At 41.9% G+C, this 72,089-nt stretch overlaps 1 protein-coding gene across 4 annotated transcripts; it reads left to right on the top strand.

Annotated features, from left to right (window-relative positions):
- Positions 1-17,156: 17,156 nt before the first annotated feature.
- gatad2b (GATA zinc finger domain containing 2B) lies at positions 17,157-65,690 on the top strand. 4 transcript variants are annotated; one of them, XM_078290284.1, is made up of 12 exons: positions 17,157-17,261; positions 48,847-49,233; positions 49,960-50,089; positions 51,986-52,117; positions 52,899-53,027; positions 56,781-56,951; positions 57,880-58,246; positions 59,249-59,451; positions 60,766-60,876; positions 61,583-61,669; positions 65,214-65,424; positions 65,554-65,690. In XM_078290284.1, exons 2-12 carry the CDS (start codon positions 48,848-48,850, stop codon positions 65,688-65,690), a joined length of 2,064 nt encoding a protein of 687 aa, XP_078146410.1. In that variant the 5' UTR covers positions 17,157-17,261; position 48,847. The 4 variants fall into 4 exon arrangements, with proteins under 4 accessions (XP_078146410.1, XP_078146409.1, XP_071751497.1 ...); XM_078290283.1 differs by having other exon boundaries at positions 57,859-58,246; XM_071895396.2 differs by lacking the exon at positions 61,583-61,669.
- The last annotated feature ends 6,399 nt before the right edge of the window (positions 65,691-72,089 follow it).

Raw genomic sequence — 72,089 nt, 5'->3', positions numbered from 1 at the left:
AGAAATTATGCTGAAGCTGGAACCATGCGACGGACATTAAGCGGATGCTAGAGCCACATGCGGGACATTTAGCCCATGATGGAAGCACACACCCAACTTTAAGCCCATAATGGAACAGAACTCCAAGTATTTAGCCGTTGATGGAACCATAAGATGGACATTACGCTGACGGTGGAAGCACACGCCGGACATTAAGCTGATGCTAGAGCCACACACCGAACTTTAAGCCCGAGATGAAACATAACGCCAAACATGTAGCCATTGCTGGAACCACACGGCATATTTGAAGTCCATGATGAATGCAAATGGCAAGTATTTAAGTGTTGCAGGAACCACACGCCATATTTGAAGTCCAAGGTAAATGCGAATGGAAAGTATTTAAGCGTTGCAGGAACCACACGCAGGACATTAACCTGACGTTGGGACCACATGCAGGATGTTATGCCCACGGTGGAACCCAACACTACGCATTTAGCCGTTGCTGGAACCACACGCCATATTTGAAGTCCAAGATAAATGTGTAACAACCCCTCCGGGGGGCCAGGGAGTCAGTGACTCACTTTAATCGCTGGTGTGCTGCAGTAGACGTTCATAGTCATGAGGATTTGTGTAACTTGATAGTTTTGGAGCAGTTTAAGAATTCTGTCCCCAGCTATATCAGTACTTATGTAAATGAGCATAAGGTGAAGACTGCTGCGGAGGCCGCTGCGATATGTTCTGATGCATAAGGGTGATTTTGTTGAGTACCGTGGCTGCGGTGACAGTGGTAAGTTTGGGGAAGTGTTCAGACCGCGCCCGGGGAGGTGGGTGGAGGAAGGAGCTAGTCCTCGCATGTTTGGCTCGGATCGTGGTCCTAAGGGGCAGGCTGATTCCACTCGGGTGTGTAATTACTGTAAAGGCAAGGGACACTGGAGAGCAGAAAGCAGAATGTCCTGTCAAAGCGAAGGCGAGGAGGGGGCACGGTGGCGCACAGGTTAAATCTGTTGCGCTCGCTGCTCCAGTGAAGCCAATTGTATCTAATACTGTTTTGTCTTGCGTGCAGGAGGAAGCTAAACCGGGGAGGTTCTGCAGACCCTCTGATTATTCAGCTTTTGTGTCCAGAGGCTTTGTGTCGCTGGTCGGGAGAAAGGTACCAGTAAACATTTTGAGAGACACTGGGGCTTTGGATTCGTTTGTTCTGGCCTCTGTGTTGCCATTTTCCCAGGAGTCTAATACTGGGGACTGTGTCTTGGTGCAAGGAATGGGCTTAGAAATTTTGCCTGTTCCGTTGCACATGATGGAGCTTGATGTGATCTGGTTAAGAGGGAAGTTGCGATTGCCGCGCGTCCCGCACTGCCTATTGAGGGAATAGCTGTGATTTTGGGGAATGGTTTGACTGGCAGCCGTGTTTGGGCCGATGTTCCACCGCGTCCCGTTGTTACGGGTTTCCCATCTTTTTCAGGTGAGCCAGATGAGAGTAAGCAGTCTTTTCCTGAGGCAGTCACAGCCTGTGCTGTGACACGGGCAATGAGCCGTGCTGACACAGAGTTGAAAACGGAGCTGAGAAAGACCGAGGAGAGTGAGGGGGTGTATGTGTCCATGCCCGATTCTCTTTTGTTTGTTTCCCCCAGTGACCTGGCGGAGGAGCAGAGAGCTGATCCCTGTTTGACAGAAATATTTGACAGAGTTCTCCCGACTGGGGAGGAGAAAAGTGCTGTGCACAGTATTTTCTGCAGGACGGGTTGCTGGTGCGGAAATGGGTACCGCACGGTGAATGCTTTGTCGGTGAACGGGTTTTTCAAATAGTGGTTCCGTGTAAATTAAGGAGTGAGGTGTTGCAGGCTTCCCACGATAAGGGGTAACTTGGGGGTGCGTAAGACTTACGATCGCATTCTGAGGTATTTCTTTTGGCCCCAGGTCAAAAAACATGTATCTAACATGTCACATATGTCAACTGACAGGTAAGCCCAATCAGAAGGTAAAGCCAGCACCGTTGAATCCCATTCTGGCTATTTCCCAGCCCTTTGAGTACCTGATTGTAGATTGTGTGGGTCCACTGCCGTGGTCTAAGGCTGGTAGTAATTATTTACTAATGGTGATGTGTCAGACAACAAGATATCCTGCTGTTTATCCTCTTCGCATGATTACAGCTCAATCGGTGGTAAAGGCTTTCTCTATCTTTGCGATTCCAAAGATAATACAGAGTGATCAGGGTTCCAACTTCTCCTCCCATCTGTTTTCACAGGTCCTGAAGCAGCTGCAAATCAGACATAACCAGGTGCCCCAGTCAAGGGGCATTAGAGCGGTTCCACCAGACACTCAAGTCTCTGTTGCAAGGAGTTGGACCAGGATTGGGAGGAGGGCTTGCCTTGGCTGTTATTGGCGGCAAGAGAAGTAATACAGGAGAGTACCGGTTTTAGTCCGAATGAGCTGGCGTTTGGACACACAGTGCGTGGACCGGTGACCTTGCTGCAGGATACACTAAGTACTCCAGAACCTCCTCTAAATCTGATCGAGTACATAAATGGTTTTAGACATCAGTTGTATGCGGCAGGGGAGATGGCAAAGGCCAAATTGTTATCAGCCCAGGGGAAGATGAAGCGACTATATGATCGAAAAGCTGAGCGTCGCGTATTTGCCTATTGTAGATTCCCCATTCCAGGCTAAGTATGCAGGTCCGTTCATGGTGCTTCGTCAGGTTTTTGATCAGAATTATCTGATAGCGACTCTGCAGCACAGAAAGGGGAACCAACTGTGCCATGTCAACCTACTGAAACCATACTATGCTCGTGCGTCAGGGTCGGGTGAGTTAGGGGTTGATGTGCCAAAAGGGGAGGCAAGTCCTGCTCTTTTGGCAAATACGGTTGAGTTGGGCTCTCAGGGTGTCTGCGAAGGGGCATGCGCGGATGACGGTGTAACGTCACTTGATGATGGTTTAGTGTGAGGTCGGTTAAAAAATTCTGAGACTTTGCGTGATTTAACTAGGCTGTTTGGTCATTTGTCTGATGATCAGCGCACGGAATTGTCTGCTCTTAATGACTACCCGTGTTTGTTTGGTGACGCGCAGCCTATTAGACAAAGATTCTATCGTGTTTCTGAAGAGAAGCGCAAAATTATGGAGTTGGAAGTTGAATACATGCTTGAAAATAACATAGCTGAGCCTTCCTCTTCCAGTTGGGCATCTCCCTGTCTGCTGGTGGAGAAGTCTGATAAAAGCCCTCGGTTTTGTACTGACTGCCGCAAAGTAAATAGTGTGACTAAGCCAGATTCCTTTCCACTTCCGCACATTGAGGATTGCATTGACCGGGTCAGTTCCGCCAAATTCGTTAGTAAATTTGATTTGCTTAAGGGATATTGGCAGGTTCCACTATCTAAAAGAGCGCGTGAAATCTCGGCTTTCGTTACTCCATCTGGCCTGTATTCATATACAGTGATGTGCTTTGGGTTGCGAAATGCGCCAGCGACATTCCAGCGCCTTATGAATAAGGTTGTCTCTGTGCAAGCAAAAATCACAGCAGTAGCCCAGTATCCAGTTCCTGCAACAAAAAAAGAGCTGATGCGTTTTTTAGGTCTTGTGGGTTACTACCGGGGATTCTGCAGACATTTTTTAACTGTTGTTGCGCGGTTGACAGACTTGTTGAAGGCTAAGGCAAAATATGTTTGGTCCAATAGCTGTCAACAAGCCTTTCAAAGTGTTAAATCTTTGCTCTGTTCAACTCCTGTCCTAGCAGCTCCGCGCATGGACCACCCATTTAAGCTGCATGTGGATGCCAGTTTGGTGGGTGCTGGGGCTGTTCTTTCACAAACTGACAGTCGAGGCATTGATCACCCAGTGAGTTTCTTTTCAAAGAAATTTAATAAACATCGAGTAAATTACGCTGTCATTGAAAAGGAGACACTGGCGCTTATTCTGGCAATACAACATTTCGAAGACTATGTGGGTTCAGGTGTGGTGCCTCTCGTGGTATACACAGACCACAACCCACTGACCTTCTTGCATTCGTTGCGGTGTCCGAACTTAAGGTTGATGCGGTGGGCTTTGTTTTTGCTTTTTGTTTTGGCTGGTCTGGCAAGGGATGGAGCGGTTGGTAGTTTGACTAATTTTCATGGTAGATCTTGAAGCTTTAAGGGATAAAAGTTAATACTAAGGTTAAAAGTATTTAATTGTGTTAAGTATATTTTAATATTGCCTTTAATATTGCCTCAGGAAAAGACTGCTTACTCTCATCTGGCTCACCTGAAAAAGATGGGAAACCTGTAACAACGGGACGCGGTGGAACATCGGCCCAAACACGGCTGCCAGTCAAACCATTCCCCAAAATCACAGCTATTCCCTCAATAGGCAGTGCGGGACGTGCGGCAATCGCAACTTCCCTCTTAACCAGATCACATCAAGCTCCATCTTATGCAACGGAACAGGCAAAATTTCTAAGCCCATTCCTTGCACCAAGACACAGTCCCCAGTATCAGACTCCTGGGAAAATGGCAACACAGAGGCCAGAACAAACGAATAAGGGATGTTGTAAAATATTTCGATTTTTTTGGGTGTTTTCTTTTTATTGGAAGTTGCCGGGATCTCCGTTTGGTACCCCTTTTTTTTTATGGGGGGGAGGGGGTAACAACCCCTCCGCTCTCTTTTGTCCTGCCGGTTGTGCTGTTGTGTTTTCCTCTCCTTGTCTGCAGGAGGCGTGGCCTTCGGAGCAGGAGAGGTCATTAGCGAAACACCTGGGGCCGGTGGTATATAAGGCTGGACAGACGTCAGGGCGGGGAGATCCTCTCTCCCCGCGCACTACTGAGTGGCGGCTCCTGGTTTCTTGTTCTGTTGTTGAATTTTGGTTTACACACAACACGCATGCAGTACATATCCACACATCCACTCCCTACCTTACTGATCTAACTGATTGGTTCACTTACATTGTTTTGGCTTCGGTTGTTAAACAGTTGGTTTCCTAATAAATTTATCCTTTGTTATTCCTTTAACTTGTGTGTGTTTCACCTTTGTTGCAGTCACAGAGCCAGGCTGTAACAAATGCAAATGGCAAGTATTTAAGCGTAGACTTTATGCTGAAGCTGGAACCACACAACGGACATTAAGCTGATGCTAGAGCCACATGCGGGACATTTAGCCCATGATGGAACCACACACCAAACTTTAAGCCCAAGATGGAACCTAACACCAAGCGCGTAGCCGTTGCTGGAAGTACATGCCATATTTGATGCCCAAGACGGACGCAAATGACAAATATTTGGCAGTTGCTGGAACCACAGGCCCGACATTATGCTGACATTGGTACTACACGCCCGACATTAAGCTGATGCTAGAGCCACACGTAGGACATTTAGCCCAGGATGGAACCACACACCGAACTTTAAGCACGAGATGGAACCTACCGCCAAGCATTTAACCTCTGCTGGAACCACACGGCATATTTCAAGTCCAAGATAAATGCAAATGGCATGTATTTAAGCATTGTGGGAACCACACACAGGACCACACATTAAGCTGCCGTACGCCCACGGTGGATCCTAACACCAAGCATTTAGTTGTTGCTGGAACCACACGACAGAAATGGAGGTCATGCTAGAGCCATACGCAGGACATTCAGCCCACGATGGAACCACGCACCAAACTTTAAACCTGCAATATGCGATTTCAGACCCTGTAACCAATCCTGAAACTAACGTGTGCTATGTGGAGATTTCCGTGAGACGTAATGATATAAACAAACAGCCACCCATGCGGACCAGCTGTGTTGTTGTTTTCACCTCTTTCCTAAAGCTTGTTGTCAAAGTCGGCCCGAGTAATGGCGAATCGATGAAGCAAGTGAGTAAACGTTTTCAATTAGTAAACTTGCTACCTAACTCTTCACTTGTCATTGTGGGACATGTAACCTTCAGCGGGAGAAAAATCTGGCAAAGCGAGACTGCTAACGGGCAATAGTTCCCGTAGGTTTATTTTAGCCAAGGCATTAGCCATGGAGTCAACATTGGGGGGGACCAAATCTGCCGGGGGATCTGGGGGTCCCCCCCCCCCCCCAGAAAAAATTCTAAATTTGAAAACTCATTTCCTGCCATTCTAAAATATTTAACACATGGGATGAACTTTTTATTTATTTTTTATTTTTTACAATAATGTCTAATAGTGTATTGTATTACATTGCTCTGTTTTTTCTTTTTTACCTTTTCTTGTTTCATTGAATGTAATGGCAGAGATTAGGGATTAATAAAGTACAACCATAACCATAATCATATAAAAAGAAATCTATGCATTGTTATATGAAGACAAGTCCAGATATTGTGGCCAAGGTTTAGCAAATTGTTGTTTTTATCTACATATTTACAAGTAAACTTGGGTGGGCAGCAGGGGCGTTTGCTCTGCTCTGCTCTCATTTTCTCCTCTCGTCCTATTTTCTCCTCTCCAGTCCTCTCTCCTCCTCTCCTCTGGTCCTATATTCTCCTCTCCTCTCCAGTCATCTCTTTTCCTCTCCCCTGCTCTCCAGTCACCTCTTCTCCTCTCCTCTCCTTTCCTCTGCTGTCTTCTCCTCTCCTCTCCAGGTCTTCTCCTCTCCTCTCCAGGTCTCTCCTCCTCTCCCCTGCTCTCCAGTAATCTCTTCTCCTCTCCTTTCCTCAGCTCTCCTCTCCTCTTCAGGTCTCTCCTCTTCTCTGCTCTCCAGTCATCTCTCCCTGCCCTGTCGGCATCCTCATGCTCTCTCTCTCCCTCTCTCTCTTTACTCTGAACGCACCAGAGTGAACATGAAAGAAATATTATCAGTAAACAAGTGGTGTTTCTTGCCATGATGTTCAGGAATGGATTACTAACCATTTCTGATCTGAATGGCAATGATTATTTTATCAAGAAACATTGACTCATCTCTTGTACTACTGTATACTTCTATCATCTGACTGGTACTCATTTTCTCACTGCTCTCAACTTACTTTTCTTCTTTTCTGAGGCTGCCCAAAAAACTGACGAATGTCACTGCCACCCTTCCTCTTGCTCATGATGACATTTAAAGCTGACTGTAATAAAACTGCTTGCACTTTAATCAAACAAACACTAAAAATTATATTTATCATAAGCAAGTACAGCTATACAGTATACTATACGAATATGCAATAAATGAAAGCTACTACTGTATACATAAATTACACATGCAGCGCAACATAAATGATTGACACTTTACTCAGACTTCACGTGGGCTTTCTGACAAATATAACGTAATAAAGACCTTAACAGTAGTTGAATACGCCCGTGAGTACCATTGTTGGTCGCTGGGTGAATGTGTGACTAATTAACTTTGCAGAAGTGTGGAGATTGTAGTCTGGCTACGCGAGACTACTTTCCAGGTAACTTAGCTATGATAGCTAACGTTAGTGATGGTTGATTGATTAGCACTCGCAAATCGGCCCATTTTCACCAAAAACGTTTGTTTCCAATCTCGGAACCAATCGTCTATCGGTCTGACGACGATTAGACTCATACAAAATATTATTTATTTCCACAATTACAGTTCCAGCGCAAAATGACATTGATTGTACCTACCCACAGCAGTCGAGCAACGGCTTCTGCTGGGGTACGGCAACTCCACTTGGACAAACCACACGCAGAACTGCAGTATACTAGAACCGGTAGTAATAATAATGGCAATTTGTTAAGTTTAGTAATGATTATGATTACATTTGCTAATGATTATTTCGGACGGTGGTGCGTGGTTGCCTGTCGTAGCATAGCAAAAACATTTTTTATTTTATGTTTGTTATATCAAGTTATTGAGGGGGACATTTTGAGCATATATATTATAATTACGGCCTTGATTTTAGCCATTAGCCTTTATGCACAGTTTGTCTGTAAGGGCTTCCGTCGCCGGGTAGGTTTGCTGTGTGTGTTTACAAAATGTGTTGCGGTTGCTGTCACCCTCTAGTGGTCAGAAAAAAACGCTTAGTGTAGCTTTAAGCCTGCAATGGAACCAAACACCAAGCAATATGCTGACACTGGAACTAAACGCTAAGAATTTAGCCATTTTTGGAACCACACTCCTTGAAGAGAGGATGGATGCAAATGGTGCTGCAAGAAGGTTATAATTATGCATTTGAACCAATGTTGCAGTTCAAAACCATGGGTTACATTATTTGTTTGGTGTTCACTATACATCAGGTAAGCTTATACATAGTAAAAAGAAAAAAGATGCTGAAGATTTTTATCTTTAAAGTCCACATTAGTGGGAATTAAATAACACTGCATGTCCTCTAAATTAAGATTGCCTTTTTCTTTTTTTTATATTAGATCCACTTCCCGAAAAAGGGGACATATCAGTTGGCCTAAAACCACATTGCTTTTGCATTTCTCATGTTGCACTAGCTATTTATTTATTAATTGACTATATATACTGTAGTACAGTATATGATAAAATAAAATGTCAAGACAAGTTGAGCTTTGCCAAAAAGCGAGAAAAGAAAGTTAATTTGGGTTAACACCACAATGAACTTTCACAGATTGAACATGCAATCTAATGTTCCCTTTAGCTTTATATAGAAAAGACACTTCAAAAGGACTGAAAACTCCAATGCATGTGTGTTGCTCACTTGTGATGAATGAATTCTAGTTACTGGGTTGCAGATTACCTCAGTGATTTAATGTCCAGTCTATATTGTACAGTTTAAACATGGTAATGATTAAAGACACCCTGTGAATGTTTCCTAATTGCAAAAACTTCAGCATACAGGTGGTGAAATGGAGTGATATATACCTTTACCTTTTATGTGTGTGTGTGTGTGTGTGTGTGTGTGTGTGTGTGTGTGTGTGTTGGGCTGGAGTGGGGCTGTTCATAATGAATGTGATACACAAGTTACACTGACATCATATTTTACTGAAAACCTTTAGAAATTGTCATGTAGGCTAATTAATTTGTTCCTAAGTTTACTCTTTTTCTCTTTTCTTCTTTTTTGTTTGTTCCCACAGGCCTATAGCCTATAGCTTAGGCTACATCTTTGGATTGAATTAAACTGTGCTTCTACAACATGAAGCACTATCAATAAGCAAACACTAAACGAAAAAGATGCTCGAAATTGTTAATTTTCAATAGTAGCGAGCTATCAACCATCAAATGTGCAGTCTCCTCCGTATCCTTGTCTTTGTCATGAAAAGTCCTAGTTTAGACCCGCAGCAAATTTAAATTGGATTGTTACATTGAACAAATGAGGAGGCAGAGGGCCCTTTCTATGATTGATATTCCTGTTGTCAAAATTTTGGCCATGCAGGCGAATCTCCACTAAATTGAGCTCCACTTAGTCAAGCTGTAACTTAATTTGAGGTGTCGTTTTGGCTTCAATACAGATGCGTCACAGAGCCGCACCAAGAACAGACAAGTGCCTGAATATTATAGAAATGCCATAGGAGATACAAAATACTATAAAGTAATAATAATACACTTTATTTTTTAAGCACTTTTCTTATGCAAAGTACAAAGTGTTTTGCAATTAAAAACACAAATACACATAAAAAATAAACACATAAATACATACACATAAATAGATGCACGAGACATTCATAGTGAAAGTTGCAAGAAGTAGGATTAACATAGACCTACTATAGAACAATGTAATAGGGTTTTTGTTTTTTCTTTTTTTCTTTTAGTATTGACAACTTTCTCAGATATTACTACTGTCATCTTTTGTTTTATGCAAAAGATCGACAGTCTGTATCTTTGAAGAGCTTCAATACAGTTTCTATTGATATTACTCATGACAGGTTTTGTTATTACTTCAAACTCAAATTATAGAAAGTATTATTTATCTGCTTTCAGATAACTCTAAGTTATTGTACTACATTTTATAGATTGGTTATATGGCTGATCTAACCTTAACCCTAACCCTTTCTGCATATCATGGTGCAATAGAAAATGATTTATGCTTTAATACTTTCTATGCTCTTTACAGAAACGGTGACAACAAAATTCCATGTTCTGACACCGGCCAATGTGATGGTACTCCTCCATCAGAGGCTACACAATGCTTTGAAGCTTAAAGTTTGAGAGAGAGAGAGGGAGAGAGAGAGAGAGAGAGAGAGAGTGTCTGTATCTATATCTGTTAAGTTATGATTTTTTTCTGTTGATTTTATGTTATCTGTTTGTTTAATTAGTTCAGTTTTGATCTTTTCTATTTGATGTTTGTTCAGTTTTTATATTTTCTAAGCATCGCTATATATTGAATTTGATATTTTCAATCCAATGAAATTGAAATAAATGAAAGACTCATTTTTCTGAAGTCCAGTTAATTTATGCTACTGTAGTAGCCTACATTGAGAACATCTAAACTGTTTAACCTTTAACTGTTTAATGTTTAAATATTTCACATTTGTTGTTCAATAGTGTATTTCTTCACATTGTGGTACTGCAGTTATGTTTTCAACACACTGTAAGTATACAGTGGTAACATACTGTACTTCAATCTACTATATTAAATACAGCCCCTGCTGAACTACCTTCTATATTATACTTTACTCAAATCCCAACATTGTTTGGCACTTATTTTTCTGTACTGCCAATAGAAAGAACAGGGAACAGCAGGACATGACCATGATGATCCTGCACAGGTGTGGAGTAAGTTGCTGGGAATGGGATGGCCGAAGGAGATAACCCACCAAGTCAACTTCCCACCACCATCACCATCTGATAGGTCAGGCACACGATGCTAAAGGGCTATAATTTACAATGAATCTATAAATGGATCTGTACACCTTTGGGGCTTTTTGGAGCCTGCATGAATGCTCAGTAAATCCAGGCACATCATTAACAACGTTTTATTTTTCTTCCTGAGACACTTGCCACATTATGAGAACTGAATGAGTTTTTTCATTCAGTTACCCTATAATGACTTGCTGGGATTCCTAACTGACATCAGTAGTTAGGCCTAGGTCTACCACTGGCTACAAGCTCTGTCTTCTGCTACTATCAGAATAGCAGCTATAGGCTTTTAACCCTCCTGTGTTAAAATTAACAAATGTCTTTTATGTTTGGGGTCAAATTGACCCCAGAAATGTAAACCTACAAAAAATGATTGTAATTGAAAGTGTTACCCAAGTTTAAACTTCAGAATATCAGCAAGTAACACATAGCAGTTAGTCAATAATGAAAGAAAATTAGTCACCAAAATAGTCCTCACTGGCAAAATCTTCAGGTGAGATAAAACTCAAAGAGAAATGGTGTGGGTCTGCATCTTATGTTAGGGCCCTAAAGCATGGGAACATTTTTGAAAGATCAAAAAGAATTGCATGGGAAAGTTCCATCAGTATCAGTCAAAACAAAGAGAAAGAAAACGTGTAAAACTGTTATATTTGTGCAGGACCTTGAAAACATATCATGTTAACTTTTATGTTTACCAGTTTTCCCCAACAAATTAGGAAAAGTCATGAAATATCAAACTGGAAAAATACTGTTAATCATGTTTTAGGGGACGTTAAATGTTGAATGGGGTCAAATAGACCCCAAATATAATAGGAGGGTTAAGAGAGATGACTAACTCTCAGTTAGCTATTTCCAATGGCTTCGATGTGGATTTAGAATTGTTTTTTATTGATTACTTTTAAAAGCAATAAATGATGATCTTGTGCGTACAGGTAAAGCTCTTTTGACTGAAAGACTGCATCAGAGACAAAAGGTACAGTCAGGAGCCTGCCTGAGGAAATACTCAAAAATAAAATAAACGTGTGCTGTCCCAGAGAAGACACACAAAGATGTGTTCAAAACAAGTGAGAAAATAAGAAGAGTGTGCAATTAACTAGCTGGTGGGATAGAAAACCAGCAGTATTCTAGCACAGTGGTTCTCAACCTGAGGGTCAGATAACTTTGTGGGGTTGTGAGATGATTTATGGGATAGGAAAAACATCAACTATACAGATTTTCTGATTTTCTGTCATTTTTGCTTTTTTTACGTGAAATACTGAGTTTTAAGCCATAGGCCTCGTCTGATTAATCGAACCGATTTTACAAAACAGTCAACACTTCACAATTGTTTGGCTCATTTGGATGGGGACATTCAAATCATCTCCCGGTTTGCTTTCAGATCTCCAGGTTCTTGTCTTAGATTCAAACTCCCATTGACATTGCATTGTACTGAAACGGCGGCATGCCAAATTAGCATCTGCTGCTCATGTGACCTGACCCAGCTGGGCCTGGCAATTCCGGCTCTTGAACCAATTCCAACCAACCAAAGAAAGACATATTTTACTACTGAAAATGGGCGGCATTCCCCTTTAAATCCTTCCAGTCAGCCGGGTCTGCAGCATCTGAAGTGCCTCTACTCAGCAGATTTCATCATTTGACTGCTGGTACTGTCTGCCAATCAGAGACCAGTACTGCAACTGCTCTGCTTGTGAGAATGATTATTATTATTAAGGGGCATTAAACGAGTATTAAAAACCTTAAAATCACTTTTTGACTGAAACGTGTCGTTTTGGTGGTTTACAGAATTTTGCATATCATACAGTCTTTCCCACTCACCCATCCCATCCCCCGACTCCTCCTGCTGCATGCATTTCTTAGAATCACGCATAGCGGAGAAAGGCTCACTGATGGTACCATGACCCATTAAAGTATCTGAAACTGCATTTTGAGAGCATCTTGCTTCCTTCACGTGATGTATTTCCTGTTGAAACAGGATACTGGGGCGGGACATAACACAGGGAGGGATCATTCAAAAGTGTAAACCAATGGGATTATCAGTTAGGGAGAGAAAGGCAGTTTTATTTGATGGGAAGGGAGGAGGGGCAGGATCATTCACAAATCTGTGATGGTTTTATTGGTTGGAATTTTTATGTACGCCTCCTGGTACACAATTAAGTCAGCACTAACGATTTTCCGTTTCCCAGGAAGTAAAAGTAATGAGATTTTAATATAAAAATACTATAAATAAATAATAGTAATAAATTGTCAAGTAGGTGTATGGTTTTAAAGGAGGAGATAAAAAGGCAAAAAAGTCATTTTTCATTTCAGTGTGACTTTAAGTACCGTATTTCCTCTAATAGTGGCCTGTAGTCAATTAAAAGCCGGGTCTCCGATAATGGCCGGGGCCGTGGTCGACACGAACAAATAAAGGCCGGCCTCAAATACAGTCCGGGGGAAAAAACTAGGTCAAAACCTAGTACATGGCTGGACCGTGTCTGTCTCCTCTCTCCGCCGCTGCCTCTCCACCGCGCCCACGGCCCGCATTGATCCTCCCAATCCAAGCCCCGGACCCCCGCCGAAATCTCGGCCGGATCACCGGGAACACATCGGTGCCCAGGTTCAGTTAGCTTCAGTTAGCTTCAGCTTACATGCAAACAACGGTGGATACCGGTAAACTCCTGGTGCCTGTTTGTAACTGTAGTTTGTAGTAACGTACAAGTGCCCCAAGACGGCTCGGCCGGCGGAAGTCTCTGGAGCATGCCGTCATCGATTACCGTAATTATCGTAATGCATTGCAGTAACAAAAAAACGTCTACCTAACGTACCGTAACAGAAGCAGATCAGAAAACAAGGAGGCTTCGTACTAAAATAGGAGCAAATATACTTATCAAACAGAGGGAATTAGAAATAAAGGCCTGTCTCTAATATAAGCCTGCTTCCAATAAAGGCCTGGTACCCTCTGCAGTTGAGGTAAATAAAGGCCCGGGCCAATATTAGAGGAAATACGGTAATCTATGACCTTCATTGACCTCTACTGGCAACCAGTGGGAACTGCATCAACATTTTCACAATGTAGAATAGAATCGAACTAGAATCATGTTTGTTATGACAAGTTCTCTTTCAAAAGAGGGGCGGAGGCATGGTTTTCCAAGTACAAAGGTAAAAGTTTCAGACAACAATAATGAATCCAAGTTAAAACTAAGGACCAAAAAGAGGAGCACAGGGCAATGCAGGACAAATTCAACAAAAAGATAAAGGCTATCACCAAGGAGTAAATTCATAAGGCCACATGTGGGTGTCACTCCAAAACGCACACGCACAGCAAAACGTGAGAATATTAGTTATTATCCACATGCATGCAGGTGACTAGGAAGGGGGACTGCCGATAACAGCTCCTCCACTCCTGGCTATGCCAGCCTGCAGTCAGAGGCCCAGAAAAAGGAAGAAACCACAGGCAGTTGGTTTGGAATTGGCTTCAAAGTAAAACGTATACAAGCGGGTGGCAGCTTCGCACTAGAACAATGACAAAATCTAATAGGCAAAACAGCAGCTGACAAAAAATGAGACAGCCAATACATAATAACATTTCCACCAGTTCCAGGACTATTATCTCTAAAATGGCAGAACAATTGTACTCCAAAGTTTTACCCTTACACTGGTAGAGGATAGACCTGGAATTCCTAGGCTGCGGGGTGATTGCTCTATGCAGTTTCGTCACTCCAGCCTACAAACAGTCATCACATAATATAGTGGCAATTGGAAATCATCACATACCTTCTAAGGTATGTGACGTATCACATACCTTCTAAGGTATGTGATGGGCCAAAATGTGCAGCCACTCCCATGAGTAGTGCCAGACAAACCATATTTTTTACCAACCAAGGGGACCCAGAGAGATGAGGGATGAGGACAGCACAGCACAACCAAACATTATAAAATGTACAGTACTTATTGATAGGACACCTATCCACAGGTAATGAGGAGCACCTGTGGTCTGCAATGGGTGTTATCTACTCTAGGGGAGGGAATACAGTGCAAAGTAAAGGGCTGACCATCTAGCTCATTTTAGCAGAAAAATCCCTCCTCAGATACTACACTCTTAGATATCATCAATCTGTCATGTTCAATGCATTCCAGCTATTTTGTGATTTGATGTACCCACTCCTCTCAACCTGCCTTCTACACCTTTCAGTTGATTTCCTACATTTCCCAGAATGCCTTTCGAATGCCTGAACTTGTTGCTTTCAATCAAAGGCGGGTGAATGGCCTAGCAAGGCCAATAGCTTGTGAACATTGGGGCATGTCTATGACCACAGCCGCGCCCCTTACTCAAAACGCTACATTTCTCGTGGCTGCATTGCATTCTGGTATATTGAGGCTACTATTGGTGGAAAAATCAGTCTCTCTTCCTCTTCTACGATGGATTTCTACCTCTATGATTGTTTAACGTCGATGCAAAATGGCGGCTTTAGAAAGAAGCCCTTGATCTTTGATTCTAAGGGACTGACACCAAATCCTGATGTTTACCATTGATATTTTACATCGCTGAAACATTTTCTGCTATCAAACTCCATTGTAGCTGTGCTGCAAATATCTCGACATGATGTCCTGTAGTCTACCTTTGGCCAGTTATCAATGGGAATAAGAAAAATACACCACCAAACAAGAAAATGGATGCAGGAACGCAAGGTCACCAATAGCAGCTTTTAAAGTGTTGAAGTGCTTTAGGGTGGATTTTCCCTTTAACGTATGTCCTAATAAAACAAATATGTTTTCAGTAGTATTGTGTTTATTTCAGTTACGACAACAAATGGCATTTGCCCAAGGGGCAATAAAGTTGAACATAATTGGTTTTTCATATGCATGTAATGGATGTCATAAGGATCCATAAGATCCATAACAATCCTGAATTTCCCCAAGGGGATCAATAAAGTGCTATCTTATCTTATCTTATAATCCATAATAAGATGGTTAAAGATTACATCATTGAGAAAAATGAATCACATTATAACTAAATACATGCCCAATACAGATATACACTCATGCACATATAGGCCTACAGAGCAGAGTGAACTTGAAGTTTGGGAAGCCACTAGAGGGCTCAGTTGCCATCATAGTGAATATGAACAGTTCATACCAACAAAATCTAAATTAATGCAGTATCTGTAGCCTGTAGCCCAGCATATTAATGGAACATGTGTGTATTGCATGTAACATACTAGCCTAAAAGTGACTCCAAATAATAATGGCCTATTCATAGCTTTTACTGGCTGTTTCCACGGTGGACATGAGACACTGAAAATGTCCCATTTTCAATTCCAGAGACAAGCTATGAAATGTATCAGTATGCAGGAAGAGAGAAGAGCCACATTAACATGCATGGGACAGTGAGATCAATATTGTAATATATACTCCCCAGTACCAGCAAGCAGCAGCGTCTTCCCAGTGCCATAACAGGGGATTTAAATGTGCAAGCAAAAGGAATTCATTCATGTGGAGTTCTAGGAAACAAATCTGGCATGTAAAACTACAGCCATGTTAACTTAGAGGCTGTAATGAATTCAATATTTGAGATGAGAAAGAAATGTTTATGTCAATTTGAAGATTTTACTATTGGTTACCCTCAATTTGTAAAGTAGGTCAGCCAGTCCAAAGGCATCTTATTGTTGGAGATGGCTCTGCATTGTCCTATTGATCCCCTCAGAGGTGGCAACAGAGGTTAAAAATGCAAATAGGCAAAATAATGACAATTGTATTTTTTCGTTTTTTAAGATTTTTTTTTATTATTATTTAGGCTAAATCTGGCATCAAATATGATGCTTTATTAACAACATATCTCGAAATAAAGTGATTCTTCTGAATGCCTTTACTAAGTATACCAATGATAACATATGCCTATTGATAATGTAGGCTAAGAAATCGGATACTCTACTGCACACGACCCATATTAAGAACTTCTACTGTTTCATTACAAGCCATAAATCTGAAAACCAATATGCTGTTCTAATTTTGCATAGCCTACGCTTTAAATACTCATAGAAATGTTGGCAGTAGTCTTCATTACCACGGGACAGAGCCGCTACGGTCACAAGTTAAAATGGTCTAGGAGAAGAAAGAAAAACGCAGCTTCAGGCTTCATAAAGTATTGTTCATGTTGTTCATATTGTTCATATTGTTCCTTCAGTCCAGTGGAGTTAATATGGCTGTCCCCTCCAGACACAGACAACAACACTGCCACCGACCAATCAGCTGCCTGTCTGGCTCCACCGCGGAAATGAACGACCAATCAGCTGTCTGTCTGGCTCCACCGATAGGCACTGGAGGACCAATCATCTGAGTGTCTGGCTCCACCGCGGAGAGGAACGACCAATCCGCTGTCTGTCTGGCTCCACAGAGGAGACGACCGACCAATCAGCTGGCTGTCTGGCTGTACCAAGGGGACGACCGACCAATCAGCTGGCTGTCTGGCTACACCGAGGGGGTGAGCGCCTGGCAAGGCCCAATCAGAGGCTCAGTGCTGCCTGCCGGTGCCGGGGACTGGTGGTGAGGAGCCGCTGCAGCGCGTCAAGACCGGACCGTGAACCCGGAGACGGTACACACTGAGGGGGAAAGGAGACACAGGTGAGTCCGAGGATGTGCGCGAGGCCTGGCTTTAGTCGGGAATCGTTTTGAAATGGCAGCGGCGGGATTCATGGTGTCAAGACGGCTAGTCGTTGTGTCGGTTCTTTACCGGTGAATATGCTGATATGCTGATAGACAATAGAGAGGCTTTGCTCTGCCGTTTATTGATGCGGGCTGACGTGTTGGCGACCAGCAGCCGACGCTTCAAAGTGTTTAATCACATTTAAAGGTCTGGAGTCTTAGCACAAACCGCGATAGATGTAAAATTGTGCGCGACTGGTCATGTTTTGATAATAACCGAGGTGTTAACGGAGATATTATGGATGCATTGCAATGAAAATGTTGTGGCAAATGCCTCCAATCCGTTTCATTGTTTGATCCAGAGTCTCTAGGGGTTAACTCAGACTGGAGAAAGAGCCAGGAGCCTCTAAATACTTCTTAATGCTTATTTAAAGAGCACCGGAATGAAATGAGACGTTAGATGGGCATTGTTGGAGGAAATCTGGTTGAAGTGATGGGTTAGAAGGCGCTGGGAGGAGGCCAGGGTTTGCTGATGGCTCTCAGCAATTAGGAAAAAAAAAATCCGAAATGCATCAGCCATTTACGTAGAGACTCAACTGGCTCCATATGCACCTAAATGGCTGCCTGACGCCTGACAGCATAACCAGCATTTTACTGTAAGGGCAAGGCTCTATTCAGACTAAGCTGCTGTTTGTTTCCTGATCAGCAGATAAACGGAGGTAGATGTCTAGATGACGTTAGAGACCAAATGGAATCAATATTTAATATGTGCTGCCTATTATTCTGCGGCAGACAGAAGCTCATTTAGTGTCTGGTGGCCAGATCTTAGTTGGCCTCTAGTCTGCTGCTGCACTGCTTCACATTTTGGGGATTTACATTATTCAAATGCAGATGGCTTCACATATGACTTCTTTTACTGCCTTTTTGCTGACATCATACAGTCATAATAACTCAATTTGAATATGTCTGGTCTTAAGATTGGGATAAATATAGAGTGGGCAGTTTGGGTGGAGGTAGAAGATGTAGTCTACTTCATAGAAACTCTGAATAGTAGTGATTATAATGTAGGGTCCCCTATTCCCCAGGACCCAGGGGTGCACCGTAATTGTTTTAGTATTTAAACCCCCTTTTCCATTCTTTTCTATTAGACCACACTGAGATCATTATTAAACGGTTTACAGTAACATCTGAAGAAGGGCAGCCCTCAAATGGACTATAAGGACCCATTTGATTTGATCCTGATCCTCATCAAGGTCTTGTCGACCAAGGATTCCTTTAGATTAAGTGGAAGTTTTTTTAAACTAACACAAGTCCCACAAAATTTTGTGATAGGAGCACAAACTCTGAAACGCAGGTTACGTGTTGTAGAGACTAATTATGTGAAGATAACATTCCTCCTATACAAAAGATTATGTGAGAATAGCAGGAATTAGACGCCATGTTCACATGTATGTTAAGTGAAAAGGTTAGCTAACGGTTAATTGTAGGCAAGTACAACAACTTTGGTTAACATTTGGCAACTAAACCTTTGGTTAAGGTTAGGATAAGGTTTTGGTTAAATAAGAAAAACTTTCTCTAAAAATTACTTGACGAAAAAAACTTTAGGAACAGTAGAATACTTGTTGTCATGAGTTGGGAATTGAACCTGGGTCTTTGGAGTTGAAGGTAAATGTATCCATCCCCCTGACCTCCACACCCTTACTTTCCATCACGATATTTCAATGTCAAACCACTGCCTGTTTCTAGTCATGTTGCCTTTACGTAATCTTGTCATGGTGGGGAAACATATTTCTCTTATTTTTGTGTGCGGCAAATTTTCGTGAGAGACCTGGCGGTTTTAAACGGCAAGGTAAAGTAGCCCACAACCTTTATACACTGAGATAAAAGTTGGTAGACCTTGATACACTCACCCCTCCACTCATAGTGATAGTCAGTCTGTATGAATGAGAGATCCCTGCTGTTGAAGAGTGTGAATGAACTGCAGTGCTTTCTCAATGATGGAGCCCTTCTTCTCCTTCCCATTTCCCAGCTCCAAGTCCCCTGGCAGCCCCAGCAGCATGTACAAGAGTGAAGACTATCAAATACTGTCATGATGGCTTTTTAGAATACTTACTCTATACTTTAATGCAGTTTTTGATGATTATGCAATCAGTACAATTAGTGCTCGCTGTGTTTAAGCCATAGAGTAGCTGTTATTTAAATTTTCACTCCAAAATTTGACCAGAGTATTATTCACTTTGTTCCTTCTGAAACACAGTGGTTGTGCATCACTACATTGGAATTGCTTGTGAAGGGATTTCACGCTGTGTGCACACTTTAATTTCCATGGTGCAGCACCACCTTATCGCTGGTGGCTGCTCTGAGACCCCCCGTCATTTGACTTGAAGCGCATTTCAAGAATGTTTCCTCAACGTTTCTTCAAAGCTGTTTTGCACCGAGATTCAACCCCGATACATTTATCTATCAATTACGAGGAGTTGTGATATCCAAGTTCTACCTAGCAAGGTGTTTCTGCTGCGTTGTTACCTGCCTATCAAGTAGAAATATGTGACCCTACTCATTTTCATTGTTTTGTGTATAGAATCAGGGACTGTGTGTTAATTTAAAACAAGGTTGCAAAACATCACAAAGTGCAGCAGAATTCAAATTACAAGAGAGCATTTTGAAGTGTCTCAAAATGTTACCTCATTGATTTATCCACCAAAGACATATTTACCGGCATTTGTGGCGCTGGGTTGGTGTTGATGTTGGACCCTGTCTGCAATATTCCTAGTTGTCACAGTGAACCTAGAAACAACGTAGTACTTAGGTAAGAAAAGGTTAAACATGTCGGCAACCCTGTTGGACGCCCTGTGACTTGCTGCCGGTCCCAGGTTCACCACCCACCAGTTGGGAAACGCCGTTTCAGACTCAGACACAACAAAGTGCCAGACTGTACAGTGGACCAGGTACCCAACACTGATCTACAGCCATAACCTCGGCTGAATGGAACATACTACCTCATGGACCAGTTTTTGAATGTCAAATTGATCTGGTGTTCTTCAGAGGAAAGGGATTTCTCTGTTATGGGGAAGATATTCTTAAGCAGCTTACCTTGCCATGATTTAGGCTAATCCGAGTTAGGAAATAAGGTATTAAGATGCATATAGTAAATGAACATAGTTACCAAATCATAGTTGTTGTTGTTGCCTATTAAGCAGCGAGCTTGGCAGGTATGTCTACAGAATCAATCAGTTTTAAAGTGGCCAAGCAAGTTGGCACATACAAAGAATTTCTGGTGGGTTACTCACGTAGGTTACATTAAACATGAGAACAATGCAAAAATTATAAAAGTTGCTTCAAAAAAATGTCTAAGAAATTTGGAAATAGCAGTGTATTGATCACCACAGGGAAAATAACACATATAGGCGATATAGCATCAGTGCAGTATATCTTTTGGTACTTTAATACTACAGTCATCCTTCCATCTGAAGCCAGTTGAAAGTCCCGCTATGCCACAGCAAACCTGTGTTCTTTTGCACATTTAGTCAGCTCGGTAAAGTCCGTACTTATTTGAAATTAAGAGACAAATGCTATCTGCTTTCTGTTTGAGAACAGAGAAACCTGGATAATAAGCTCTTAATTAGGAAAATTCATTTTAGAGTCCACCAGAGTGGGGGTGGGGGATACCTGTAACATGGTGCTAATTGATTTGTGTGACGTTAATGAATTTGTGTAAAGCAATAAACAAGGGACTCATCTGTGATAATAAGGGCGCTGAAATTAAAGGGGAGTGGGGAAAAATGTGCGCTCATGGGTTTTTAATTTAAGACAGTGTTTTAGAAATACCCCACAAGTGACTGGCTTTGCAGTTGTGACTAATACAACCAGTGAACAAACAGGAGTGTGCAGATCATTGCTGCACTGCTGTGTTGCATTTAGCCAGGTGCTGCACAAGGTCACCCCAGTCAACTTGTCTAAATGCAATTCTCCTATTGCTTACCGTACACTAAAGGACACAGCCATGATGTTTGAGTCATAGACTAAACTCTGTACGATTTATTTGATAATTCTACACTGGAGGCAGGTAATGTTCTGTAATGTTCACAGAAAACCAGTTTATCATTAGAAAACATAGATGATTTTTTAATAAAAGGTGGTATAAAGAGTTTTTTTAATCAGTACTATAATGGACAGACGATACTGAGGAAAGCCTTGTCAGTAGATGTAAGATGCTCCACAATAGTTGGTCTTTACATAGTCTTCTGATTACCACACCATTTGAGTGAAGACTTCGGTCTATTCACTGTGCACAGTTTGATCAAAATGCCCTGGTCTGAACTACGGTGGCCACTGCATGAGGTCTCCATTTCACTTATTACCAATGCATTCCGTAAGGTTGGGGTTTATAAGATTTAGTTCATTTGTAGCACCGGGTTATTTTTATGTTGGTCCTGGACAAATCCATCTACTGTAGGCTTGGTATGCTTAATGCCACGGTATATTGCTGCGTAAACAAATATCAGCAGGTTCATACAACTAAAATGACACGTTTGTGGAACATTTCCGGACTAGTCAAATTGTTCCACAACAGCCACCGCTGTAACCATCTGGAATTGGTCTAAAATGTCACGTGATTTGGTGTGTTGTCTTGTGAGAAAGCTTCTCCATTTCCTTTTTCCGGTTGATTGCCTTTGTTTCCCTCTCTGTCTCCCAACAGCTGGTGGTCAATTCTTGCTGATCTTGTTAGAGGAAATTTGGGCCCTCATTTATCAACGTTGCGTAGAAAAGGTTCTAAATTCTCTTACGAATAAAATTTTGGATGTTTGTACGTTTAAAAAAAAATTGCCATTCATCAAATGTGCGTACACACATCTGTAATTAATCTGCCTTGATAAATACCACACTTTCTAAACCACCATTATGCCCCTGAACACCCACTCATTAGCATAATATACGCCCCTACTTGACCATATATGGTAACAACATGTACACCACAATACCAGACCAAGCTATACAAAGATTCAATTATTTTTTCCCCATCACTTTAACGACATGGCCACAATTATCTAATAATCTTGACAGAATATGTGGCTAAGCAGAAAAATGGTCATAACTCATCAAATGTGCGTCCTATCCTCACCCAATATGACACGTATGTTGAATAGTGTTCACCAACTATGTGTGCAAAAGCACTTTAGAATTGTCCAATAGGGGTGCCAAAACTGCTAAACATTTATTTGTGTGGATGTACTAAATCTCATGAAATGTGATGCACATGCTAAGTTGACAAGTAATAATCAAAACCCCAAATTTGGTCAAAATTACTTCCAGTGGGCATTTTAGCTATCTTGGCTTACGATTGATGGATTGCTATGAAACTTGCTGAGCTCCTCAGTAATCCATTTGGAACATTCCTACCAAGTTTCATCCCAATTGGTGAAAGTAAGTCTGAATGGCAACGATTATAACCAAATCTCTCATAGACTTCCATTGTATTTATAACTCAGCCACTGAAAACAGTAGAAACTCCATTCAACTTTATAAATACTCATTATCACATACTAATCAACTGTATAATATTGTGAAAGTGAAAGCTTTCATAGTTTGAGTTATATAATACATTGATGTAAATTTGCCTCATTCACTTCCATTGTATTTATTACTCAAGCAATGTTTAGAATCTCCATTGCACTTTAAAAATACTCAATGTAGCATGCGTATCAACTGTGTTCATACTCATAATGATAACATTTACACTATAAGTTCTAAAATACATGTATGTCAATGAGCCATGTCCACTTTCATTGTACACTTAGGCATTGGTCTTGTCTTTCTTGGTGGTCTTTCCTTTTCAGCCACTTGGTGCAAGTACAAATTGATAAGTCCCAGTCTTTGCTTAGAAATGGTCGCACGCATGGTTTCACACGTATTTGTACGTACACAATGTTGATTAATGAGGACTGGACCTTTTTATGAGCGATAAAACGGCTTCTAAATCCTCCGATTCCCTTAACCGCCTTTGTTGCTCTGTCACCAGCACGTTCGACTGTGTTTCTATTTCAGGCAAGTTTGACTTGGTTGTTAGTATACTGCCATCTTTATAGTAAATCCTTGGTCTTCCAAAGTCCATGGTCTGAAGCTGAAGGTGATGAAGGTGTCTGGCAGCACTGACCTGTTTTACTGTGTTACTAGGTGGCAGCACTAACTGGTTTTCTGGTGTGACAGGGGTCGGCAGTCCCTATTTTGTTATCAGATTAAAGAATGTTTTCCTCTCTGTTCTATTTAAGAAGGACCTTTGTTAATTTCACTGTAATATCAATTGAATTCAATTATATGCTTAATCGGTTTGTATACGGTTCAAGTTGGTCTGCCGTGTTTCATGCTGTAGTCTTGTTAACACCTGAAGCGGTGAACCCCCCAATGTTCAGCTCCATATGCCACAACAAAGAAACTACCACTAAGCTTAATCAGCGATGGCGACCAACCGGTTCAGTTGTTGACCAGAACTGATGAACGTTTCACCAGATAAGACCGCCGTTCCAATCTGGCTGGTTCACTTGCTGGTCCAGGAAAGCCAAGATCTATGAACAGGTTCTCTGAAGGCTCCCAAGTGTCAGGACACATAGATCCCATATTGGTCAAACCCTAATCCTAATTCCACAAATCTCCTTTATGCTTGACCCTATCCTTGTGCAAGTGATCCGTTGACCACCGGGAAAAAGGCATCCAACCCAACCTGGTGGTTAATGGGTCTTCTCAGTCTGGGTTTCCAATGTTTTGCTGTTTCCATGTTGGTTTAAACCAAAGGAGAAGTTTCAGCAGACAGAATGCAACCTTGGAGCTTGATTAGGTTTTGTTGTGAAAGGTGAAAGGAAAATACTGGCTAAATGGGAGAGATAAAGAAGAGGAATTTTATTTTGATGATTGGTTATGTTTTATTGAAACCTAAATATCTTCAGAGGTTGTTGAGACATATTGTGAAGTAAGGACATTAATTGGTAGAGACCTAAGCATTACTTATATAAAGCATGCCCGGACATGGGAGATTATTGTACTAATACCCCCTCCCCAGGTTTGCTGAGAAGCTTTGATTACATATATAGCAGATCATGGTGTCTCTCAAATAATTTTTCTTAGTTATGTGCTCAAACCTTTAGATATGGTCTTTTTTCCCAAAGACCTCATTGTGCAATTCCCTATAGACTTTTAAAAGCAAACAGTATAGTATACCAAGCTTAACTTAAAAGGTGATATTTCACTTTCTGCAACATAGAATGAACTAATATAGAAGAACGCTATTGTTTTCCCCAGACAGGATTTTCAAAATAAAATTGGTGCTGTCTTTGTGTCCCCGTGGTCGGTTCTGGTGGTTGTGTACTAAAAATGAAAATCCTGCCCAAATAAAAGATCCCTCAAAAGATATGTGGGGATGGTAAATCTAGACTTAAAATCATAAAATGCCACGCAATGGTTTATTGTTGTGCATCACAACACGACTGCCCTTCACCTCCGCACAAACCTTTGACCTCCAGTGTGTCGGCATGGCTTTCTGACCCCCTTTCCCGGTCTTGAACTCGGCATCTGTTTTCCCTGCTCTGTTGCCAACCACCTGGGTCTTTGTATTCCTGAGGGAATCCACTCCTGTCATCTGTATCTGTGCCATCCCAGCTCCTCTAAACACTGCTTTTTTCTGCCACGAAGCATTCTCTGCGAACATTTTGACGTAGAATAGATGTTAATACGACGGCCTGCGCCAGTGTTGAAAACCCGTGTAAATACAGTGCTAAAATGAAAGTTAAGACGATGTCCGCAGTCATCCGTAGTTGCTACCTGCAGGAGGTTCCAGGGGTCCTTGAGGGGGTTCCAGGACATCCCTAGGAAAATGAGAAATTATTATCTCTCTATATATTATATATTATCTCCTATATATTATCTATGATCACTCTTATCTCCATGCCTACAGTGACAGTTCTACAATTCAGCACTAAATCAACCTTGTCATATGGGTCCCTGATCAAGTATGGGGTCTATGGTCTATTTGGGGTCCGTGACATGAAAATGTTACAAAAGCCCTAGTTTAGTGTCGAGTGAATGGTGATATGGCCAGGCCTCTGTCGTCTTTGTTCTGTCAGTCAGTGTCTGCCCACACAAAGCAACAGCAACTGAGCCAGAAGTCTACCTTCACCTGGCCCTGTAGTGGTGTGTGTGTGTATGTGTGTGTGTGTGTGTGTGTGTGTGTGTGTATCTGTGTGTGTGTGTGTGTGTCTGTGTACATGGCCATTACTCTTCAGTGGATATGTGTGATCTTATCATAACATGATAAAACATCTCATGTGTAACAGTATACTGGCTTTGTGTAATTCTAGGGCCTTCACTTGCAGGGTTTAGTGTAGGGTGTCAAAGTTTTAGCTTAAGCCTTAACAGAAAACCTTAACCTGAATTTATTTGAATACAACATATCAATAGGATTCGACTTACTATCCTGGGTTTCAGTCAAAGGTTTCTAGTGTCCCAACTTAGGTCTAAATGCTGTTTCAGAAGCTTTTCCACCCTGACAGGAATACATTTCTGGGGGAAACACTGAGTATTTTGAATGTTTCGGCATGAAAATGGTCAAATTTAAAGATATTGAATATTGGCTTTTGGCAACTTCAATCCAAGTAGGGATGTCAGTTTTGGTTAATTTTGCTTTCGATAGGCCGACACCCATTAACCGGTAACTAACCGGTTAATTTTTAAGAAAAAACGCAAAATGACGTGAAATACGATAAAGTGGCGCTTTCCTTTTAGTCCGGCGCTCCATTGACTCAACTAGTGTAGTGCCCGTTCGCCCCGCTGCTGCACAGAGCGCTGTTCGCTTGTTTATTCAAAGTTTATTAATATTGAACGTGTCGCGTGTCCAAATTGCACCAAATCCGACACTGCACGGCCTTGGTCCCCAGCAATACACCGCCAAGTGTGAAGTAGATCGGACGAACGGTTCTCGAGATATGCGAAGGACACACACACACACACACACACACACACACACACACACACTCACTCAGACTCACAGACAGACAGACAGAGATTCCTTGCTTTAGTAGATAGATGAGCTTTGGCGCTGCATTTCGAAGCGCTGTCCATTTGCTGTAATTTGCATATAAATATCTGCACTTGTTATGCACGCTGCGGCGTATGCCATTTTAATATTAAGTGCTGACTCCGCCCACCCGGGCCAGTTTCGGCGTACGCCGGTAGAAATTACAAGTGGGCCCTATCCTACAGTCCCCGCTGTCAGTGGAGGGAGGGGAGCTACGCTGTGTGTAGCTCCCCCTGTCTAATCCAGAGAGGTCTGATGATCGCAGCAAGTAGAGAAAACCGGCATCAGCCGAACCAATTTATTGCCAAATGCTTTGGGATTCAACACTTTAACATTGCTTCCCATGGTCAGAAAAAGTCACCAGATTTGTCGCTAGTCGCTTTTGAGAAATAAAGTCGCCAAGGGGGTCTGAAAAGTCGCTAAGTCTAGCGACAAAGTCGCCAAGTTGGCAACACTGGTGTATGCAAATTAACCTATAGACCAACATGCGTAACCGGTCAAAAATATTCTCGGTGGTTAACCGATTAACGGTTAACTGATAACGGTTAACCATTGACATCCCTAAATCCAAGAAATATCAGTATCGATGTTGAAAAGCTCATATCTGTCAAACCGTATGATTAGATGTCACCTTTTTGTGCTTCATTCTCTGTATATTGGCATCTTTTCCTCTTGGCAACGTGCTCGCCTCTCTCATTTATCGGTATGCATTGATATGAAGTATCTCAGGTCTACCTGGCTACTGGCTTTGTGCAATTCAAGGGTCTTCATCCACAGGGTTTAGTGTAGCTAATATCAATCTGATGATGATGTTGTGTATTAATATGTAATTTGTATGATGAGATGTCCTCTTTTTGTGCTTCATTCTCCTTTATATAGGCGTCTTAATCTCTTGCAACATGCTCTCGTCTCTGTATTTATCCGTATGCATTGATACTCTTCCTCCCTGCCACATTCAGCCCCATTTTAAGACGTCTGTGCTACCTCTGTCTGACTGGATGTCTCAAGTTCCCGCTGTTTTTTTTTTCTTCTTCTTTGGCTGGTTAAACAGCATATGCCCCACCCTGTGGTCTGAAGTTCTGCACTCAGCCTTTTCTTGTCAAGGTGCCAGGTCTTAAAGGAGGAGATTTTCCTCTTTCTGGTCTGAAAACACCGGGGCTCCTCTCCTCCTCCTCCTCCGCCTCACCTCCCTCCCTGAATCTCCTCCCCCCCTTCTCTCTCTCTCTCGCCTCTCTCTGTCTTGCTGTGACGTCCTGACCACTAACGGCTACATATTAAGAGATAATTCCATACCCTGAGGTTACAAACCGGCTTAGACTGGCTCAATGCATTTCGACTGCGCTCTGTACCCTGGGTAAAAAAAAAAAAAAAAAAAGAACAGAAGAGAATTGTGACTCTGCCTTTTTAAAGGAACATGAGACTAATTTACAGCAGGAGAGCCACAGTCAGGACACTGTGTCTGAACAGGGAAGAAACACACACACACCCCTGTTGCCTGACAATGCATTTAAAGTAATAATTTGTGACATTTTCATATAAATAAATGTCCATTCATGAAAGCTTTTACATTTTTGGTTCTAAACAGCCGTTGTTGGGTTGGTCTTTCCTGGTATTGTGTCAAAATTTGTTTCTCTAAAAAATGTCTTTCCCCTAGTGGCGTCTATTTCACCTCAGGGATTACAGTAACACCATTTCAATTTTTGTGGATTGTTTTCCTATCTCTGGCTTTTCAAATAGTAAAATGTTTTAAAAACATTTCATAGGATTACAAAGAATGAAAGTAGCCTGTAACCTAAGTTTCCTCGTAATTAACGGCGATCACGCTTGTTTGTGATCTCATTGTGTCATACCACAAGGCTATACATTAGTCTACTTGTCGTTTATAAAGTGCATTTCCCCCATGATCATTTCCTCAGGGGATACAACTTTTTGCACAAGACTGGGAAAAATCCTCTTGTGCAGTGATGCCATTTACATTTCTGGTTTGTTTGGAATAACCAGAAGAAGAACTGGGTAGATGGGTAGCATGAGCAGTGATAGCCACCATGGCTGAACAGACAAAGAAAAGAGTGTAACCTACAGAAACTCAAACTTCATCAGAAAATCCAAGCTCCGCCCACACTGTTTTTGATTGACAGGCAATCTCTGGGAAGTGCGTGCAGAAACACCACAGTAATGAGCGCTTAGCACCAAATATGGAGACAAAATCAAAACAACAATTGCGGGTTATCACTTGAATCAACAGTTATGAGTAATTAATAAATGTTGAGTGTCGGTGAGGTACAGCTAATATGAGGAGGTAGACTTCCTTTCCTTTCTTTCAACAAGTTCCTTTAGATAACCTACGGGATCTACAGCAGACCAGGAGGATCACACAACTTCAAACACATATTTTCTTTAGCACTATACTACAAAAAACAAATGGCATCTGGAATTGGGGAAAAATAAACCCAAATTAGCACTTTTATCCATCCAACTATTTTTGAAGAGCGTACACTAAAAAGCACAAAGATTTCCCTGCTATTCAAAGCGTTCAATTCATCCTGTGTGGAGAAGATTTCCATCCAATGACCATACCGACACCAGAATATAATTTGGGTCAAAATGGCTGAATCTATGGCGTCTCAGTTACTGGGGATGGGACCCTGTTCTTTGTCATTTAGACTGATAAGACAGCTGGATTTTAACATAGAAATCTTGTCTAGTGCAGTTTTAAAAATACACTGACACATGGCACTTGTTCTAGTGTTAGGGTTTGTGCCGATATTCAAGATCTTCAAATTTGACCATTTTCTTGTGAAAAACGTAGTGGGTGGAAAAGCCAATTATTGGACGGCCCGTATTGGCAATATATCGGTCTAATCCGGTTGTGTTCATAATACTACAGAGAGCAGTATTTTGACTAGTTCTACTAAAGATGTTTTGTCTAGTCTATTTGTATTTCTATTTGTATTGTTCATGATATGATACTGTAGATAGGGAAATTCAAAAGCCATATCAAGCCAAGAATCTCTCTGTATAGTAGGTGAGGTTTACCTGCAAGTGATGTGTAGGTGAATAGGTATATGTTTTCTGATGACCAGAACTAGTCATGTGGATATTGTGTATTTTATGCTGTCTTTTATATTATGCTTCTGTAAAGCACATTGTGTGATACCTTGTTGTATGGAATGTGCTGTAGAAATGAAGTTTGAATTGATTTGGATGTTTACAACGCAAGGCAAGTTGCAAATTGTGAAGCAGGATCAGTCTGTATCAACTGTCCTGCCCTAGCATTCTACCATGTTATCCCTCAATAACTCTAATTTTAAAAAGGCAAAAAGTACTATTGTCTTTGAAGGTTCTTTGAGAAGCATTTGCTTTGTATGTACACAGGGTTCCTACTGGAATTTCTGGCATATCAAGGACTTTAGAGAGGTGTATTCCACCATATTGACAGGGAAAGCCAGGGAATTGGATGTATTCTCTGGGCAAACTGGAGAATGTCAGGGAATTTTACAAATGGGTACAGGAGTATACCAGAATGTATTTTCCAACTTTTTTTCACACATTCATTGCTGATGGTGTTCAGCCCAACTGGAGTAGAAACCAGACTGAAAACCATAAACGAACAAGGAAGGAAGAACATTTTAGGTCATGGATGCACTCTGACTTAGTTATGGGAAGTCATGGAAAAGTCATGGAACTTTACAGCAGGGCCTCGGCGGGAAGCCTCAAGATGGGCTGCCACCAGCCCTGCAGACTCTGTAGACTCTAAATCGGTGCTTCTCAACCATGTTCCTTCATGAACCCAGAGTCTGCAGGTTTTTGTTCCAAGGAAACACTACAGCAACTCATTTAGCTGATTAGGTGCTCCTCTCTGGTGTATGATGTGATAATCTACTTAAGCCCACTGGCAACTATAACTCCCAACACGTATAGTTGTCATTTTACTTATGTAAACATTTTTAGATGTTAGGTTGTGATCCGATTGGATGCTTTTTTTCTCTTGCTGAAACGGAAAATTCAGCTGTGAGCGTCACTTGTAACAGAAAAAGCTCAAAGAGTGCATGGAACATTGCATCATTCTGGTAGCTATGCAACACAAAATTTGACGACTTGCAGACTATGTTATCATTAGCTAGCTAATGTAAAGTAGCAAAAGGGATAATAAAATATTTATTAAATAAAAATGCACAAGAGACAATTAGCAATTGCTGTGGTTGCTCTTAAAGAAGAGGATGAGGAGTCTGAAATTCTGAAATGGAGGATGTTGGTGCATGACGTCCTCACAGGGAGAACACAGCACCGGCAGTTTTATCATCTCGTCCAAGAGCACCAACAAGAGAGCCCGTTTCAAGGCCTATTTTCACAATTCGCAGTGCAGCTAAAGTTGAAACCTATTAAATTTGGAGCCCAATAGCGACCCAATGCGCATCCAAAATGCCAGCCACATAGTTTGGAGGAGATGTGGGAGGATTGGGACGGGGGTGGGGGGGACACGGAAACCTGCAGACTGTTGGGTAACGATGGACCATGGCTGAAGACCTCTGCTTTATACAGTGTGTTGGTATGAGATGTTGCTGGTGGAAGCGCTGGCATCGCACACCCTCAACACCCATGGCAGCCTCACTCGCTCACTCCCTCTTGCTCTTTCTCTTTTTTTGCTCGCCTGCTCTGCTCTTTGTCTCCAACTTCACGCTAACCCCTCCTCCCTCCTCCTCCTCCTCCTCCTCCTTGTACACACTTCCTTCCCTTTGCCCCCTACCACTGCCCCCCACCACCCCACCCCCAATACCCTCCACCCTCACACTGACACACACACCCCCCACCCCTCAGGCGACAGCAGAACAGGAATTGATTAGTGGCACGGCTTAAAAATAGACGAGCCGGTTGTCATAGCAACGCCCACAATGAGCTGTTGTCTAGTTTAATGAAGAGCAGTGTTGTGTCTGAGCGGGAGGTGGAAGGTGTGTGTTTATGCGTGTGTGTGTGTTGCTCTACATGTTGTGTTTTCCGTGCGAGGCAGGTGAAGGTGTGTGTGATTAGCGTGTTCTGGTCCTGGTAGACGCGATGTGTTTTCCATCCATTTGAAGCGGTGATAGGCATGGCCAACAACAAAACACTGCCACCACCCTCTTCTGAACTCCTATTGGCTCTGAACCTGCATCCCACAACCCACAACTCCTGAGCAGCTCCAGCCAACCAATTACAACTCTGTTGCCATGGGCACCATCCTAATTGGCCTCATTAGTGTCAGAAACTAGCCATATGCAAATTTTGGTCATATTCCCAGCAGCCCCACCATCCTAAGTCCTTTACAGCCAGGCTGCCATCATGCATGCGTGTGTGTGTGTGTGTGTGTGTGTGTGTGTGTGTGTGTGTGTGTGTGTGTGTGTGTGTGTGTGTGTGTGTGTGTGTGTGTGTGTTGATCAAGATGCAGGTCCAATTTGTCAATTAACCAATGAGCTTAGCCACTGCCTCCCATTTGTCTGCACAGTGTTTTGTTGTTTCCAGACATCATTTATAGCACTGGCTAAATAAGAGAGATGGGAGTGACCTCAAGTTCCCTCTCTTGTATAGTATGAGGTCTTCGCAAACCTAGACTCTGTTTTTGTGATGGTTGGAATTGTTTCACAATGTAGAATGGAGAAATTCTGGTGCTTTAAAATCTGACACCAACACAGTGGGCTTCGTTTAGTTCTCATTTAACTGATGCTCATCATTACAGTCTGCAAGGCTTTGAGTGTATGCAAAATTCAGAAGAAATGTTAGGCTATATGTTACATTGTGTAACTCGTAAAACACACTAAATAGGACAACAAAATTTAGCCAAACTATATCTTACTGGAGCTAATCGGCACATTGTTACAACTCCCTTCTATATAATGTTCCACTGAATTTGCAAGTAATCCATTTTGTCATATTTAGTGACTTATTCAATTTGTTATTCTACATTAAACAATGTTATCAGTTTGTATTTTGCAGTATTTCCCAGTAGTCTTTGGTCTAGTTGAAGTCGGGAGAAATCTTGACTTTGGTTCTGCCTCCATCTCTGTTTTGGTCCCAAGTCCGTGCTAGCGCAGGTTGAAGTACTAAACCTTAATTACTGAATTAATTCCTATTAATTAACAGGAATTAGTCTCTGTGACATTGTTGCAGAAACACATTGACAACTAAACATAGTACAGTACATAGTGACACACATGGTGCAGGACAGCACAGCTCTAACAGACTATCATAGTAGTACAGTACATGCTAACACACACGGTACAGCACAAAAGGCCTAGCACAATGTAGAAGCAAAGACAATAGACTGTACAAAACACAGGAGACTATACATAGCACTACATTCAGTGTATTTTTACATGCAAAATGAAAGCAGAATGGCATACAGTATGGCTGTATCTGTAGCATCCAGTAGCATCCAGTCAGTATTACACTATTGTACCATCAGGTACACTTGCATATTTAGCGATCGATTTAAAAACTCCAGTTCTAACTAAGGTTGGGCGATAGTGTGCATCCTCCTATCAACCGATAGTCGTCGCATATATCCGCCAAGCCTTTGCACACGAAACACAAATTTCACAACATCTGCTGATCGAAAACGACATTGCAGCCAGTGAGGAGCATCAAGTCTTGTGTGTAATTTGTTAATATCTACAACTTTAGCTAGCGTTAAAGCCATAATATCTAACATGTTGGTATTTAGCTCTGTTAGCAAGTACTACCTCAAATTATTTCCTTTATGCTACTGCAAACAACTTTTACACTGCCTTCCTCCTTGTATTTACTGGTATACTCCGGCAGCCCACAGGTAAGCTGATATGAATTAGATTTTTTCAAATGTAATATGAACTAATTGAATCAAGTTGCCTATTAAACAGAAATGACAGATGGAAAACATTAAGTGTTAACTTTCACACATTTCCCACGAAGCGCTGACACTCAAATGGAGAAGCACACGCAGGGAGAAGAATTGCACTCAAGCTGATTTAAAATATATTTAGCGCCTAAACCCAGCCGACATTTCCCAGAGCCTTCCTGTGTTGGTATTGTCCCATTTGAGTTGTAATAATAATAAATAGTAATAATATAATTTAGTTAAATACTATAGTCTAAAATGTAAAGATGCTCCTTTCTTGCGCATTTAAAAGCTATGTTACAGTTCAAGTCGTCACACCTATACCGCATACACTGTCTTGAAGTCACTGTCAAGTAATATTTGTTGTTAAATTAAAGGCTAGATCACACTAGATCTTTCGATTGTAAGCCCGACTGGACCCTCCCGATCACACTATACACAGTACATGCAACATGTAACTCTATGGCACATGTGTAGTATGGTAGTATCTCCGAACACGGGCCAAGACTCACCAAGACCGAAATCTGAAAGTGATCCTGGCAACAGCCAATGGGAGTAGATAGATAGTTTACATCAGTAGAGATTTCCAACGCCACTTGCTCCACTCTTTATAAGTTGTACAGTTCAATTTTGAAGAATCTCATAAAATGGTATAAAACGGCAACGCGTCTTGATCAATCCACATAAGTATGCATTTACAAAATAAGCGAAAGAAGTCTCTTGCAATATTCTTAATTCATGTTAACCTTGTAATGTCACTTCAAAATACATTTGTAATGTAAATGTAAACTGTACCTTCTGTACAAGGAAGCAAGAAATGATGCTATTCTGGACAACCAGGGGAATGTTTTTGAAAATTGGGTAGGGTGCAATCCCTCTTCATCTTTGCCCCTTGTGTAATATGAGTAGCTTTCCGACGGCATGGCAAGCATTTACTCAAGACCTCCGTTTAGTCTGAACTGCCCTCGATTTTGAACAGTTTGGTAGTCTGACCTAGGCTTTTTTGAATCAGTCGGCGGAGGCAGACAACAAGAGCCCTGAAACCAGCCCTTTCCTTCCCCATGGTGTTTTGTCACCCGCTGTATGGCTCTCTTCAGAACTCTAAGCACAGAAAAGGTTGCGACATGAAATCCTTAAGTCACCGTCTGCCGCTCGAGTAATATTTGTGGTTTAAGTGCCCTTGGGCCGTCACACTGTGGCTGGTGCCTTGTCGCCTGTGAAAGTGAGCTGGTGGTGGCTGGATGCTGTCTGACCTGCCGGCTGTCTGGTTCACAAAGGACCGTGTTGTTGTAGTGGGCTTCAACCTCCTCCACCACAGCTAACCCACCTTAAACCTGGACTTTGTTCCCATTGTGTGGAAAAGTGGATCTGGTGTAATGTAAACGAAGCCGTCTTAATGTCTGCCAAGTGCAGGCACAGTACACTTTTCAACTGAAGATTATTATTCCTAACTGAGATAGCCACCAACACGCCTACGCCTACAAAGTAATAGATAGTATGATAAAAATGGAAGGAAATTGTTGCTTTTTAACAGATTATTGGTAACTTGCTTGATAAAATAGTGCATGGTTGACAAAATTATTAGCCTACTCTCTTACAGATTGGATCCTTTATAGAGGTTTTTCGGGTGATGTAAACCTCTGGTGGCCATATTGGAGGTTTTCAGCTCTACTAGTCATGTTTATGGTCATCTTTATGGCCATGGTTAATTTCTGTGCTTTTTGACTGGAGACTGATTTTGTGTTTTGATACTGTCTGCTTGTTAGCTAGTTAATATCTGGTCAGCTACCTGTTTTGTTGTTAACACATCTGATTTGCACCCTAGCCAATCATCTAATAGAAGCTAGCATTATAGCAGCTAGTAGTCATGTTACAGTAGCATGTAAACATTAGCATCAGTTGCTTTGTTAAATTAGCCTGCTGGCTAGTTAGCTAACTAACAAAGCAGAGACTAGGGCTAAAGACAAGGTAGTTTAGTGCGTCACAGTACATTTGGAAACAAATCTACCTTATCAGTCTATTCACTTTTACTTAAAACATTACTGAATGGATCTACAGCCACACCACAACAAGCTTTTTCAGGTATCTCTCTCTGTTTTTATTCACCTGGTTGTTATATATTTAGCCATTATTTGACCACAGCCAATTCTCCAATGGACCTTCATAATGGCGCCAGACGTGGTTTGTAGATATGCGACGCAACTACAAAGCCTCTATATTTTAGAGATATTAAATGATTTACTTCAGGTTGTGATTGTTTTCATAAATGGATTTATAGTGTTTTAAAGTGGACTGCATTGACATATAAGATAACAACGCCCAATTGAATGTAAATGATTGGAAGTGTGTTGTGTCATGTTGTGTCTGAACCAAACCTGGTCAGCATTGATGTCAGGTGTCGGTGTACAGTGTACCACTTTGCAGCAGATTCATGGATTTTTTTCTCGGCAGCAGACAGTGGATAGCAAACGTGTCAACGTTAAGTGGATCAGTCATCACACGGTTTATATTTGTCCGGGGCACAACCGCACCAATCCATGTCTACGGTCACCTTATCCCGCCTTAAAATGGGTAAATGTGAAAGAGGAGATTGGTCAGCCATTAATTGGCCATAGGTTCTCAGCTTAGATGAAAGCTGTGTCTCAGCTTGATGGAGGCTGACTCATGGCAACACTGTCTGTCTTACCAGTTCACATCACACACTGCCATTTTCTAAACCAGGGCTTCAGTGTTTTCATGTTTCAAACTCTTAAATAGACCTAGGTTAGACTAGTGACCCCCATTTGATCAGAGTTAGTCCCAAGGTTTTAAGATTTTAGTTGATTTAGTATTGAATTATATAACTGTCTACACTGTACATAGGGAGATAATAGTGGTGAGAGTAAAACATAGGATTACAGTAGTCATTTTTATACATTCTCTAATTGGGATCATTTCTAGTGATTTAAAATTTTAGTGAAATTACACTATTGTTCATTTTGCTGGGGACCCTCTGGAACCACCTCAAGGACCCCCGGAACCCCCTCAAGGACTCCTGGAGATCCCTCATCACAGAAAATTCTCATCACTGCTACGTCAAGTCATGTTACTATATTTCCTATGCAAGCAATTAGATGATATTTCATTTCGGTTCGTGCTGGTGTCCACAATCATCATGGGACACCTTTTGAACGATATAGAAACCAATAGTGTGACCAGAACTGAATAGCATGTCCCAGTAAAACAGGCTCTGAAGCCAGTAGCTGCTCACCCTGTCTGACCCCATGACAAAGCCTGACTATAGACATCCAAAGTGTGTCACAGCCTAAAGCTCAGCAATGACGCAAATAACATGTGACCTATATGCCAGGGATAATAACTGTGGTGATGGCTGCTGGCCTGATAACAAGGGAAGCGTATAGGATATTGATTGCAAATCTGGACTGCAACGTGTCACGGGTCTTGGGGGATCCCACCGGGGTTGTGCCACAGTCGCCATTTTGTGCCCATTTTAAATTAAAACTCTAAATCTCCCCTTGTCTCTTTGGTGAATATTTCACATGGTATTTGATTCTACCCACGAAATAGCATAATTCTATGAAAAATGTATATAGAATTATTTTGGCCAGTAAAAATTATTTCTTCGCAGGCATTTTTTTTTTTCAGTTTACCATCCATTTTGCAGATGAGCCAAAAAGTTAATTCCGGACACTATGTATATGATATTGATTGGGGATATGGACTGCAGGTGTCCCGTGAGGCGGGGGGACCCTGCCAGCGTTGTGCCACGGCCACCATTTTGTCAGCTGCGGCAAGGAGGAAAGGATTAATGGTACGAATTGAGCCGGTTGGTGATCAGCGTTTGGTAGTGTTTCAGATATTCATTTATTTTTAAATTTTTTTGGAAGGGAAGGTGGGGGGGGGGGGGGTTGTTGGCCAGGGATGGAGAAGGCGGGGCTAGCACATCTGACTCCTGCACCACGGCGATAAGGCTGGCATCCGCAGATGAATCGAACTGTTGAGAATTGAAATTGTAATATGGAACGCTTCCATAGTCTTGCGCGGAGCCGAGTCCGGGAGGAGGTGGAGGTGGCGGAGAGACGGGCGCTGGACTGGGAGGAGTGGAGTTGCATCAGCCAAATGAATTGTCATGATGCAGATCATGCGTGAAATGAGCAGCAGATTCTGCCGTGCAGTTGCAAATGGCCTTATTACTATTACACTCAGTCATCTGGCATTTGGCCCGTTTGGCAAACTGTGTTAACCTGGTGTAAGACCACACAGGACTGTAACGGTGGCAATGTATTTACAGTAAGATGTGCGTGTGCGGGTATGGCCTCGGGTTTCGTTTCGGAGAGAGGGGAATGCAGAGGAAAAGAGGACATTTTAGCGAGCCGTGATCTGATCGACAGGCAGCAGTGTGCATAAAGAACATGGTGTGTGTTGGGGGATGGGAGGAGGGAATTAAGAGTTGGCATTATGACAGGAGAGCGCTGCCGTCTCCGCTATAGCACTCCTCCTCTTCCTACCTCCATACACCACAAACACACACACGCGTGCACACGCACGTGCACGTGCACACGCCTACACATACTCACACACAGACTTCTGCTAGGATAGTGCAACATGGAAAAAAAAAGAAGCCCTTAGCTCTGGGTATATCTCAGCTAGCCTGTAGCACTCCTCCTCTATTACCCCCCGTACTCACACACACGTGCACATGCCTACACACACACACACGCCCACACACACACACACACACACACACACGCACATACACTTCTGATCAGATAGTGTAATATGAAAAAATGAAGTCCTCAGCTCTCAGTACCTTGAAGGGGCCCCAGAAAGTAAGCGTGTGTTTATTTTTACAGCGAAGGAGGGAGGGGAAAAGACGAATAGTTTTAGGATTGGGGGAGGGTAGCGGAGCAGGGAGGGGTTTCTTTGTGGTACAGCTGTAGCAGGAGGGGGTTACAAAATACTGCCTTATGTTGGTATGCTCTGCTATATCCCTCTGTTCGCCTTTTCTCTGCCTTTTTTTTATGACGGAGGCCCCCTTCCTTGCTATCCCTTACATCTGACTGCGCTACTGGTTAGTGAGTGTTACCGTGGTGTGTGTGTGTGTGTGTCTGCCGTGGAATCCTTCAGTGTCAGACAGTTTTTAGGTGAAGATGTCTGCCTATCCAATTTAGGAGGCGGTTCAATAAAATGGTGATTCGGGCTCTAGGTGGAATGATGTTGTTTGTCCTCCATCTACCTCCTCCCTTTCTCTCTCTCTACCTCTCTCGCCATGTGTCTCTCTCCCTCTCTCTCTTTCTTTTCGTTTCCTTTGCTGTGTTGGCTGGCAGAGCGCCCAAAGCCGTAGGGGTGTGTGTGGCGAGGAGGAGGAGGAGGGGCGGGTGTTAAGGGAGGGAGGAGAAGGGAGGAGGTGGGGTTAAGGGAGAAAGAGTGTGGCTTGTGTAGCAGCTGACTGAAACAGTCATTATATTATGTAAAGGCTGAGGGAGGGGGGGGGGACTGACTGACGTGCAGCGCGAGGCCGGCCGCGATTGGCTCGTCACTGCCATTGTTGGTGGTGCTCACTCACTCATTAGAGGTGGAGGCTCGGCGGAGAGGTTGCAAAGGCTGCTTCTGTTTTCTCTCAGCAAATGGAGGCGATGACTCTCCTCTGCCGCTGCTGCTGCGTCACAAATTAATTTGAGGGGAGAAAGTGGCGGCGGCGGGGAGGGCGATGTTCTGCCATCATTACGACCCCTCCCCATGTTAAAGAGCCTGCTTGAGATGTGAGGACGATAACAGAGATGTTACAGAATGACAGAGCGGGTAGATTAGACCGGTGCCAGCCAGCGCATGATAATACGAGAGATGAGGAGAAGTGATACAACGACACCACAAGGAATAATCCGCTAATAGAGAAGTGATTAAGCGATAAAGGGGCCAATTAAATCTCTATTTGAATTCCAGTCGAGGACGGCTCCAGCTTGCATGACATTTTTGCAGAATTCAGTGTCGGTCCTGTGGGTTTAATTAGATTGTGGTTACTGTACTTGGCGCAGGTGAGCCGCGCCTTTGATGGCACCCGGTGCTGGAAAGGTCAGTTTCAAAGCAGCCATTTGCATGTTCCGCGGCCCCGCAAGTGATGTATCCCTCTGTCACCGCGATGACGGAGGGGGAGGAGCCTGGAGTGTTTCAGACCGGGGGACTATGTGAATGATCTCCAGGATGCAGTTAGCTGGACGTTGATCGGTCTAGGGTTTAATGTCCAGGCTTGTGAGTGCAGACAGAGACCATAGACCATAAGTTGAATATCACTTTTACCTTAACTTAAGTCGTGCCAATGGTGTCACTGCCACAAATCCTTGTCAAACACCTTGGGTTTGATCAAAAAAGCATACAGTGTTGCAAAAACCTGTATGAGCCGGACACTTATTTCAGTTCATGTTGGATATTAACCCTTCCTGTGCCTTCACAGTGTCACAGATAGCTATAGGAAGAGTAGACCAGGTACTCAAGGCTCTTATTTTTCCCTTCATCAGCCAATATTGTCACCCACTGGATCTTATTTAAATACTCTGCACAGATATGTTAATGTCTCCACGATTTAATAATTGTGTAATCTGGGGATAATAAAGTTTTTATTTTCAGTTCCCCTGAAAGAGATTCTATTACCCCAATGTGTACAATTATGTAGCCTACATTATGTAGGCTACATTAGTACGTCCTACATTATGTAGGCTACAACTTGCACCAAAACAAAAGTTAAGATGGAGAAGCAGGCAAAGAAACCTTACGTATAGCATCTTTATAAAAACATAGTGACAAGCAAAGTGGAAAAGAACGTATCGACTAGGGATGCTCCGATACTGATATCGGATATCGGTCCGATACTGACTCAAATAGCTGGATCGGGTATCGGTGACAATGGGGCCGATCTATTCAATTCAATTCTATGTTTATGTCTATGTGCGCATACTACGTCATGCGTCAGCAGCGCGCCGGTAGACCCGGCCATTTGCCTTCGGTCCGTCCAGTGGTTCCTCCGGTCCAGCAGCTCCGGAGGATCCCGCCTGCCGCGCGCAGCGTCTCGCGCACTGAATTCTCGCTCGTGGGGTGCGAGCCTCCCGCAGCTAGCATCCAGGCTAACAAGCTAACCTGGCGCCCAACCCTCATAACAGAGCCGGGGTCGGGGTGAGCTGACCGGGGGTCGGTGCTGATGCTCGGTAGTTAAAAACACACCTGCATGAATACTTTGTCTCGGTTATATGTTTAAACTCTACCGGGTCACCGCGCGGCCGAGCAGGCTGCCATTTAACCTGCGAGGTAAAGTAGTTTTCCACCAATTATACAATCGGCGCGTCCAGCCAGACTCCATTCATAAATCCAAGGTTTACGGGGACTCGGCTGTAGGTCAACGTTGTTTCCTGCCACAACACGATTTAAAGTGTTTTCCGTGTTCGTCAGGTACTGCTGCTCCATTCGGCCGACACATAGTCAGACTAACATACCTTGATTTTTTTTCTGAGGGCTGTTTCATAAAGCAAGATTACCAGTTAAGCCAGAGTTATTTCAGTAATTTAGGCTTATTCTGCATATTTTGAATGTTTTGTTTTTACCAAGTTACTTGTTTATACTACTTGTGTGAATTGTGATTTAATTTATCAAGTTTGTTTGCACTAGTTTGTGACTTAATTGTGATTTAATGTTTACATTTTGTTCTCATTTGATGCAGTTGTATTGTTTTATACTGGAATTTTAATTCCTGACCAATTTGTTGCTGCATTTAAAAGGTTTACACTTGAATTGTAATTCCTGTTAATTTTGAAGATGTTTTACCAAGTTGCTGGAGCACGATTATTTATTATTTTAATAATAAATAACAATTGAGTACATTTATATCTATGTATTTATTTGTTAGATTTTGTTTTACAAAGTTAGGAAAGCAATGTTAAAGTCAAGCCTGATGTTGCTTTACACATAAAAGAATGATCCCAGTCTCTTCCACACAGTGAGGCATAGCCTACAGTTTATTAATTAAACACTGGTATCGGATCGGTACTCGGTATCGGCCGATACCCAAAGCCCAGTTATCGGTATCGGTATCTGGACTGAAAAAGTCGGATCGGTGCATCCCTAGTATCGGCCCAATGTTGGAGAGTTAGCCTAAATAGTGGATCATCGTCTGTCATTTGGAGACACTTGAGTTTCCAACCAGATGACCACAAACAAGTCCAAACTCTGTGCAAAGTGTTCGTTAGGGTTGTAGCTGCATCCCAAAGTAATATAGTAATACCGTAATTCCTCTAATAGTGGCCTGTAGTCAATTAAAAGCCGGGTCTCCGATAATGGCCGGGGGCGTGGTCGACACGAACAAATAAAGGCCGGCCTCAAATACAGGCCGGGGAAAAAAACAAAGGAAACAAGACTAGGTCAAAACCTAGTATATGGCTGGACTGTGTCCGTCTCCTCTCTCCGTCGCTGTCCTCTCCACCGCGCCCACGGCCCGCATTGATCCTCCCGATCCAAGCCCCGGACGCCCGGTGACGCATCGGCGTCGAGACCCCCGCCGAAATCTCAGCCGGATCACCGGGAACACATCGGCGCCCAGCTATCGGCACTGGCCAGAACCATGCCCCTGGGAAACTCCGGAAAGCATCGACAGTAAGCCCTCGGCGCGCCGAAACCTCCATGCTTGTCTGTGTCTCTCTCTCCGCCGACAGAACAGAGGGCTGTCAGGTGGACTGAGCTCGCGCATATGCATAGAAATAAACGGCGATATGATATAACTGTATAGATTCTATTCTTAGCTTCAGTTAGCTTCAGCTTACATGCAAACAACGGTGGATACCGGTAAACTCCTGGTGCCTGTTTGTAACTGTAGTTTGTAGTAACGTACTTGTAGTAACGTGCCACAAGATGGCTCGGCCGGCGGAAGTCTCTGGAGCATGCCGTCGTCGATTACCGTAATTATCGTAATGCATTGCAGTAACAAAAAAACGGCTACCTAACGTACCCCAACAGAAGCAGATCAGAAAACAAGGAGGCTTCATACTAAAATATGAGCAAATATACTTCTCAAACAGAGGGAATTAGAAATAAAGGCATGTCTCTAATATAAGCCTGCTTCCAATAAAGGCCTGGTACCCTCTGCAGGCCCAGGCCAATATTAGAGGAATTACGGTAATTACTTATTTGAATTTTGTAAATAAGTACCAATAAGAGTAAGTAAGAGTGAATACAATACTTTCTAGCTGCTGCTACTTTGAGAAATACTGCAATTAATTATTGTGATCACAATATTTAGCAAAATAATCACAATGATCATTTTTGCCATAATTGTGTAGCTCTACTGTTAACTGCGGATCCTCTACATGAAGACACCGTCGCCCAAAATGCAATCTGAAGATTGTACTTCTTATTCATGTCTATGTTCATAGCTGGCTGTCTTTATATGTCTAAATGTTTATTGATATTTATGAAACTTGATTTTTAGCTTCTCAAATACATATGACACTTGCATACATATGTTACTTACCTTTTGGTAGGCAACTAGTTGAAAAAAACACGCCAAAAGACAGAATGTGTGCGGAATTGGCCGTTTACATGAACATTTTAAAGATGATTAATGCAATACTCTGATTATAGCAGTTGGTAAGGAAACACCTTAGTCTGATTATCTTTATCAGAGTAATGTTATAATCGGTGTAAGCACAATCTGGTTTACACACTGATTTCTGCTCAGTTTTTGTCCTTGTAAACACGCAAGTCAGATTTCATTCAATTTTTAAATGTATTCATGTGTCTAAAAGGTCACAGAGGATGTTGACCCAAAGTTTACATGGAGACTCTTATGTGTTATTATTTTTATTTTAACCTTTATTTATCCAGGGAAAGTCTACTGCACTCCATGCTTTGGACAACATTCATACACTTCCACACATTCACACTGCGAGCTGCCCAGTACAATCACAGTCTTCTACTGTTGACCACTGGGAGCTGTCCAGTACAACCAGTCTTCTACTGTCAGCCACTGAGCAGCTCCACTGAGCAGCTCCACTGGAGCAGGTGGGGGTTCAGTGCCTTGCTCAAGCGTACCTCGGCAACAGTTGTTGACGGGGGAGAGGGTGTTAACTCATTCACTTTCCCCACCCACATTTTCCTAGCTGGTTTGAGAGTTTGAACCGGTGACCTTCTCAAACCTCGAGGCTACCGCCGCCTCCATGTTCATGTGTTGTATGAGTATTTTACATCCCCTGCTGCCAGCTAACGCTGAAAAGAACATCGCATTCATCAAGTTGTTCAGTAAGAGCATCAACACCATCTGACAAAATGTTGTGACATTTCTGGTCTGATATGGAGATGGAGGGCTGGATCACTTCCTCCTGTTAGTAAGCCAAGCCAGGTATCAGATAAATCCATGAAGACCGGATTTATTGGGGGAAATCCCATTGCTTTCTAGCATGTGAATGCTATAAATAAACAGTCACTTTAAAGGTGCTATGTGTATCATTTCTCACCATCAGTATATCATTGTAATAATTAATTGTGATACTTTGGTATAATTACCATAGACAAATGAGACTATGACCGAGACGATTGGTAGCCTCTATCTCACACCAGTGGTGTTGTTAATGCTAGTGTTTCTCCAAATTAAGACCACATTTCCCATGAACTCTGTTGCTTCGTAACATATTAAAATTAGGTAAAACTTTAAGGTTTTTCTATGCAATGTAATTTTGAGAAAATTATGAAACTACAGTAGTTATAGAGACAACACCAAGAGATAATACGAATCCAGAGGAATGACTTATTAGTATCCCACTCATATGGGTTTTTGAAGGCCAATACCAATATTTCTGGATTGACGCTGCTGATAGCTGATATTTTGTGCTGATATTCAATATCTTTAAATTTGACCATTTTCATGCCAAAAGTATTCTGTATTTCTCCTCAGAATTGTATTCTTGTCAGGGTGGTAAAGCCTCTCAAACAGCATTTACACCATGGGATACTAAAACTCTTCATTGAAAACCAGGATGATGATGATAATAATAATACTTATAATAGTAATAATGATAATATGTTCATATATACGTGTGTAGAATCTGATCAAATTTTCAAATTAGGATCAGTTCAGGTTAAGGGCTTCCCAATGACAACCAGTGTAGTATTGAGGGTTAGGGTTAATTCTACAATAAATGTAAACAATCAAACTGCATCATATCCATCATATCAGAGGTGGACAACATTGACTGGGCTAGATCCCATTTTCAATTAAAAGACTATACCAAGCAAACTGGGTTATTGGTCTAACCCTGGCTTTTGTGTATAAGATTTTCTTGGAGGAACGTTTTAACCTTGTTATGCACACATATCTGGATGGTGCATTCCCACTAGAGAGGCTGAGTGATTGAGTGAACGTGTGAATGGCAGTAATGTAACATCCTGCATGGTACTACAGCCTGCTGGACTGTTGCTGCAGTGCGCTCATATATGCATCACTGAAGAGCTCATCTGTCATCTGCTAAGTGAAAATCAGCTCGGCTCGCCCTGCGCATTGTCTGAATGTGAATACAAACCCTCTTAATTGTACAATTCTTCAGGAGACAGCAGTTAGGCTGCAGTGGGGAGCTTATCTTTGGATAGATGACTAACACTAGACTATATAAGCAGAGAAACGATAGATGATTGTGTCTTTTAAAGGGGCATTAAGTAATCTATACTTTTATTCACCTCTATTGGCGACCAGCAGGAAGTGCAACAACATTCACACGTCTCTTGCACAGCTTACGGTGGCCTGTAATTGACACAAACAATAAAGTGACATTCTCCCAGTAGAGAAAGGTAAGAGCAAGATGCAACAGAAACATCTAGTGAAGAGGTAATATATCACCATGCTAAATACTGGAATAATAATTCTGCTTTGTCTTTTGCTTTTTTGGCTTGGGAGCGAGGCATTTTAGCCTTCCTGGCCAAAATGTGTTGCTATGCTGGTCGCTCACTCGTAGCATCCATCGTTGAGCGGTTAAAATGCCAGCAGGTGGGAAGGGGATTAGGCGTGTCTTGAAACTCCAGTGAGTGGGGACTTCTTGTTTCAAGTACAGGCTGGAAAGTGACTTTTGACAGCCAGAAATCTCAGTAGCTGGCCAAGTATTCGTTGACTACGGTCATTTTGTGCTATGGGACACTAAAAACCCTGCTCAATGCATTTTTAAAATGTAAAGACGTGCAGCTGGTTTGGAGTTATTGGTTTCTGTGTGTCCACTGGTGTTTTATTAAGGACATGTAGTCTGTGACCTGGCCTCTGTTCACCATGACCAGTGTTCTGTTTTCCTTATTTGACTTGAGAAAGAGAATGCTCTGCAGTGCAAATGGAGTCCTCCAGTGTGCAAGCCAATCCAGACTGTAGTGCAGAGCCACACCTGATAATAACACACTTAATCTGAAGCTAGCCATCTCGGCTGACTGGAATACAAATGGAGCAGGTTCAAGGAGAGAAGCCTCTACCAACATACAAAAGCTTGTGTTTCCTCTATTCTGTGTGTGTGTGTTCGCCTCAGGCTGTGGCAGACCCGCCCGAGCGTGCTAAACTCGAAGCGACCAGCGCATCCATACATGACTGCGTAGATGGCTTTAAGTGACACATGCTCAAACCCAAGCTGACTCATGTATGCACACAATTTATCTCACACATATGACCTCAGCATCACACACGTTGGTGCGGTCATGCTTTATACCTAGACTACTAGGAGGATGTCCAGGCTTCATAAACGCTACATACTGGAGTGTATGAGCAATCACTTTGTTGTTCCTACATGGGTCTGGAAAATGTATGGAAAAAGAATTTGGTAATCTCCAGGTCTTGATAAACAATAAGTCCTACGAGGTTCCATTACGAGATCCTGCAAGGTTCCATTGACCACAAAATGTGAATATTTCTGTCAAAGAAGGGACTTTTACTAGTAAGTACCATACACTAGTGACCGTACAATAGTTTCAATGGTTTTTGAACAAAACGGACAAATCCCTGTAGAAATAGCAGGATGCAGAAACCTCTAACATTAGAAAAGCCAGGCTGTTGAACCCCAGACTGCAGCCAAACCTGGTCCAGAGGCATCAGGCCTGTAGGGTTCCTACAGAGGTCTGGAAATGTATATTGTTGCACTGTCCACATATACATATAGCCTAGTTACACATCTTCTGTGGTTTTAGATCCTGTGAAGAATAATATGACTGTGATATGGCATAATTAGTAGGGGCAAGACTATAACTGTCTATGTAAATCATACTAAAATCTTCCAATCAAATAATAAAAATACCCTGCAAGGAGTTTTTTTGCTTTGTCATTTCCCTATCCAGCTGGCATTCCTGCCGGAGGCTTTTGATTGGTTTAACGCTCAGTCAGCCTACTTACTGTAACCAGTCACATGACTAAGCTGATGTGCTTCATTGGTTGCCATCCGCACCGAAGTCTTCCTCAGCGGTACGAACCACATGGTAACGGAGCACACACACAAGAGGCATCAAACATTTCCCAAATGTATTTGTCACCATCATGTACAGGGATGCAAGGCTATTCTTAGCCGACTGTCTTTAACCCACTTCCATCTGAATGAGCTTACCATCGGGCGCTGGCGTTGTCTGTTTATTTATTTATCTCTGTTCCGTCCTCGCGGGTCACTGCACTGATTGTCATGTGATTAAGGTGACAGCGGTTAATAAGAATGCTTAATTTGACTCAGATGAGGGCTGGATATGTAGCGCTGTGTACTCCGCCTCCCTGCACAACGCTGCTGTTTTTACTAAAGCCAGGTGCACACTACATAACGACGCAGCCCAATTTTGCTGTCCCACACAAGTTTGAGATCTGAGACAAAATCCCCATGTCAGAGCTGATTCGTCACTGAGCAGTGTTAAATTTAAGCGGGTCAGACAGGCAGTCTGACCCCGTCTTTCAGCCAGTCTCGGGGTGCGTTCACATCCAGCATGTTTGGAGTTTATTTGAACTCTGGAGTGTTTACTCCTTTAGTTCAGTTTCATTTGGACAGGTGAGAACAATGGCATTGGAACTCTGGTGGCACCAAATAACCACACTGAGACGCCTGAAAATGCAAGTCTCAGTCTTCTTCTAAGAGAACTGTGATGTGGTTTGTTAGGAGTGAGAATGTAACCGATCCAACTACAGGAAACTACTTCTAAACGCAAGGCTTTATGGGTATAAGGAGTCTGGACTGATGCTCATATTCAGCTATTTCTTCATGCATTCTTTACTGGTATGAACACAAGTCTATCAGGCATAGCTAAACTTACATTGACTTGATTTGTTTTAAGTGCAGCGCGCATTCTCAAGTTCCATTTTAGCACAATCAGGTAAAAAACATAGTCACATTTTGTTTGTCTTGGTGAGACGGCAGGGCATCCAGATCTGTCATGACCAAATCAAGAATCTTTTACTGTGTGACTCCCCATCTGTGCTTCGTCGCCAAGTGAGCCGCCACTGCGTCGATCAGACAAGAAACTACAGGAAGCGGGGTTGTTTAATGTCAGCGCTACAAAAAAATCTTACGTCTTTGACAGTCACATAGTGTGCGCCCGCCTTAAGGGGAGAAGTTGTCTTAATTTGGCGGGTTTTTTTGCTTTTTTTCCCAGCACGCCTGCGTGGAGCTCAAGCAGTGACTGTGCTGAAAATGGTGATATTTTCTTTACCACCAAGCAGGGAAAATTACTGTTATCTACCTTGTAATTAATCAATTAGGTGGCCTCTCTTTGTCAGGGAGCAGGAAGTTGTCTTGATAGCTCAGTCAAAGCAGTGGGCGGTCAGGAAGCAGTCCAACGGCACCCATGCATATACAACTCCCACACACTCAGGTTTATGTGCTCACACACTAACCGTACATGTGTCTATGTGTTGCCACGCTGCCACTGCAATACACGGATGTTGTGTCATTCTGAAATTTTTTTATATTTCTGACTGATATGTAACATACAATGGGACTGAAATATTTTACCAGCCAGGAATAATTTTTACCGGCCAAAACAACTAATATACATGTTTTCATAAAAATATGTCACACTACACGTTTTGTGTGTTAATTTAGACCTCGCTCACTCGCTTGCATAACTCACACACAGCTGAAGTACACTGGTTTTTACGTTTTGATATTAATCCTTATGGAATTTCAGGCTAGTTAACCATCCAGGCAGCAGAGAAACAGCCAATCAGAAGCCTGTCTGATAAAAAGTCATTGTTTTGCTTTGCTTTGATTTGCTCCTGATCACAGAGTGTGTACGGTGGCCAGCAGGGACAACATTTGAGAACAATTTAAGACCGAAGACTGTATATAACCAAGGCTTTCAAATCCCAAAAAGTTACTGGCCAGTATGGCAGGTGACACCTTTTGATTTATCCACCAAAGACAAATTTAACTGACATTTGGTGCTTGGCTCTGGTAGTTTTCGGATACTGTGTTGAAGGCCTCATCTTTCTGACTGATGTGTATCAGGATGTACATATGATTTTAGAAAGACTTGCTATAGAATAACTATTTTCACCCACAACACATATACATATCCCAAAATATATCAGATTATTCATAACTAAGCACATCTTCACACCTAGCGATGAGTTTGTGTTGTGATACTAAACCTCCCTGTGCTCCTCCTGTTTTCTCCTCCAGGATGGAGCGGATGTCTGAGGAGGCGCTGAGGCTGAACTTGCTGAAGCGAGGCCTGGAGTCGCCCGATGAGCGAGAGGAGGCGCTGGCCAAGCGCCTCAAAATGGAGGGCCATGAGGCCATGGAGCGCCTGAAGATGCTGGCGCTGCTGAAGCGTAAGGACCTAGCCGACCTGGCGGCCCTGGAGGCGGCGGGGCCCCTGGGAGACGGGAAGGGCCCCGGGGCCAGCACCCTGCACCACCAGAGCCTGATGGGTGCTGCCGCCGCTTACGAGGAGAAGCTGAATGGGAGCCTGAGGCTGGGCGGCCATGGCGGCCATGTTGGACCCAGCAAGAATGGGAAGGAAAACATGCTGGACGAGCCAGTGGATATGAGCGCTGGGAGAAGATGGTGAGAATGGAATAGTTTAACATTAGAAATGTCTAAGAGAAGGCCAACAAGTTATCAATTGAAAGGGAATGAAAATAATTAAAGCTACTGTTTCCTTGCATGATTTTGAAAGTCTAGCAAACTAGTTTGTATAGAAAGTTGGTCTAGGTAAAGTCATGGAGGGACATTTTGAAATCTGAACTATTTCAGTTTCTAAATTCCAAACAGCCATCCTTTGACTGCAGCTTGGCCTTTCTGGTGTTAATCCATGGATTAAATAATGGATGGGAATTGATTGGGCATTTAGCATTCATCATTAGAGTAATTAAAATTGATTGTTTTGATATTAAAGGTGAGTAACGCTGACAACAGGACAGCAAATGTGATTATTATCAAATGACAAAATGTGCAGATGTGTATCTTGAGGACATTTGGTTTTTTGATCATAGGTGTGGTTGTTGTTAATTATGTCTCTGGAGTATGTGCTAAACTGTTTTTGTATTTTCTTATTACAGGAGGATAAAATAGCAGTGCTGTTGCATCATATAATGCAGAGTAGTCACAATATATTGATTGTAACGTATGTCATGGAGCACATTGTGAAAATTGCATATAAGCATCACATCTCCATGACACCTGGGTAGCAAAAGTCCAGAATACTGTTATTTTCCCGACGGATGAACACGCATTTCAAATATTACAGTGTCTGTTGGAGATGACAGGGTGGTTTTGTGTTTGACCCCTCAGTGAGGTGGACCGTGAAAGACGAACCCCGTCTCCAGATGTTATCATCCTGTCGGACAACGAGGCATCCAGTCCCAGGACAACACCTCGCCCTGAGGAACGCCTGCACCACGCCAATCTGGACATGTTCAAGGTAAAACCAGAAACCACAACCATGTTTCTCACCTACATAATGGCTTTGAAAATGTCAGAGTTTACCCTCTGGTGCCGTGCTGGTGTCGACCATCTCAGAAACCTTGTATTATTTCATTTTTTGCTTTGGTACTAAGGACATATGGTCAGTATGTATCAAAGGTCATACCGCTAAACCCCTTCCTTAGCAGTTAGTACTCGGTAATTGAGTTTAAACATTGTATGCCAAGAGAGATTAAGCACTAGCTGCAGGTGGCATGTGAAGTCAGGAAATGGAAAGGAATGCTGGGGCAATAAAGGCTCAGCAAAGTCTTACCATGTCAAACACTTAACCTCTGTGCAGCTCAAAGCAATACGCTGACCTTTTGGCAAATAGGCTCTGATCAACTTAGCATTGGGCAATGAGTGGAAAAACTGTAGATAAAACTAGAAAATACCGTTCACCTCCGTTTACAAGCACATGGTTAGTGTCCTGCTTGAAGCTGATAGTCTTTTTCATTTTTTTTTTGTGTCAGGCCAAGTTCTGGCTCAAGTTGAAAAATTTCGAATCCCTCTTTGCCTCAATTTGTGTCACCGAGAGCAAAATTGCGTCCATTTTGCTCTGTTCGCCTCCTTCCATTGACTTTGCGTGCATTTGCACCACCTCTAAAAGAAAAAGAAAGAAAAAAAAAAAAATGTTTGCATTGGTTCTGAATATAGGGTTATGCATTGTGGTAAAGCTTCACCATGGCAAACTAAAGCTGCTAGTGCAGAGGTAACTGTTTGAATGTGGAATTTTTTGCTTTAAAGCTGCACTAGGCAAGATTTTAATGTAAAAATGTAGCTGTCTTATCAGTCTAAATCGCAAAGTTGGGCTGCGACAGAGAAGAGCGTCCCATCCCCCTAATTGAGATGCTGTAGATTCACCCTTTTTACCCAAATTAAATTTTGGTGTCTGTATGAACACTGATGGGAAATCTTCTCCACGCAGGAAGTAAGGAATCAAAACGTAAGAGTGAAATCCTAAAGTGTCTCCTAAAGAAAAAGACATTTAGTTTATTGACCTCACCTTACTGGTTTTCTAGGTATTGAAGTCTTCAGAATTGAAACCGTTACCTCTTGCTGCCATTTGGGGCCACCAACATGCAAAATTACCTAGTGCAGCTTTAATGGAAACAGCTATTGGTGATGTACCTTGCATTTCTGTGCCCAGTTTGTTGTTTGGTGGTGTATTTGTCTTCTTCCCTTGGATAAGTGGCCAAGTGTAGACGTGGTGTCATGTGGAGATATTTCCAGTGTAGCTATTATGGAGTTTGATAGCAGAAAATGTTTCATCAATGTTAAGGTCAGGTTTTGGTGTCAGTCCCTCACAATTGAAGAGCGAGGGCTACTTTCTAGAGCTGCCGTTTTGCACCAACGTTCAACAATCACACAGGGAGAAATCCATCGTAGAAGAGGAGAGAGACCAATTTCTCCACCAACAGTAGCCTCAATAGACCCCGAATGCAATGCAGCCACAAGACGTGTTGTGTTTTGAGTAAGGGGCGCGACACTCGCTTTCTCTCAACTGGAAAAACTTGCTCTCTTGCTCCTACTATGCTGTTACTATCGCCGTCGCCACCTGCACGCATAACCCAACAACTGAATGGAACAAGTTCACACCCCTTCTCTTGGGGTTGTCAAAAGGCATTCTGGGAAATGTGCATGAGGCAGGTTGAGGGAAAGTGGATACAACAAAAAATGACAGTAAATTACAACACAAAAAATAACTCCTGGAATACACCGAACCTCATAAATTGATGATTTATAACTGTAAGAGGATCCAAGGGTGGCGCTTCCTTTAAATGAATACTGGACACACAATTTTCTTGTTGCACAATGGTGTGTTGATCAAAACCCTTATTTTTCTGTCTTCCAGGGGAAGACGGGCGAGGAGAGGCAGCAGATGATCAAAGCTCTGAGGGAGGAGCTTCGCCTGGAGGAGGCTCGCCTGGTGCTGCTGAAGAAGCTGAGGCAGAGTCAGATGCAGAAGGAGAACGTGGTGCAGAAGGTCAGACCTGCCGCTAACACCAGCTTTACCACAGCTACAGCAAGTATTACCATGACCAATAGACAGGGAAATCATAATATGTACAATAACCAGTTCAACCTCATGGTCAGTACAAGAGTCGCAACAACAACAACAACAACAATTTCTTGGCTACACTAGGCTAGGACGATATCCCAAATTTTATATTGCAATACTGTCCCACCAAAATATCACGATACAAGATATTATTATTATTATTTTTAGTTTATTTGATTTTTTTCAGTGGTTTTTTTCCCAGGTGTTTTGGGGGGGTATTTTATCAAATTTCTAGGCTATAATAATAATAAGAAGTATTATTATTATTATTATTATTATTATTATTATTATTAACAGCCTAGAAATTTGATCTTACTATTCAAGCACTGGAGGAAACACTCACCATTTGGTGTAATTTGGTGTAATGTTTCAGTTCAAGTATGATTATTTTTGTATTTTTAATAGCCTACCACTGGTAAATTATAGGTTTATAAGTTTAAAAGCGGGAAATGTTGTGGGAAATATTGCAATATTCATGAAATATTGCGATATTCAATATTAACGAATATTGGCCCAAGCCGAGGCTACACCGCTGCTCTTTTGTAAAACAACAAGGGTTACAAGAACAGATATCAGGAGTTACAGAATAAATTCTGAATTGGAAAAAATTGAATTGTGATGTATTTCATATGTTTTGTTTTTTTTACACACAGCCCTAGTCAGTAGTATTTTTTATTTTTATTCTTTTTTTTAAAAATGTTTGCAGGTACCGGTGGTCCAGAACGCCGCCTCCTCTGTGCAGCCACCTCCCATCCACAGCTCTCAAGGCCTGGGCAAACTACCAGTCCGGCCTGGCCTGCATACCCCGGAGCCCCAGAACCTCCGCACCGCACAGGTCTGTGTCTGTGTGTATATGTGTGTGTGTGTGTGTGTGTGTGTGTGTGTATGTTCTTGTACTTTTATCCTTTTGAGTAAGAGTTTGAATTTTAGACCTTCAAACTGAGGACATTTTGTTCAGGATTAAGACTTTGTTTTAGGATTAAGATTAGAATTGGGATTAGGTTATGGTTAATTTAGGATTAGGAATTTGGTTAAGGTTAGGGTGCAAAAGGGTTATGGTTAGTTTAGGGTTAGGATTTGGTTAGAATTATGGTTAGGGAATCAATGTAGTCAGTAGAAGGTCCTCACAAGTATAGTGAGACAAGTGTGTGTGTGTGTGTGTGTGTGTGTGTTAGGGCTGCAGCTAACGATTATTTTGATAATCGATTATTCTGCTGATTATTACAATGATTAATCAATATTCTACCAATTATTCTGATGAATAATCAATTATTCTGGTGATTGTCATTTATGCTTATTATTTGTAATCAATAATCATTTATTTAGATTTAATTGTGTTTATTTTTTATATAACAAAAGTGCTAAAATAATTTTTTTTCACTGTCTGATTATGAGGTCCAGGATTGGCTCTGAACAAATAATGGCAAATAATGAACAAACAATTAAATTTTAATTGTAGCTTAATTTTTTATTACAACGAAATGGTTAAAATACATTTTTATTTCCACTGTTTAATAGTCATATGCTGTCGACAAAATGAGAGGAAATTTTTTTTTAAAAGTTTCACCTTTATTGGTAGGATTCTCACTTTCTTTAAAAGTTATTTTTCCTCAATTATTTTCTGTACATTTTTTAGAGTATATAGTATCAAAGGGGCCCTAGAACTGTTTCTGCCCAAGGCCCCCAAAACTCATGCTCCGCCACTGTTATATTTATGATGGGCATGCAGAGCAGAGGAGGATCCAGGAGGATTACAGAAACATTAAATCAGACTAAATCATGTTATCAGACAGACCAGACTGCTTTTCTCTTAAATCAGTCATGGAAAATGAGAACCTGCAGGTCTTTGTTTAGTTTCAAGAAGAATAAGTTTAGACAGAGAAAAGCAGCGCTGTGGCTTCACTCCGCTGTATAATGTCAGTATTGACCGCCATTTGAATGTGGCTCACATTACAGGTGCATTTTTAATAGGGATGGAACCATATGCTTATATCACAATGCGATTCAATACGCGATATGGGCTTCACGATTCAATACAACCACGATACGATGTAATAAATAAAAATTCAATGACAACAAAGTCTGACAGAATTATGTTTATTTCTGAGCCACAAATCTTTCTAGCGATGGCATTGTCTTGCTAGAATGTAAACAACAATTTAAAAATGTCATAACAAAGTGTAAATAATATCATTTGGATCGAGATAATATCGCGATTCATTTTCACGATGCATATCGTCACATTTTTGTATTGCGATGTATTGAATTTCGATATATCGTCCCATCCCTAGCTTTGCAAGATGAATTGGTGATAAGAATAAAGCTTTAACTTTTTTTTGTTATGATGATCAGCAAAAAAGTTTTTCTTGCTTCACTGTATTCATAGCACATTCAGTTCTATATTTTTCCTTCCAGTCTTTAGTCATTGCGGTCAAACAATCTTCAGGTGAGACCAGGCGAGTAGGTTAAATAGACTGGACAGGCTGCCTGGCCAATAATACAATAATACAATAATACTATTCCACAATTGGAATTATTGTTGACAATTTTTTTTTTTTTATTGTGGATCTTGTCGATAACATAGAATAATCGTTTCAGCCCGTGTGTGTATGCCCCCGCATATGTGAGTGTTTCTTTGTGTAAACCTTTGTTCTTGGGTGACCCCCACCCCCACACCTTTTTGAGATGGTATTAAATGTTCTTTAGATGTTTATATTCATGGCTGTGTGTGTGTGTGTGTGTGAGCTGAAGGGCTGTACGTATGTGTCTCCTTTCTTTTCCTCCGCTGACTCGGCTGAGCATTGTTCTCAACGCCTCTTATTCAATTATTTTGTTGTTGTTGAAATGTTATTTTCAAAAATATTATATTGATGAAAAACATCGCCACTCGAAAGAGGCACATCAGCACTGCCGCAGCCCATCACGGATGTCCGATAACATCGTACATCTGCACAACCCTTGTGTATATTGATGTGGACATGATGTGGAAAGGTCTGATCAGCTTCTTTTGTATGCTGGGATCATGTTTTTCTGTCTGGTTTGGTGTCCGTTCCCTCGCCAAGGAGCTACCGCCCTCTACTGTCGAAAACTTGAATAACATCTATCTAGACCAGTGATTCTCAACCTTTTTCATATCAAGGACCCCTAACTTAGTCAACATTGGGGCCACAGACACCCATTTGATGAGATTTTGTCTCTCGGACCCAAATCTGTGAATATTTTTATTGTTATATATGATTTTGTTCAGAATTCCATGACTATCTGTATTGTAGGTAGAGAGATAACAGTGAAACTATGATCAAAATGGTCATTCTTCTACATTCTCTAATTGTGTTAACTTTTTGTAAATTAAATAATGCTGAAGTTTAACAATTCATCAATTTGCTGGGGACCCCCTGGAACCCCCTCAAGGACCCCCGGTGTTCCCCGGACCCCACGTTGAGAACCACTGACCTAGACAACACTGGCTACATTTACATGCACGGAGAATTCCCTCTGTAACCAGGAGGGGAATATTCTGTGAACTGGTTTACTCATGGCAGCAGGGAGACTCAAACCACAGGGTATCAAAGGTTCATGTGGACAAATTCACCCAACCTTAACCACAGTATTGGCAATATTATTTCGGTATGGAAACGTAGCCACTGTGCATTGGCAGGCTAGAAGTTGGAACTCTTCACTCCCCTCATTAGCAATTCCCTCATTAGGCTGCCATTCAGAGTCGGTGCACATAAGTCATGCATTTACGCCCTTCAGCCAAAACAAAAACGACGTGAGACAAGATCCTCATATTCTGACGCGGGCACGTAGCTCTCAGTTGGGGTGGTGCAGGGGAGAATATTAAAATTTTTAGGTACACCTATTATTTACAGACTATTGAGTGTCAAATTATTTTGTTGTTAAATTGACTGTAAAAATGACACATTTTACAGCTTCGTTTTTCATTATTATTATTAGTAGTAGTAGTATTAACATAATATGAATCATGCTGATAATATATTATAATGTTTGTCATTTTAACTTATTGTTTAATTATTATGATTATTGTTATTATAATAATAATATAATGGTGTACTTTTGAAGCATTGGGTATGATAGCCTTTTATTAATTGCCATATTATATGGACTTAGATCATTGCATTGTTCATTCATTAGCCCTATAACAGGCTAATCTGTGTTTTTAATTAATCAATATTCAATGTCAAGTGCTATAATATGGAAATGGCTTAAGCTCTACGAGGTTGCATATATTGAATACAGTATTAGCTTGGCTAAATAGAATGAAGTTGTTGAAGCTGCTGTCTTTTAGGTGCATTGATTGCAATCCTAATCAGTTAAATAAAGAGAGCTAGTTATTAAGTAGGCCTACACAAATCTAACCAGCTACATAAATGACTGAATGAGACATGAATGAATATATTTTCTTTATTAGTCTAACTATACCTCCTCTTAAAAAAATGCTTGACAATGACATATCCAAAATGTAAAAATTACACACGCACACTTACCTCAACTCTGAATGAATGAACTCTGAGCCTTATCCTTCCTATCTTCCCTTTTTAATCTCTCTTGGTTTTTCTCTCTCCAGGGTCACACAGTCATCAGGTCAGCAGCCAATGCCAACCTGCCGCCCATGCTGATGTCCCAGAGGGTGATAGCACCCAACCCTGCCCAGCTGCAGGGCCAGCGAGTGTCCTCCAAACCCGGCATGGCCCGCACCAGCTCCGGCAGCATGGCTAACGCCGTCGGCTACCAGCAGGTACGGTGCCCACCAAGCCTAGCAATCTCTGGCAAGTTCTGAAGCAGAACATTGGCCATTTTTAAAAATATATATGTTTTTGTAAGATACTATGTCTTGACTGAGGACTAAGTATTGTTTCTGTTTCATCCAAACAAAAATTACTCAACAAGGTTGCATGTAGTAAATCCAGTGACCCTGGACAGTTAGGACAGCTAGATTGTAAGAATGAAAGAAATGAATTCTGTTGTAGTGTTTTTCCTTTAAAGCTGCACTAGGTAATGTGGTACATTAGTGGCCCCAGTTGACCCCATTTTTAAACCTATGCCCAACCCTAACCTGGCCCTATTTCTAACATTAACCCCAAACCTAAACTAACCCTAGTCCAGACATTGTTTATCAATGGACTAGTCTTCACACAATTATGCGTATCATTTGAAACTCTGTAGACGTTTTAGTGATGCATTATAGTCAGTTGTTTAGTATCAACATATAAACAAATAAATTGTGACCCCAGAATTTAGTTTGGGTAAATATGGTGAATCTACAGCATCTCAATTCGGGGGATGGGACGCTCTTCTCTGTTGCATCCCCACTTTGTGATTTAGACTGATAAGACAGCTGCATTTTTACATTAAAATCTTGCCTAGTGCAGCTTTAAAGGACAATTCCAGCAGAGAGTATGAGCTTACGTGATTGGTGCTTTTGCTCATTTCCTGCATTCCCTTAGTGTTTTGCATCACCGTAGATCGTTGCAGCCCCAATGCGTGATTTAGGCTGATAAAAGGTGTTTTTTTATTTCCATAAAAATCTTGCCTGGTGCAGCTTTAAGTTAGAATATGGTTAAAGCTCCTGCATATTACAGAATACAAGCCAGTAATCCTGACAATACAGCTGTTGGCTCTGACACATCTTTGCTACGCAATAGCGACTGTTGTTCTCTCTGCAGGCCACCAGCCAGCAGGTGGCAGCGTCCCAGCGCTCGGGCTCCAGCGCCATGTACATGAACCTGGCCCACATGCAGGCGGCGGCGGCGGGCGGCGGGGTGGCGGGCGGCCTGGGTGGAGCCTCGGCGGTGAGCCCGTCCACCATGTCCAGCACGGCCGGCGGCGGGGTGAGCTCCATGGCCGACCAGGCCAGCAGCCAGGCGGCGGCCAAGCTGGCCCTGAGGAAGCAGCTGGAGAAAACCCTCCTGGAAATCCCGCCTCCCAAACCTCCCGCCCCACTCCTCCACTTCCTGCCCTCAGCCGCAAACAGCGAGTTCATCTACATGGTGGGCCTGGAGGAGGTGGTGCAGAGCGTCATCGACAGCCAGGGTGAGCAGCAGACACACGGAGGGAAGAGAGATTAGTAGATTGGATTGGATGAGTAGATTCGATATCGCGGGAGATATCGCAATATTTACGAAATATCACGATATTCAATAATATTGAATATCGGCCCAAGCCTATTTCTGACAATGTCATAAATATGTAAAACTAAAGCACATAAGCGTGACCTAAAGAGGAGTTACATAGGCGGTCCCCTTCCAGTGTGAGTGAGTTTGAACTCTTCTGCAAAGTACGTGGGAGACAATTCCTGTATCCAGATGTGCTACGTTTGTAGAGATTAATTCAAATGGTCTTACTGCTGTTATCAAAGTAAAAGGTGCTTCTGCTGAGTATTAACAAGGGTGGCACACTTACCTAATTTCCCTAAGAGATCATTGAAGTTTCATTAAAGTTTAATTAGTTTAGCGTAACCAAGGTGTTTTAGTTTTCCATTTCAAGACATAGTCAGAAATCAGTTTTACCTTGATTTTGATGGTCACTATATCCAAGAGAAAGGGAAAAACATCTGATGTAATGGGTTTTCATTTCAGGCCTCAAGGCAAAAACCTTGAGAATATTTGAAAAGGTGTGTAAACTATTGAAATCCACTGTATTCACACAGTGGCCAGTTTATAAGCACCACCGCACTGCGTATTAAAATGATGTTCCTACAGAGCAGCATTTCTTGAAGATGTGTAGTGATTTGTAAGAATTGCTGAAATAGTTGGTGAATTTAATCCTGTGCATATCTGCCATGCAAGGAGGTTCTATATTAACATGTCTGTAATTTCTTATTCTAGACATGTGATTTCTATCAAATTATAAAATTGTGACAAATTATAAAATTGACCTTGTACAATTGTACCCGGGGCTCCGGTGATTGGTGTTACAGGGTAATTCATTAATTACATGAGGTCCGACATAATACTATAATAGGGCTTAAGATATTTAAAGGGAACTGGCGGTCAAAACAGTATTATTGGCTGATGCGGAGTCCTCTCTCTCCAGGTAAACTCCGGGGGGCGCTGGCCCGCATGGAGCCCTTCTTCTGCGCCCAGTGCAGAACTGACTTCACCCCCCACTGGAAGCAGGAGAAGAGTGGGCGGATCCTCTGTGAGCAGTGCATGACCTCCAATCAGAAGAAGGCTCTGAAGGCGGAGCACACCAACAGGCTGAAGAACGCCTTTGTTAAGGCTCTGCAGCAAGAGCAGGTCAGCATGGTTCCGTCGCTGAATGTCACGAGGGCCGTTCAACATGTTTGACTACATTTTCTGTACATAGTGGTATTCTGGCTTTATATTTCTCAGGTCAGGAGAGGTGGTGGTGTTCGGGACACTGACTTTGTATCTAAGCACAGCAATTCTGTTGAAATTACTTATTACAATTTGTAGTTATCTTGGGGCGTCCTGGTGGCTCAGTGGTCTAAGGCACATCCTGGGTTTGAATCCGGCAAAGGACCTTTGTCACATGTCATCCCCTTCTCTCTCCCAGTCTTTTAAACTGTCTAATGAGCGCGAAAATCCCCCAAAATAATCCAAAATGTATTATGCAGTCTACTACTGTATATGCTATGTTGCTGGTATTATACCGCGATACATAGCTAGGCTATACATTTTGAAATATTTTACAGCACACCTTAGCTATGTTATATAAAGCTCTAAAGTTCTGTTGTTTACTAGCTTGTCCAGTTTTTACCTTTTTCTGGATGAAAAGATAATTCATGAAGATGCATGTGAGTGGGTTACAGTTAACAGAATAGTTCACCCCAAAATGAAAATCCACTCATTATCTACTCGCCTCCATGTCAGTGGAAACATTGAAGATTATTTGATAACCCAACACACAGCATGTTAGCCCCCACAGTTCCATCTCAGCCTTCTCCCAAACTATTGAAGTTAACAGGGGCATCTTTTTACAGCTCCAACAAAAGCAGAAAATGTCCCTCAAATTTCTCCAAACAGCTTGTGCAACATAATCCAAGTGTTTTGTAGCTAAACTGCTAGTGTATTCAAGTACTTGCGGTCAGAAGCTAAATAATAGGATCAACAATATAATCGATAATTATGCATCAACTGTAATGAACTGCAATTAAGTGCTGTACACCTTTGGGGCCAGTAGAGGGCAGGCCATGCTAACAATTATCTATAATATTATGATATTATTTCTAGTTATTTTATTATTTTATCATTTTAAATGGTGACTTACAAAAGTCATAACAGTACACTTAACACTTAACAGTTTTTAATTGTATTGATTCTACTTGTCTATTTTATGTGGCGAGAGAAGCACTACAATATTTGTTTTCTAAATGGTGTGTGTGAGGTTAATTGTTATGTCAAGAAAAGAATTTGCGAAGTACATGGCCTTTTTATTTAAGATTAAGATAAACAGGATGTTTTCAGATGTTTTCAAACCCACCATGAGCTACTAAGAGTACCAAGCCTGCCCTTGTTAAAATAATGTGAATGGCATGTGTAACACTGACCAGAAATACGTGTCTATCCCTGATTGTGTTTCCATATCAGGAGATTGAACAGAGGCTGCAGCAGCAGGCGGCCCTGTCCCCCAGCTCGGCCCCGCCCGGCCCCAACGCCACCAAGACCGACACTATGATCCGACACCATGCCCTCCGCCAGGTACGCCGCAGCATATATGCAAAACGCATGCAATTTGAAAGTTGTGTTTTTTGCAGGCTTAGAAAGGTTTAGCAAGTTTCCTCAGTTGTGTTTAACATCAAGCTTGGCTGCTAGGTCTCGTCACTTGCGAAGAAAAACAAATTTCCTGACTCAAGTCTCAAGTGATGTACATAACATTTCCTGATAAACATTGTTCATGTAACTTTTGTTCTTTGTCATGGAGTAGTCTTGAATGTGACAGGTAGTTATGTGTTGAAAAATCTACTCATATCAAACACCCTGACGACCTCTTCCACTGTAGCTCACCTGAATATTAAATCATTCTTGTGTATGTGGAAATAATCAGCCATGTAAAATGTCATAAAAAGCAGGAAAAGCATTTTTTATTTAGGTTTGATTGACAGGCACATGAGTCAATTAAAAGAAGCACATTTCTTTTCCTTTCTTTTTCTAATGCTGGTTGGTTGGAATGGGTAGCAGCAGAGTTTTGGATTGGTGAAAAAGTCATGCGACTCAAAGGCGGGGGGTTTTGAATGTGTGAGTTAGCCTGTTATAAAAGAGGGTGAAGGACGCGCTGGATTGGCCTGCACTAACAAACTTTTGTCTGCTAATGAAGATTGCCCCTACCTGCCTGTTTTGCTGATTGCCAGACTTGTTGTTTTGTTTGGTGTCTCAACCTACAATACAAAAAAAAAACCCCGAACAGACGATTATTCCTCAGAAGAACAGAAGGAGCTGGTCGCTCATGGTGGAGCATGCTTGTGCTGGTACTGCTAAGCTGACATCGGAAGTGGTGAGCTCTGTCTTGTACACTCTTCCTCCAACCAGCCCTTCCTTTTCTCTTGTCTTTCATCACATACATGAACATACATCCAGCACATAGGCTGCACGTTTTTTTTAAAGGGAGCTTTTAGAGTTGATCCCCTAGATAGCCATAGATAAGAATGGCGATGACGCGGCAAAAAGGCCACGCCTACAAAGTGTGGTACAAGTGTAAAACCCTATTCAGTTTCTATGAACAAAACAAAGCAACCACAGAAAATTTGCCCATAGAAATAGAGCGGGGTTATATCACTTCTACCACACTTTGTGGGCGAGACCCATCTGAAACATCAGGCCATTCTTCTGTATGGATATGCTTAGAAGGGTATCACTTCTTGGCATATGAGTAACTCTTAGCATTATTAGCTTATTAGCAAATTTCAATCATGTTACCATGTTATGTATCACTGTTAGCTTTTGTAACAATTGTTTTGTAGCACGTCAGTAATAGTTGTTGGTTGCAAATAATAGCCTTGAGGTTGGGTAATTTGTTATTTGCTAGTTAGGTCCACTTCACTTTAAGTTTTAAGCTGCATGTGTGCATGTGGGTGAATGTATCTACAGTAGCTTTAGTCGGTTTGTTAGCTGCTGGCAGCTAGGCTAATTTGTTGTAAGTTAACCTAGATGGTAACTGGCAGGTCAGCTATTTGTGTCATGATTTGAGCAGTATTTTGAGTAAGGTAATGCCTTTGTCCCTTTTGTATTTAGGTCCTAGTGATTAGTGTGTCAGCTCAAAATATTTGTGTAGCCTTAATGTGGAATCTTTTCCCTGTTATGCACTAATTTTGTTGTTAAGCTAGCTAAGATGGCAGTTTGATGCAGAGTTCTGTCAATGTAGACATTGATCCACAGGCCAGATATTCTTGAGGTCTGTGTGGAGATTCTACATTTGCCTGATCCTGAATGAGAGAGAGAAAGAGAACGACAAGAAAAAGAGAGTGACAAGCAAAAGCAAGAGAGAAGAACTTTGCTTTGAAGCAGGATAAGATAAAGCAGTTGAACAGCCAGCTGCAGCACAAGCATGAAACTCGCTTTGATATAGGTAGTTGCTGGAGATTGATTGCCAAGTTTAACCATGAGGTAGCGGGTTTGTTTCTGGATGCATCTGACAAAATTGCTCAAGAACTAGAGCGGCCTGAGGATAAATGGGCATTGCTTATTCAGAGTGTGTTGGATGGCAGGGCACAGGAGGCTTATGCAGCATTAGATGCTAATGAGAGCAGGGAATATGCTACTGTGAGGAAGGTGGTTTTTGCCGCTTTCCTCACAGTTGTTTCTTGCATTCACGTGATGGAGATAATCAATAGCCTACATCAAGCTAACGTTATCATTATGTTTCGGTAACAAATCGATAACAAATTTCACTCATAATCATCAGGCGTGAAAGGCAAACTGCATACCCAAAGATTTTTATTATTTTTTTTGCCTTTTTTTTCATATTGTGGTTGTTGATTGTTCAGAGCCACAACATAGTTCATACTCTTTTTCTGGCAAATGGTGAAAACTCACTCCTATTCTCTTCCCCCTTGCATCCTAGCATTCGCACAATACACAAAGATGGCATGTTTACCAACTAGGGACAGCTCAAGACTTGCAGTCCTTTTCAGTCCCTCTTTTCCTCAGAGTGGATCCAGGGTGAGGGGGTGGGATAAGGAGACAGGTTATCAAATTCAGCATCATTCTGTACTTGAAATGGCTTGGCTGCTCACCTTACTCACCATGGGCATCTCTTATGGCTGCTCACTATGGGTGTCCCTTGCAACAACTCTTCCAACGCTTCAGTAGATTACAGTAGCCATCCGAATTGACCAAAAGTACAGTAGCAGCGGCAAATATTCCCTTTAGGCTTGGGTGATATCCAAAATGTAATATTGCCATACTGTCCCGCCAAAATATCGCAATATACCATATTATCGCTGTCAGGTTTTTTTTTTCAGGATTCTTTTCATTGGTATTCTATTTTATTTCTTCAAATTTCGAGGGTCTTACTATTCAAGCATTGGAGGAAACAATGGCCATTTGGTGTCATTTGCTCATTCCTGCTATTTCCGGGAAAACGGGCTGATTGTGGAAAAGGGAACCCACTTGAAATAAAATGACCAACTTTTCACTACAGCTATGATTATTTGCTATCCTACCGCTAGTAGATTATAGGTTTCTAAGTATAAAAGCTTGCACAATTGTGATCTAAGCAACACATGGTGCGCCGGCCGGGTGGGGCGGGGATCAGTTTGGGGGATGAGGGGAATATCGCAGTAATGGTGGCGATATTCTGTAATATCTAATATCAGCCCAAGCCTAATTCCCTTTAAAGCTATTCTGTGTTCTGACTTCTCTCCCTTTTTAAGTTAACAGTTGATGCATGTGACCTTGAGGTGGGAGCGGTGTTGATGTAAGCTGAACCTGAATCACCATCAGAGGGCTTATTCTACTATAGAGATATAGGTGCTAGCTCCAGTTTTATCAGTTCAGCACTTTGAGGTCTATGTGTCAAGCAGTGGTGGTTATGTGATTGTCTATACCGATCACAACCCACTAACACTTCTAAGTTCAAAATGTCAAATCAGAGAGATGGAGATGGATGGAGCTTGATTTTGCAGCCTTATAACTTGGCATTAGTGCATTTGGCACGTAAGGAGATTTTATAGCGGACACACTGTCTAGAGGACAACAGTGGAGTTTGGGACACATTTATTGGCAGTGTCTTCATAAGTGCAACTCATGAGTCTGTAAACAGTCTGAAAAGTCTTAAAATTATCTGAATTTAAGGCCTTAAAAAGTATTGGTCTTCAAGAAACAAAGAAACCGCATTTTTGAAACCTTAATTTGATGTATTTCCTGTTGAAAACAGGATATTAGGGCGGGGCAGGACACAACATGGAGAGGGATCATTCAAAAGTGTAAACCAATGAGATATCAGTCAGGGAGAGAAAGGCAGTTTTATTTGATGGGAAGGGTGGGATTGTTCAAAAATCTGTGATGGATTTATTGGTTGGAATTTTTATGTACACCATGAGGTCACCACTAAAGATTTTCTGTTTTCCAGGAAGTAAAAGTAATGAGATTTTTAAAAAAAAATACATTAAAATATTTTTTGGTCTTTTTTTTTGGCATTAATTGTCAAATAGGTAGCTGGTGTGATAGTTTGAATGAGCTAAAAAGGCAAAAAAGTCATTTTTCATTCAAGTGTGACTTTAAATCCAGTTAATTAGATGACATTTTTTTCACCACATAATGATAGGTGTCTTTGTGCTGCAGGTCCACTCTTAGATTAATACAGATTCATTTTTATTTCAGACGACTATTTTCACTTTCTTTGTTTTTCATTGTAAATATGGTCTTATTTCATCCTAGGTTGCAATGAAAAGATCTAAAACTAACTTTCTTATACCTGCTGACATCCTGTGCAGTATGAAATTCAGTTTTCAGTGCATCAGCTGACCACCACTAGGTAGTAATTCCAATGCTGTGTGATTGTGCTGCTATAGCTTATGGCATGTCTGTACTGTCTCCAGGCTCCCCAGCCTCAGGCCTCCCTGCAGCGAGGTCTGTCCAGCTCGGCGCGAGGCGTCCTGTCCAATTTTGCCCAGGCCTCCCAGCTGTCCGTGGCCAGCAGCCTGATGGGAATGAGCAGTGCCAAGCGCTGTGCCAGCGGTGGTGGAGGAAGCAGCAGTAGCAGCAGTAGACTGCAGCATGATAGCCGCCGCCAGATCTACAATATCCCCGGTACCCAAAATATATACTGCATGGACTGATATATTTCTGACACAACTGTAAAGCCTCTATTATGTTTGGGCATGGTGATTGTTAAACATCTTTATACATCTCTTATTTGCTTCTCTCTCTGTCTTTCAGGGTTAAATATTGCCTATCTGAACCCAGCGGCGGTTGGAGCCCATAAGAGCTCCAGCTTAGCAGACCGGCAGAGGGAGTACCTGTTGGACATGATTCCTCCTCGCTCCATATCGCAGTCCATCACCGGACAGAAATGAGCCCCGCCCAGCCCTTTTGCCCCTCTGAAGCCACCCCATTCTACCCTCTTGCCCCCTCACTAAAGCACTCCCAGCTCAGCCAACACCCACCCCCACCCCACCCTCCCACCTCCCCCCATCGCATGCAGTGCCTGTCCGTGTGCCTACCTTAAACCAACCCATGAAAACCCACCAAGTCAGACAAACACACTAAACTGTCAGTGCATCTCAAATTTTCTTACTATAGCAAAAATTCTTTGTCAGCGTTGTTTAACAATTGTAATTCCCATTATTATTGCTGTTGGTAGCGCTATTATTATTACTACAACTACCTTTTTTGCTTCAGTTACTATTACTCATATTATGCTTTTTTGTTATGCTTAAGTAGTGTGTGTCCATTTTTTGTTTCTCTACCTTCACTCATATTTATTTTTGGGGAGGGAGGGCGAACTATTGCAGGGTCGCTTTATGCCGTGATCAGATAGGAGTCTTTTCTCCTGCTCAAACACAAAGCCAACTTGTCAACAATCTGATGAGGGTTGGCTAGCTAACCTGAAGTAACAAAGGGGATAATGTTGGTGAAGATAAAAATGGACAAGTTAGTGATTGCTCTGCTTGCTCTTGAAAAGGAGGATGAGGAGCCCACAGTTTAATCATCTCGTCCAAGAGCTCCACCTAGATAGAACCCGCTTCAAGGCCTATTTTCAAAGACGTAATGCGGCTAAAGTTGAGACATGTTCAACTTGGAGCCCAGGGCAGCGCCTCTAAACGCACTGCATCCAAAACGCCAGGTGCATAGTTTGGAGGAGACGCATGCCTGCCGCCACCAAACCATTGAAAATAACTGACAAAAGGCGCAGGTGTGTTCAAAAGAGCATCTTATGTGATCACAGCCTTAGAAAGCTCATTTTGTATTTCTTTCTTTTTTTTTGCTACTCTACTCCTACCATACCCCATAAACGGTTCATTCGTTTACTCATTTTTAGACATCAGCCTCTCCTGTTACAGACTGATTAATTTCAATGCCGCTAATAGAAGGATGTACGCGAGACATAATTGTGCTAAGCAGGACTGACAGACCCAGCAACTGAGGTTGCCTACTGTACCTTCAACGGACCAGCGAGACGATAGACCCCAATAAGGAAGGAAGTGATAGATTTTGGCGGGGCACAGTGCTGACTGACTGGAGGACGGTATCTACAAAGTTGACTCATCCAGTATTTGCAGGGGAGATGATGCCCTCCACTCAGAGATAAGCAAGGTGATTTTCCCTCCTGGTTTCATCCCATCTCGCTACCTGGCACTGACTCCCCAGTGTCCCTCGTTGCCCCTCAATGCCTTCGCTTATCCAGTATGCAGAGACTTAAACCCTTTTTACCTAATAGTTCCTCGTGGCACCGTGTGTTCTTTGCGAAAATGGAGAGGACTCAGATCTGAAGGTGGGAGTACGTTTTGTGCCACCCAAACCACAGACTCTGTACCTAGAAATCTTTTTTTCCTTTTCTTGTTGTAGTAGGGTTTTCTGATTGTTGTTTCCCCCCTCTCCCTTTCATTTTTTTTGCGGCGTCTCCTAATGAAATGGCGGCGTACCTGAGAGGTATCAGCCCCTGGAGACGATAATAATCAACATAGCTAAAAACAGAAACTATTGAAATATCTATATGGATTATGTATAGATGCCTAGCTTGAGAGAAAAAAAAGAGATGGATGTGGATTATATCTTTTATGGGAGAGACATGGATCAATCATTGTGTGCGAGCGATGCACACGAGTCGCATCACTCCGGAGGAGCACTTTTCATATTTCCAATTGGAAAAACATTTTTTTAAAAAGGAAAAGAATGTTACAATTCAGAGTCCCTAAGGTCTGGATGCTATCTGTCTACCAGAGAGTCAGGGGAGAGATCCTTGAGTATTGTGGATTGCATCAGGGTGTATTTTAATGGCTAATTCATGGTTTTATCCTAATTTTCTTTGCCGATGCTGATATTTGCAAATGTGGGATGTAACTATAGAGTGTCAGCTTTCAAAGCCCTGGTTTCCATCGTGTGAAGTAGGGTTAGACCGATATATCGGTTTGCCGATATTGGTTTTTAATTAAATATGAGATATCGGCCAGTCATGTGGTTCACTGCTGATATGATGGCGGTTCCTCCCTGACCACAGCTACATAAAAACAGTCTGGGAAAAAAATGAAATTAAATTTGATTTCTTTTGCACATTTTATTTATTAATTTAATTGCTCAAAATGTTTTTTGTGAATTCCCAGAGTTTCCCTACCATTGAATAGATGGGATGTGTCACCCTGCCTTAAAGGAGAATACCAGTGTCATTAAGAGTTCTAGCCCATTTTTCCCTATTTCCCCCAAAAATTTTGCAATGCCGGCTGTATGTAATTAGATTTTTAACATTTACTCGTCTTCCATTTTTAAAATGCAAAATTTATGGTGTCAAACCTAGCTTGAAATTAACAAGCAAGAAAGTTTGTAAGGCGACATGTTTTTGAGGGATTACTTTCTGGTGGAGACTTCCATTTCTTTCTGTGGGTGTCAGGTGATTGATAGTCAGCAGAGCGTAACGTAATGTGCGCACTGATATGAAAACACTCAACTTGGCACAATGAAAAAAACGATAAAACAAATGTAGGCAAAACCAAATGAAGGCTTCGTGTTTGCTGTGATGGATTATCTAGCTGTGTGGAAGTTGTTTTTCATACTGTACGAGAATGAATGGCAGCAAATGGCTTCTTCTGAAGGAAGGAAATCAAGCCCTGATTACTCCAACTATTCAGGCAGGTTTTGTTCCTCCCTGGCAGTTAATAAGCTGCACCCGGTCTCAGGTAGACATAGACCAAGGCTGATTATCAAATCCAAGAACGCCAAGTCGATACTTGTGTCCTTGTGTAGAACGTTTTTCCCAAGTTGTCTTGGAGAGAACGATCTTCTCATGAAAGTAAGCACAGAGACACTTCCTTACAGTTTGAGATGGACTGTGTGCTTCACGTCACGCATTTGATTAATTAAGACACACAGCTGTTAATTTTCCCACCTGTTAATCAGCTCTGTACTGTAGACTACAGCGCTGCTTGGATGTTGTTGTCACAATGAATCTTTGGGCTTTCAATTCGTTCTTGTCGGTCAAGTCACCACCTGATGCATCCTCGATATTTTGAGGTTGGCAAGGAAACTTCTTTGTTTTCTATCCATCCTCCGTCCTTTCGTTCTTTTGTTTTGGAATCGTGCTTTAGCGGTTAGATATTATGTAAAACGCATCATGGAGGACACAAGAATGCACAAGAACGCATATTGATAATCAGCCCAAGTGGCTCATTAAGTACCAGGGAAGACCAAAAGTCTGCAGGATACTGGCCCTCAAGGACTGGAATTGAGGACCCCTGACCTAGAACATTGCCAACGACTTAAATAAACACCACTATTATCCTTTAAGGAACTGCCAATCCTGAAAAAAGTTCATTAGAATGGGTTTCTATGGAAAGTTTTGGCATCTCATAGTCTAAATGCTGTTTCAGCGGCTCTTCAACCCTTACAAAAATAACAATCTAGGTGAAATGCTGAATACTTGGAATTTTTGGGCATGAAAATTTACAAATTTAAAGACATCGCAAAATATCGGCTATATTGGTATCGGCCTTCAAAAACCCATATCGGTCTAACCCTAGTGTAAAGTTCACCAGCAGCACTTCCATTTGTTTCCTCAGGATTCATGGACTTGAAGTTTGCAATAGGTCAGACATTTCAAGCAGTGTTCAGTCAATGTGCAGTATTATTATTCAAGATTCAGTCTGAATCTTCTTTGAAGGAGTTGGGCTGGCTAACAGAACTTGTGAACTCCAATGTGGGATTGAGATTAGAGAACCGGGAGTTCATCAGCTTTAAGCAATTCACACAGGGCCTTTAGTTGATGCTAGGTTTGATCTAACACTTTTCAGTCTTTCTTTGATTCCTCCTGATGTTTGCCTGATGTGTTACTGCCAGGCTAAATCCCATCATTTCAATCAGCTCGCGCACCAAGATGGTGGGTCTTCTGTTTGATGTGAAGCATTGTGTTCTTAGTCAACTCAATTGGTGATCCATAACCAAAATGTGATCCAGAATTTGGACCCTTTGGCCACCAGCTCCAACAGCACAGCAGGCTAAGTTTAGGTCTAAATGATGGATCAGAGGTTGTAGGGCACATCACTCAGAACCAAAGGATTGTGGAAAGATCTATGGCAGCACTGCAATAACAACAGCACTTCTCTGAAAACGCATGCTTTGCTCAGACATTGTATTTCACTCTTTAGGATATGCAGCCATGGGGAGTTTTCCATCACTTTAGATATATGAACTAATCAAAATGGGATATTTTCCTGATTGGATAACTCATTGGATGTTCATCCTATCAATCAAATATACATTTTTAACTTGGCACTGTTTTTTGTTTTTAAAAAGTTTTGAATTGGATGCAAACTGGTGAATAGTTATTGTGACAAAATGTAGAGTATATCCCAACTGTAGTGTCTCTGATACCACAGCACAGGTTACACATGTGATTTAAATGGGATTGATACAGATCCACTCTCTGGGCTTTCAGGTGATGTAACACACCTTCTGGTGGCCATACTGGAGGTCCTCAGTTCTTGGGCAGCAGTGGCTGTGTACGAGTTGGCCATCTCAATTTCTGTGCTGTTTATGTGTGCGAATTGATCAGTTAATCCCTGCTAAATCTGATCAGTTTTGTGTTTGGATAATATAAGCTTGTTAGCTAGCTAACCATAGTATCTGTTCAGCTAACATACCAGTAGCCAATTCAGGACACACTCTTTAATGCGTTTAGCATTTTTGTTAAAGCATTTCCTGCTGAAAGGCAAGTGACACAAAATCATATATATTTGACAAGCTAAAAATGTAATTTAATATCAAAGAGTTTGTGTCTGGAATTGGCCACTGTTACAGTAACTCACTGTCTTGTCAACACATCTGATTTGCACACTAGCTAACATACCTAGTAGAAGCTAGCGTTAGTAGTGGCTAGTAGTTGCATGTTAACATTAACATTAGTTTGCTTTGTCATTAGCCTGCTGACTAGTTAGCTAGCTAACAAATCCAAACACCAGCTGTTTGTTCAGGTTAACTGAGCTGACTCTTCTCAAGCTACAACTCAGAGTGTTTTGGAGTAGAGACTAGGGCTAAAGACAAGACAGTTTACTGTGTCACAGTAACCTACATTTGGAAACAACTACATCCACACCACAACAATCTTTTTCAGGTATCTCTTTTTCTAGCCCGGTTGTTATATATTTAGACATTATTAACAGCCAATTCTCCAATGGACCTCCATTATGGAGCCAGATGTGGTGACAGATTGTGTGACGCTAACTGAAAAGCCTCTGTACATCTGCAGTGGTTCTATTCATTTACGTAAATCTGTGTCTGCATTACGTTCTCACTCATCTTCCCCATCTCTTTACATTGCCCATTGTGCATAGTAGTTGGTGGTGGTTTTTTTTTCTAGCCAGACTATCATATGGATGCACTCTGGTTCATCACATTATGATGTGAGAAAAATCCAGTCCAGGAATCCAGACCTGCCAGTTATTTTGTCAGAATGAACAGATGATAAAAATCACATTGAAATGGCAAATGTAACCATAGGCCAAGACTATATGATGCTACCTAGGATTAGATTCATCAATGCAATATGTAAATTGAAGTTTACACTTGGAAAACATTGGTTTTGTTTATTATATAAAAATTAGTAATCAATTTTCCCTTTGGCGGAATGGTTGAAATTGGATTAAGAGATATATTTTCATGAATTTTTAATGTCGGGGGTAAATTTTTACTACCTCTCATGTTTTGATTTAATCCGTTTTTTTGTTTTTTTTCACTCATCTCCTTTTGCTACCAAGCTGAACTTTAAAAAAAAAAAAAAAAAGCTCCTGTCTCTCTCTTGCTCTTTTGCAGACTGAAAAACGATGCATCCACACACCTTTGTATTTCAACTGCAGTTTCTTTTCAAAAGTCAATTTTTAGATTTTCAAACGTCATTCTTTTTCTGACGTCGCAATTAAGTTCTGTTTTGTTTCTAATGCAGTTTTAAAAAAAAAAACACATAATCAAACAAATGTATTGACTATGAAATAAAAATGACACGATATTTGCTAGGTTTGAAGTAATAATGACTTATTGTACATAAGCTTTTTTCCTCCCTTGTACTGAAAAAAGAAATTGAAATTTAAATGGTTGTATATTGTGTAGAAAAGCAAACAAAAAGCCATGAATATTGTGAAGCTTGTCATTTCGTTTTGTGATCACTGTGTATTATTGTGTAACAAATGTGCAAAATGTTTGGGATTCTCTTTCTTCCCCTTTTCTTCTCAAAGCAATCTCCCTGGATGTATTTGCTTTCTGTTTTTTGG

Source organism: Centroberyx gerrardi, chromosome 19 (genome assembly GCF_048128805.1).
Source record: "Centroberyx gerrardi isolate f3 chromosome 19, fCenGer3.hap1.cur.20231027, whole genome shotgun sequence".
NCBI classification, from domain to species: Eukaryota; Metazoa; Chordata; class Actinopteri; order Beryciformes; family Berycidae; genus Centroberyx; species Centroberyx gerrardi.
The sequence above is the reverse complement of the archived record's forward strand: the minus strand, read 5'-3'. Positions and strand labels throughout refer to the sequence as shown.

Coding starts and splice junctions, on each gene's coding strand:
- gatad2b (XM_078290283.1), top strand. CDS start 48,848: ATGGAGCGGATGTCTGAGGAGGCGCTGAGGCTGAACTTGCTGAAGCGA. Junction 49,234..49,959: donor ATGAGCGCTGGGAGAAGATG/GTGAGAATGGAA, acceptor TTGACCCCTCAG/TGAGGTGGACCGTGAAAGAC. Junction 59,452..60,765: donor AGGCTCTGCAGCAAGAGCAG/GTCAGCATGGTT, acceptor TTTCCATATCAG/GAGATTGAACAGAGGCTGCA.